This window comes from Mesoplodon mirus, assembly GCF_964341445.2.
Source record: "Mesoplodon mirus genome assembly, chromosome: 3".
Taxonomy (NCBI): Eukaryota; Metazoa; Chordata; class Mammalia; order Artiodactyla; family Ziphiidae; genus Mesoplodon; species Mesoplodon mirus.
The window spans coordinates 151,020,982-151,091,119 of record NC_138978.1 but is presented as its reverse complement, the minus strand read 5'-3'; the positions used below and the strand labels follow the sequence as shown (position 1 = coordinate 151,091,119).

Genomic DNA, 70,138 nt, shown 5'->3' with positions numbered 1-70,138 from the left:
ATGTGGAGGGGTCTGGGACCCTCTAAGACCCACCCTGGGGAGAGCTGGCTAGCGGCTGGAAGATGCAGGTTTATTGTTGAGGAGTTTTGTCATGGGAAAATCGGGGCAGCTGCCTCTGCAGAGGCCTGAGAGGTGCCTCCGCTCCTTCGGCTCCTTGGTTGCCCGTCTGTCTGCGGCCTCAACTTCCCCCAGGCAGCTTCCTCTCCAATAGGGGGGCAGATCCTGTGACCCAGGGACCTTTTTCTCTAAGGTAGGGGTCCACAAACTTTCTGTTAAGGGCCAAAGAGTAAATATTTTAAGCTTTGTGGGCCGCATGGTCTCTGTCATGACCCATTCTGCTGCTGCAGCAGGAAGCAGTCATAGACGATACATAGTGAATGAGCGCGGCTGTGTCCCAATAAAACTTCACCTGTAGGCACTGAGGTTTGAATTTCATGCAATTTTCAGGTGTAATGAAATATTGTTCTTCTGAAGTTTTTCAACTATTTAAAAATGTAGAAAAAACATTCTTAGCTTGCAGGCAGCACAAAAACAGGCAGCAGGGCCTTAACGATCCTGCCCCTGCTCTAAGATGAAAGTCTGTCTCTAGAGCATTCAGGCTTCAGCTCTTCCATCTGATTGCTCCTTCTTTGTCCATTGTTCCATTTCTCCTTCTGATCCCTCAGTGAGGCCAGAGCCCAGGAGCCCACCCCTCCTCCTGTTCTCTCTCTGTTCTCCTCTCCCACCCCTCCCCATGGACCCTCATTCTCGCCTCTTGTGTCTCCATCTCCCGAGTCCGGGGCAGGGAGTCCCGGCATCCACCCCTTTCCCCCCTCTTCTCAGCCACAAAGCCTTTGTCAAGCCGCCCCGGATTGCTCAACCCCCTTCAGCTTCACACTTCCTTACCTGTATGTTTTAGAAGGCTTATCCCTTCTCCAAACCCCCAGCAGTGACATGGAATGCTCTAGAAAGCGCCCCCCCTCGCCCCCCTGGGTATTGCTGCCGCCCTGGCGTGGGTCTAAATCCTGACTCTGGCACCAGCCAGCACATGATCTTTGTCTTGTCCTTCTCCAGGCCCTCATTTTGTCTGTGTTTTCTGCTGCCTTGTTGAAGAAACAGTGTGGTGCTGTGATGTGAGAACTGAGTCAGAAGCCAGGAGCCCTGGGTTCTAGTGCCAGCTCTGAACTTAGGGGAGTTACAGGGTGTTGGGGTACGAGAGCCATACATGTCAGAACACACAGACCTGGGTCTCAAAAGATAAAGATTTGGGTAGAGAGTTCTCACCACCAAAAAAACGTTATCTATGGGAAGTGTTAACTAAAGGTACTGTGGTAACCATTTCACTATATGTATGTGTATCAAATCATCACCTGTGTATGCCTTAAACTTACACAATAGTGATATATATATATATATATATACATATATATATGAATCACTTTGCTGTACACCTGAAACATTATAAATCAACTATACTTCAGTTAAAAATGGGGGAAAAAAGCTGGTGTTGACAAGGGTCTCTAGATTGTGTTTCAAGCTACGTTATGAATCAGTAAAAATAATCCAACCTTTAAAAAAACTTACACCGTGTTATATGTCAGTTACATCTCAATAAAACTGGAAAAAATCTGGAATAACAAAAAATATATATATTTGGGAATCAACAGCTGAAAAACACCCACAGGGGCTGTCTTAATACTCTGTGGCCAGAAGGTGGCAGCATAGGCCACTAAGGGGTGTTCTGAAGGGCAGGAAAGAGGGGCTCGAAGAGAGAAATAGCTCCCCCAACTGTAGATTTACTTCCTGGTTGGACAACAGTGCCTGGCACCCAGGTGTGGGAGGAAAGAGGAGCTGAATCAGAGGGTAAATGTATATGTAAATACAAATATACATAGTTTTTTCTAACTAAAACCCTACTGGATGGGGATCAAGCAGGTGTTACACTGCCAAGAGCACTGAACTAAGAGCCCAAAGGTAGCACTCATTTGGGGAGTGATGGAGGAGCACAGGCTACCCACTCCCAGGCTGCCTAGGTTCAAATCCCAGCTTTACTGTTTACTAGCTTTGTGACCTTGGGCAAGTTACTTAACCTCTCTGTGTTTCAGTTTCTTCAACTTTAAAATAGGGACAATAATGGGACTTCCCTGGTGGCACAGTGGTTGAGAATCCACCTGCCAATGCAGGGGACACGGGTTCGAGCCCTGGTCCAGGAAGATCCCACATGCCGCGGAGCAACTAAGCCCGTGTGCCACAACTACTGAGCCCACATGCCTAGAGCCCACGCTCCACAACAAGAGAAGCCACTGCAATGAGAAGCCTGCGCACCACAACGAAGAGTAGCCCCCGCTCGCCGCAACTAGAGAAAGCCCGCGTGCAGCAATGAAGACCCAACGCAGCCAAAAGTTAATAAATAAAATAAATAAATTTAAAAAATAAAAAGGGACAATGAGAGTATCTATCTCCATAGGGTTGTATAAGTATTAGGTGAATTGATACATGAAAATCTCTTAGAATGGTGCCGGCATATATAAAGTGCTTAATATATATTAGCACTTAATGTTATTATCTTTTTTTTTTCTTTTTTTTTTTTTTTGCGGTACACGGGCCTCTCACTGCTGTGGCCTCTCCCGTCGCGGAGCACAGGCTCCGGACGCGCAAGCTCAGCGGCCATGGCTCACGGGCCCAGCCGCTCTGCGGCATGTGGGATCTTCCCAGACCGGGACACGAACCCGTGTCCCCTGCATCGGCAGGCGGAGTCCCAACCACTGCGCCACCAGGGAAGCCCCAATGTTATTATCTTTAAAACCCACACTAAATGGGAAACTTTCCTGGTCCTTCCTTCCCATGAAGAGGCCCCAAGATCTCAGCCTGGGGACTCAGAAAGGTAGCAACCTTGTCAGATCAGCCACCAGGATAAGGGTCCTGGCAGAAGCATAGCACATCATGCCACCCCAAAGCCTCAGATTCAAGAGGCCATGCCAATGGTACGGTCAGAGGGCATGTACCTCCCTACACCGATGCCCTTTTTACCTGACCAGGGTCTAGCACCTCCCTTTACCAGTCTCCAGGAGGAATTAGTGTTTGTTTGTGAATATATCTGTGTGTGTACAGAAGATGAGGGGAGCTGTCTCTTTTTTTCTCTCACTACCCCAATTTGTTTCTGAATCTGAAGACAAATGATGTCATGGAAAGATCCCAGGCTGGGCATTAGGAGACCCAGGTTCCAGTCCTCACCGTGTGACTTTGGGTGACTTACTTTTCCTCTCTGAACTCAGTTTCTCAAAGGTCCCTTCTGACTCTGATATTTCACGGTCTTTGGGTGGGCTTACGATTCCTCTCCCTGGTTGTGCAGCTGCACCCCAGACTCCTCTTCCATGATCTTCTCCCTCATCTTCCCTCACCCTGCTCCAGCGTTCTTGTAAAAGGCTCCTAGACCTAGAAATGGGGTAAGTCTTTTGAGAGCGAATGAGAGAAGACAGAGCCTCACAGCCGATCAGTTTCTACTTCCCTTGCAGGATGCTTCTCAGAGTTCAGAAGGTGGGCCCAGGCTGCCAATTTAGCAAACGGCTGGGCCCCTGGGAACTGGAGTCTAAAAACAGCTAAGGGGTAGAGCCTGGGAGGTCAGAAGCCTCGGAGCAGTCTGCACCGAGGGAGGGTGGCCTCTGGCTCCACCTCGGGTTCCAGTTCTGGGAACTGCCGTGTCTGGAGGCCTGCCCTGCCCATCATTTCCTGACATTGCTCAGAGCTCTGCTTCTGCCAGGACCAGCGGCCCTCGCCCCAGGAGTTGGGTAGGGGATTAAAGCTCCCAATCTTGCGGAGCTTTAATCCTAACAGGGCTGCTGGCATCAGGGAGACGATGCTGATTCCCAGGAGCCCAGGCTCACGGTCCTCCTCAGAACGAGGAGGGGGTGACCTTCTCCCACCACCCTAATGGTGCTGGAAACCAAAGTGAGACACGGTTCTGTCTTCTGTCTCTGAATTTCTTGTAAGCAACAGCACGGGCAGACAGGGTAGGCAGAGAAATACTTCCCTGGGCCTAGAAAACCATGAAATGATGAAACGGAATCTTGTTCCAGAGTGTGGGATCCAGGAAACTGAACCCAGACCAATAAGCAGGATTGGGGGACCCAATAAAACATGAAAATGCTGGGCCCCTTATTCAAAAAGTATTAAAAATTTCAAGAAGGCAACAATAAAGCATTATACCAAGCCTCCTAAGCATGGGGCCATTCTGAGCACAGGGCCCCATGTGATGCATGATTACATGCCCGAGAAGTCAGCCCTGACAGAAACGCTATCATTTATTAAGCACCTACTATGTGCTAGACTCTTTATATCCAGGATCTTATTTAATTCTCAAATAGCCCTATGAGGTAGCCATGATTAGGTCCTCTTCATGGATGAGAAAATTTAGGCTGAGAAGTTAAACCACTTGCCCAAGGGCACAGAGGCTAATGAGTGGTATCTGAATCAAGATTTTTCCGAGGCCAGAACCTGTGTTCTTCTCTTGAGTGGTGCTGCCTCTGATGTACAGCCTCTGGGGGCTGCCGGGGTCACGACATCTGCGTGTGGGCACTCTGAGGTGTGGCAGAGACTCCCTCCCCTGGTTTGACCTGCCCTGTTCTGGGCTGTGTTATCTGGAGGGGGCCTGGAGCCTGGCTTGAGTATCAGGGCATTGCAGAAAGCACACATGCTCTGGACTCAGTCAGACCTGGATTTGTATTCAGCTATGCCTCTCACTAGGTAACTAGGAAAGTCACTCAAACTCTCGTAAGCTTCAGTTTCCTCATCTGTAAAATGGGATAAAAATATCTACTTAACGTTATCATGAGGATTAACTATGATCTACATAAAGTGCCTGACACACAACAGGCACCCAGTAAAGTCAGTTCCCATCAGCAAAACACACTGGCTGCCACCCCTACCCCACCTTTTCTTTCTTCAGCAAGCACCCCCCTCACCTCGCCCCCCTCCTCGCCCTCTTTGAAGCAGCCTAAATTCACTCTTATCTCTAGGGCTTCTCCTCCAGGCCTGGCCACTGAGGGAGAGGAGCTTTAAGAAGTTCTTTAAGAAAGAGGAGCCAGAGGGCTTCCCTGGTGGCGCAGTGGTTGAGAGTCCGCCTGCCGATGAAGGGGACACGGGTTTGTGCCCCGGTCCGGGAAGATCCCACATGCCGTGGACCGGCTGGACCCGTGAGCCATGGCCGCTGACCCTGCGCGTCCGGAGCCTGTGCTCCGCAACGGGAGAGGCCACAGCAGTGAGAGGCCCGCGTACTGCCAAAAAAAAAAAAAAAAAAGAACGTGGCGGTTTACATCAGGTTTCGAGGTTTATTGCTAATCATGCCAGGGAGAATTACAATGCCTAATGTGGGGAAATTACCAAGTTTCTGGATTCTTAGAGTCTCGGTGGGTCTGACCTTTCTGGGGCGGCAGCCCAGCCCTGTTGCTCAGGCACCACCTACGTTCATTCCTCAGAGAGGCCTCACCCCAGTCCCCCACTTTCCTCTTCCCCGTCGCCTTTCAGGGAAAAGCAGGCTGACCATTTCCTGCAGGGAGGCCTCCTTCCATGGAAGCCTCCCACTGGGTCCTGGGCAGGACCTGGGGGCTTTCTTATCTCAAGGGAGAGGTTTGGGTTTCTGACAGCTTCTGGCTGAGGTCCCTCATCTACTCAACTTTCACCCTCTTAGGGACATTTCCCTGGGGACAAAGTCCCCTTCCAGTCCCTCCCAGCCCATGCCAGGAAGAGGAGGGAGATGGTTGCCTGGGGGCACACCTGAGGTCTGAGAAACCCTCTGGTACCCAAGAAAAGAGAGCACATCCTCCCTTCCCCTCCCCTTCCCTCCCCCAGAACCCAGCCAACTGCAGCTTCAGCTGCCTAGGGTGACGCCTGCCCTTTTGCCCTCTCTCCAGGAATAAATATTGGATCAGGTTCAGTCACCAGCTGTTTAAGAGCGCAGCCGTGGGTTCATAAATGGCTGGGATCCTGAGGAAGAAATGCTGAGTGGTATTAAGGTCTCAGAGGGACCAGGGGCAAGCTCACTGGGGCAAACTGTATGCCTGGGGGTCCGGACTGTTCACCATCCCTTCCTTCCCCTGGCTGCACCAGACACTGCCAGATACCAACCTATGAGTCTGGGCTGTCACCTGGAGTAGCTGGTTCCCTGGAATAGGTCTTTCTTGCCAGGTCATTTGGCACTCAGGTCTGATTTGGGGCAGCCTGGTATATTCAGGTATTGTACCCAGTCACACCTGTTCACAAGGAGAGACTTACCACCACTGCCTGGCCACTCAGGTGCATTTTCACCTGGTAGTACCTGGCACAGTCAGATGTATTTTGATCAGACATTCCCGTTCATTCAGATGTAGGGGCCCTGGACCTAGCTGATCAGTCAGGTATACCTGAGCTGAGCAGGCCTAGTATCTGCTCCATCACTCAGACAGGGTGTGTTCCTGGGAGGCCCTGCTAATCCACACCATTCTGGTCATGGGCTCACCCCAGAGAAAAAGGGATTGTGGGTATAACTCCCTACTTCTTCCTCACTCCTCTAGGCGTGCCCCCCAACCCGGGGCCTGTCCAGATTACTTCTGGTTCCTGACCCATGCTGACCCTTCCTGTCTGCCTGGCTCCCCTCCCACCCCTCAGGCCACACCTGGCTGCTCTGGAGCTCCAGCCCCTCCCAGGCTGCAAGAAAAGGGGAAGCTGGCCTGGGAGGAGCCCCCAGGAAAATGAGCTGTGGCTCCAGGGAACAATGGTCACCGGGCTGGGTTCACAAGGTGTGGTGGCAAAGGGCTCCCAGCTGGTCCTGGCAGAATAGGCTGGGTTGGGAAACGCGGTTCCTCCAGGCTGAGGTGGGAATGGGGCAGCTGCTTTCCCTCTGTCCTGGGCACCTGCCCCAAGCCTGGCCCAGGGCTGCTGATGTGCTGGGATTCTGAGAGGGGGTGAGAGGAGCACAGCCTGCCTTGGCATTTCTCTGGGCTGTGCCAGCCTCAGAGGCCAGCACTGTGAGTCACCACTGCAAGGCTGTCCGCACCCTCCTGCCGTCCCCAGACTGGGGAGGGCTGGAGGGGCAGCAGCCTTGGTCTGGGGCCAGTCAGAGCCAGGAGAACCACCACGGGGGAGGGGCCGGCCCGGGGTTTCTGTGCACTCTTCTGACTCTCAGCAGAGTTAGTTCCCTGGGCTCTAGCTGGGCACTGGCCACCAATCCAGCTGCCCAGTTTAACATGAAATGCCTTGTAGATGTATGCCAAGTGGCACCTACCTCTATTCATGCCCCAGTTTCAGCAGCTCTGGCCTCTGGGTCTCCCTGTCTCTGGCCTCAGTGAGCTGGCCATCTTGCCTGTGCTGAATGTTTTCTCTATGGCTCTGTCCTTCTCCATCAGGATCCAGCTGCCAGAGCTGGAGCTTGGAACATCACACCATCCAGGCCCAAGCCGCTCAGGCAGGGGGAGAGGGGAGAGAACTCTAGGGGGCGTGGGCCTCCCCTCCCCAGGCCCCAGGCAGCTGCTTCCTCTCCATCTCCTCTCTCCTGCCCCATCCTCACTCTGGGCCCTGCACAGCAGTGTGGAAAGAAGTGCTACAGGAGCCTTGGAGCGTCTTCTCCATCCTTCAGCTGGTGGTCGTGGTTGGCTGGAGATGTGTGGGTGTCCAGGGCAGGCCGGTCACCTGGCACCCCTCCATGAGGATATCTCTTCACTTGTTCACAGTGGATTTAGAAGAGAGGCCAGGGGCTCTGTGGGGGTGGGAAGAGAAGAACTGCTGGGACCACCCTTGGCCCCTCTTGCCTTCCCAGTTGGTCTGTGCTCCCCACTCAGCAAAGCAAAAGCTCTGCTGTTTGGCCCACCCCACTCTCTTGTTACTAGAGCCTTCTTGACGGTGAAGGGTGCTCACCTGTGCCCTAAGTGGCTTGTCAAATGATTTCTCCTACACATATCTTGTTATATTTCCATCTTGTGCACCTGTCTGCTGGCCCAGCCCTTACTCCAGTTCTGGCTACAAGGGCCTCTGGGGGCCGTATTGTCCCACCCCCTGAGTCCTCCCCTGCCCAGCTACCATCCCCATCAGTCCCTGGATGACTGAGAACCAATGGTGTGTGCGTGTGTGTGTGGTGTGTGTGGTGTGTGTGTGGTGTGTGTGCGGTGTGTGTGCGGTGTGTGGTGTAGTGTGTGTGGTGTGTGTATGTGTGTGGTGTGTGTGGTGCGTGTGTGTGTGGTGCATGTGTGTGGTGCGTGTGTGGTGTGTGTCGTGTGTGTGTCATGTGTGATGTGTGTGTGTGGTGTGTGTGTGGTGTGTGCGGTGTGTGTGCGGTGTAGTGTGTGTGTGGTGTGTGTGGTGTGTGTGCGGTGTGTGTGGTGTGTGTGTGGTGTGTGCGGTGTGTGTGTGGTGTGTGTGGTGTAGTATGTGCAGTGTAGTGTGTGTGGTGTGTGTGTGGTGTGGTGTGTGTGTGGTGTGTGCGGTGTGTGTGTGGTGTGTGTGGTGTAGTATGTGCGGTGTAGTGTGTGTGGTGTGTGTGTGGTGCGTGTGTGTGGCGTGTGTGGCGTGTGTGTGGTGTGTGTGTGTGGTGTGTGTGGCGTGTGTGTGGTGTGTGTGCGGCGTGTGTGCAGTGTAGTGTGTGTGTGGTGTGTGTGGCGTGTGTGTGGGGTGTGTGTGGCGTGTGTGTGGTGTGTGTGCGGCGTGTGTGCGGTGTAGTGTGTGTGTGGTGTGTGTGGCGTGTGTGTGGTGCGTGTGTGTGGTGTGTGTGGCGTGTGTGTGGTGTGTGCGGTGTGTGTGGTGTGTGTGTGGTGTGTGCGGTGTGTGTGCGGTGTGTGGTGTAGTGTGTGTGGCGTGTGTGGTGTGTGTGTGTGGTGTGTGTGGCGTGTGTGTGGTGTGTGTGCGGCGTGTGTGCGGTGTAGTGTGTGTGTGGTGTGTGCGGTGTGTGCGGTGTGTGTGTGGTGTGCGTGTGGTGTGTGTGTGTGTTGGGTGGTGGGGTGCTTAGATGTTTTCAGACACACCTGGATGTTTTCACGGCCACCCCCCACTCCCCACCTTTCCCAGACTTCCCTTCCAGAAGTCCAACTCAGAATCTCCTGAGAAGCCAGTTTGGCCCATTTGCTCTTGGTCCTGGGTGTCCAGGTAGAAGGTGGGGTCCCTTCCCTTGTTCCATGCCCTTTCACTTCCTTTCCCTGAGGACTTCCCAGATCTCCTCCCAAGGTCATGGGAGGGACTGGGACTCCCCACTCACAACTCACGCCCCTCTAGTTTCCCTTCCCCTGAGCAGGGCCTATAGCCAGGCCTTGCCCTTGCCCTTGCCCTGCCCTGTCCACTGCCTCCCTATCTCCCAGGAGGGGCGGGCAGGTGCCCTGAAGAAACTGGGATTTTGTGTTTAATTATGGAGCAGGCACTTGGCAATGAGTCGGCTCCCGGCAGGGCGTGCAGCGTCTCTGGCACCCTGGCTAATGAGATAGTGCCGAGCCAGCTGACAGAGGAACGCTCTGTAATTTACGGGGGCCTAATTGCTGTGGAGGCTATTGCTTTTTAATGTGATCAGGAGCAAAGGCCTTCTTCTTTTTTTATTCCCCCTTTAATCCGTCCAACTGGGAGAAAGGAGTTCTGGTCTCTCCTCACATGTTGTTCCAACCTGAACATGCTACTCAATGGCCACAAGGGGGTCCATTCAAAGTCTTTACTCCTGAGCCATTGTTTAGAGCAGGGTCCTGAGCCGCTTGGTGCTTCGGAGATGCAGAGAGGAAGTTCAAGGTGCCGTGACTGCCCCTCAGACTAATGCCCCTTTAGCACCCGTTACAGCATGCCCCACACAGGTCAGCACACAGGTCAGCCTCACCCACTGGACCACTCGCTCTTGGTCTTTTCTGGATCATAGAACCCTTTGAGAGTCTCACAAATGCTTCTCTAGCTCTCTTTCAAAAAGAATAATAGCTAACACTAATTGTCCTCTTATTCTATTCCAAGCACCGTGCTAAGTTATTTACATACATTTCCCATTAATCCCCCAGTAGGACCGTATGAGAAGCGTACTCTCTGATCACCACCTCACAGATTAGGGAACTGAGGCACAGAGTGGAGAATAATTTGCCATATCCCACAGTTAAGACTTGAATCCAGCAGATTGACTCCACTTGAATACATTCGTTTGTAGAGTCTCTCTCTTTAAAACCGTGCAGTCTCTGTCTCTGACACACACACACACACACACACACACACACACACAGTCAATATCAGCCTATAACAGTATGGATTTTCAGACTCTCTGAAGCTCTCCGCTGCTCCAGGGTTTAAAATTCCCCACATTCAGGAGCCCTGAACCCAGACTGTGAGACCCCTGAGAGCAGGAGCTGTACCCATCATCATGACTGCTGGATAGGTAGCACTTAATTAGCGTTTACTGAAGGAAGGAAAGGGGGAGGCAAGGGAGGCAGGGAGGGAGGACGTGATCCCTGCCTTCGAGAAGTTCAGGATCTAATTAGTTGGACAAGATACCCAAACTCAAAGAAGACTTCTAAATAACAACTCAGAAGAAGAAGAGAGGAGCCCCGACCCATCCATGTAGGACTCATTGTGCTCACGGGACAAAACACACAGACACAGAGAATGGGAAGCTGCTGGTGCATGGATCTCAGGGTGGTGGGAGGAACAGCTGGGTGACAGAGGTGGCAGGCTCGGAGCCGCTCAGGAAGAAGTCACCCAGATGCCCACAGTGCTCCTGACACCAGCTTCGTTTGCTTTCTCTCCAGAGTGGCGGCCACCAGGAGAGCCCCCCAGGCCTCCCCCGCTCCCCACTCCTGCACAGCCTACCAGCCCAGCAGTCGCCAGTACCCCCAATCTCCCTTCCCTACCTTCCAGTCACCCCTCGGCCCTCCACGTCAGGCTTCTGCCCACCCCATCCTCCAGAACTGCCCTCGTCAAGGTCAGCAATGTTGGGTGACCAACCACCTCCATTTGCCCAGAACTTTTCATCCTAGAACTAGACGAGTCCCAGGAAAACTGGGACTGTTCGCTTCCTAGTTGCCAAATTCAATGATGCCTTTCAGTCCTTAACTACCTTGACCTCCAGGCTCCTCCTGACGCCTCTTTCCTTCTTGACACCCTCTCTGCTCCTGACTCCTGGCTTGTTCTCCACCTCCTTTGTCAGCTCTGTTTCCTCTGCCAATTCAGTCCCACCGTTTTGGTTCTCCAGGCTTATTATACACTAGGTACTGGGAATACAAAGGCTAAAGATGTGATCCTTGGCCTCAGGAAGCTCATACCCCAGTAAAGAAGACAGACACAGAGTCCCCATGTATTGGGGGGCACTCATCAAGAGAAGTGTGTAGACAGAACAGAAGTGCTTCAGGGCTTCCCTGGTGGTGCAGTGGTTGAGGGTCCGCCTGCCGACGCAGGGGACGCGGGTTCGTGCCCCGGTCTGGGAGGATCCCGCATGCCGTGGAGCGGCTGAGCCCGTGAGCCATGGAGGCTGAGTCTGCGCGTCCGGAGCCTGTGCTCCGCAACGGGAGATGCCACAGCAGTGAGAGACTCACGTACTGCAAAAAAAAAAAAAAAAAAAAAAAAGAAGCGCTTCAGACTGCTGAGTGATTAAGCCTGTCTGAACAGCATCGAGGACCCTGTCAAGGAGGTGGTGACTCCTGAGCTGGGCTTTGAAGAACGAATAGGAGATAACTAGATACCAGGAGGAAGCCCCTGTAGTTGGTGAGAACAACATATGAAAGTCATGAAGCAGTGAAACACAGTAGGTGTGCAAGGGAAGCACATGCAGTTTGATGTGGCCAGGCATAAATCAGGGGGGGGAGGTCGAGATGAGCTGACGAGGCAGGCAGAGGCCAGGTCACAGGGGCCTCATAGGCCATGCTTCCACAAGCAACTCCATGAATGAGATTGAAGAGGCCCAGAGCTCCCAAAAATGAATGAAAAATAGTGTGCATATGTGTTTTTGATTCTAGGAAGGAAGTTCCTCGGCGTTTGTCAGATTCCGAAGGAGGTCTTAGGGGCCCAAAGGCCCACTGTTGGGGCACTATCAGATGCAGCTGGGCAGAGGAGCCCATTGTCAGCTTTTCCTTTTTAACTAAGATAAAAGCTCTGGTAGCTGAAAGGAGGATTCTGGGGTATGGAAGCGAGAAGCCAGTTTAACAGTGGGGCACACAGTGTTCAAGCCTCAGCTTTCTCGTTGGCCCTGAGCAGAGTCTCCCTAAGGCGGTCTGCCATCCCTACCAGCAGCTGCCTCCAGGCCCACCCAACGGGTCTCCTGGACTTCCAGACTTCTCCACCAACATGCTCTGCAGGCCTCTCAAACTCCACCTGGCCATAGCCAAAGTCAGCATCTGTGCCTGGCAAACGGTAGATACCAAGTAAGTGTTTTCAAGTTGAACTGAGTTCCAACTCTATAATCTACTCATGAGCTGAATTTTAGGGTTTGATTTTAGGTCTTTCTGGGGACCAATCAACTTTCTTTTTCTCAGAGGATTCAAAATTCTTCAGGTTTTCTGAAAAGAAAATCTATAGTTCCCATCCTTATTTATTAGTTGAAAAGTAATCACATGCTCTGCGCACATACTATAATACAAGCAGGAGCCTCTGACCCCATCTATAGATGAGCAAACTGAGGCCCATGTCTAAAAAAAAAGCTATTTAGAAAGCCTAGGTGGACCAGCTGCCTCTCTTCTCCCACATCCTGCATGGGGACCCTACTCAGTGACCTAACCCCAGCCAGTGTTGCCTGCATTCTCACCCCAGTGACTGTCAGTCTCATTGCTGAGGGCCACTTTCCCATTTTCTCAGTTCTGTGTGGTGGTTTCGTTGTCGTGGTAATGCAGCGACCTGAAGGCTGTGTGTGTGTGTGTGTGTGTGTGTGTGCGGTATGTTTGGGAGGCAGTGCTGGATACAGGGTGGGGTTCTAATTGGTTTGATGGTTGCTAGGGTCAACAGGGCTGTGATTGGCTGACTCTGTTTATGTGTCCACCCTGTCCTAGAACCCTCTAGGGATGCAGCTGTTGCCCGATCTGAGGTCTGGAGTGGTCGTGCATGGGGGGCGGTGTGCGTGTGTACATGTGTACACACATGCACAAGTACACATGTGCCTGTACATTTGGCACAAACAGTGAGGAGAGGATGCTTGGTGCAGTGATAAAGTGGAAACTTCCAGGCTCTCTACCGGATTTACAATGGAATTAGGTAAATGATATTTTTCTCCTACTCATCCCCACTCTCCACATATCATTGGAAAACAATGGCCTGGGTTTCCTCAGTGGAGGAGTAAGAACCGGCTGAGTCCATCCACATCCTACTTTTCCAACTGACTAGGACAGCCTAAGGAGCTAGGCCATAGGGGGATTGGTCCATGGGCTCAGGTCTCTGCTGTCACTTTCCCTCCTCCCTGCCAAGGACATACATGCCCTTGGGGAGAGTTTCTCTCTGTTTTTACTTAGTTTCTCATTTCTCTTGTCTTCACTTTTCTCCTAGAACCCTAAGAAGGGCCCTTTGGTCAAACACTAATGATCTCACACACATGCAGATCTTTTTATAGTTTACAAAGCACTTTGACATTCACACTCTCATTGAATCCTCCTGAGAGGCAGGCATTCACGTTATTCCCATTTTGCAGAGGAGTAAAACTGAGGCCCAGATAAAGAAATGACTCCTGTACCTTAGGGGCAGAGTCAGGTCTCTGGGCCTTCCAAGGGTTCCTGCAGTGCTTCTGGAGACTATGCCTGCCTGGGTGGGGGAGGGGCCAGAAAGGAGGAGCGCCTGCAGCAGTGCTGCAGGAAGGAGATTCTCTGTTGGCTGAACTCTCCCTGTCTGGATGCTGCGCCTCCCAGGAGAACGTGGGGCGGGCTTGAACTTTGGTTTTTCAGAAGCTATTCAAATGCGCTGCCCACACAGTCTGTGAGGGAGAGCTGTTTCCAGCTTCCCCACTCAGCCCTCAGGCACCCAGGGATGCCTGTCCTAACTGCAGAGCAGCAGCATGTCACTGGCAGTGGGGAGCAGGGACAGGATCAGAAGGAAGAGTGGGTTGGGCTGCCCCTGGGGCCCCCATTGTCATGCTGCTCAGGCCTGCCAGCCTGTTGTGCTAGGGCCACCAGAGCCTCCCAGGAATGCAGCAGACCCTTTAGGCTAGCAGAGGGGAGGGGCCTGCAGGGGAGAGGCCCCAGGAGCTGGGGCACCAGGGGAAACCCCCAGCTGAGACAGTCTTGTCTGACCCTCTGCAAGCAGGCAGTTATTGGGCTGCAGAGAAGGGAAACAAGCATTGATAGGCGCTAGGTTTACATCTCATGAAAACCTCACAACAGCCCCAAGAGAGAGAGACTATTACCATCTCCATGTTACAGACGGGCAAACCGGAGATGTGAGTAACTGCCCAAGGTCATACCGTCTATGTGACTTTAAAGCCTGAGGTTTTGGTTGGTGGGGCAGCAGCGTGGGCGTCCCTCCTTAGTGGAGGACACAGGTACTGCTGCTTCTACTAAGCTGGGCTTGTTGAGAGATGTATGGAAAGAAAACTGGCATGGGAGAAGGGTGGGGTCACCAAAGGATTTGGAGGCAATTTTCCGAAGGGCAGAGAAAGGGAGCAGAAAAATTAGGATGAGCCAAACACACACACACACACACACGTAGGCTCTTTATCCTGCTAGCAAGCTCCACCTGCATGCCTATGGTCACTCTTATCTGGCTCCCCCTTCTACCTGTCCATTTGCTCATGCCCTTCCCTGGGGCTCCCAAGGCTCATTTGCCATACAGACTCCATATAGACACCCATCTGCAGCCCGTCCCCCTCCCCCAACCCCAAGGAGTAAGGCCTTGCCTTCAAAACTGAAGATTTCAAAGATTCTGAAATGCAATCCCATGTCAGGGGGTGGGGGGCTGATGTGATAGTCTCTGAGCAGGTAGCTGACCCTACATCATTTAAGGTGTCACCTCTCCTCTGTGAAGTTGTCCCTGATTCTCTTGGGGACAGTTAAGGGATTCCTCCTGGAGTTACCTTTGCCTTGCTAGGTAACTCTTCCTCTGCACATCTCTCTCCCTGGGATGCTGACCTGCATAAGAATGGGGACCGAGATTTAAATCCCAAGGATCCATCCGGTACAGACCCCGGCACGTAGCAGGTGCTCAGTAAACGTTTGTTGAATGGATAAACAACAGTAATTACATCTACTATTTACTGAGTTCCTGTTACAAGCCAAGCCCTCTGCCTTGGCATACATTATCTCTAATATGCACAAGCACACACATCGATTTTAGTACCTTTGTTTACAGATTGCAAAACTTGGCTCAGAAAGTTTAAGTCACTTGCCCAAGGGCACACAGCCAATACAAGGAAGTTCTGGGAATCAAGGCATCCCTAAGGAGCTCCCAGCTTGGCCTATCACACCAGTGGTTCCAATCTTGACACTCTCCACTCCCTTAACTTCTAGGTGCGAAGTTCCCCGACCCTGTCTCCTAATTATCTCTCCTCCTCTCCTCCCTGCTGCCACTGCACTAGTCTAAGCTTGCATGATGTTTCACCAGATTCAGCCTTGAAATTGGGGTTTGCATGTCCGGATTTGACCCCACCATCAATCCTCCACTTGACTGCCAGAAGGATCGTCCTAAATCACAGACCTGGTAATACCTCTTTCCTCTGAAATGCTCCAGGTTGCCTTGTATTGTCAGGGGAGGGTCCTGGCTCGTTAGCCATGGTGTACGTAGAAGGGTCTTCAAAATCCACCACCTGCCTCCCTTTACAAAGTCACCTCCAGCCCCACCAACTCTAAGCTCTGGCCTCACAGAGCTGTGTAGCTGTATTTTCTCACCCCTGCACTGTGTACATCTTATCCCTGCTGGAAAAACAGAAAAGCCCTTCCTCCCCTCCATTGTCCTCTCATCCTGTAACCCTCAGTTCAAGCAGCAGAACCACCCCTCCAGGCAGCCACAGATCTAACCTTGGCCCTGCAGCCCTGGAACTGGTCACTTACTGCCCCATGAGACAGTGAGCTTTCTGAGGGGGAGGACTGCATTTCATTCTTCTTTCGTGCCCAGTAAATTGGCCGTTATTTGGCATATAAGAGATGTTAAGAAAACTTTTGTTGAAACCTCTTGACCTCATCCATCCCCCTGGTTCCTTTGGCTTCATTTTCTCTAATCCTCTAAAATACAGTTGCTTAGCATAGCTCTTTCCCTGCCTCTGCATGGACTCCTCCCTGCACCCCTAGTATTCTTGTCACACATGTGGATTATGGAGCCAAGAAGGTTGCTTCCTTTCCTGAAAGCCTGGAGGCTCTGGATCCATCCGCTCTTTGCAATCCTTCAACACTCAGCAGTGTTATTCTTAGAGTGCATGTGCCCAGGAAACCTGCATGCCCTGGCAGGGAAAACATAGGTAGCAAAGAGTTGGGAGGCCCTTTGTCAGGTGGCCCTGCAGACTACCCACAAGTCGCTCTCCTGATGGGCCCAGTGTCTTCCTTCTCCCTCCCAAGTCCAAGCCCTGCGGAGTTGCGAGAGATCTTGTGCTACAGGTTGGATGCAGGCTGGTGTTGGAGGGCAAACCTCAGGCCCATGTCTTCCAGAAAGAAAATTTTCCTATCCTCAACAACTCATTCTCTCTCTCTAGGGAAAGGGCCCCAGGCTCAAAGCCTAGGACTTAAGAAGCAGCATTCACTTTTGATCAATCATCAGAAAGTGTTCAACAGAAACACAACCCCACTGTAGACTACCCTTCCTCAAGAGACCCCTGACAGGGCCCCCAGACTGCAGAGGCCATGTCCACTGGCAGGGCAGAGGCCACAGACCTTCCTGATTTGGTGCCCATCTCTTCTTCAGGAGGAAGCAGGGCTGGGAGGGGCCCAGATGGGGCCACTTCATTCCATCCCAGTTTTCCTTTGATCCCTGAAGTCTGATGGTGGAGGGGGAGGAGGAGAGGCCACTGGCCTGGGTCCTAATCACGGCTTGCCCCTAACCTTGTGGGACTTTGGGCCAATCCAATATCCTTTCTGGGTCTCAGTTTCTCCTTCTCTAAAATGAAAGCTGGACTAGCACTAGCTCTTCTGTAAGGCTTCTTGGATGATTCTCAGTTGGCCTGCGGGGTTTAATTCCAAAAGGACAAACTGCATTACTCATCAGGGGAGGAAGTGGGAGTGATGATTACCTTTACTTACCTAAAGATAAGTGACAAGTTCCACTGGACAGGACAGAGGGACAGCCCTGCCAGGAATACTGTTGTCAAGAACTCTAAGGGCGAAAATGACCAACAGGACCTGGCCATGCACATTAGCTCCTGCGGTGCCAGATGCTGGGATCCAGGTTCAGACTCAGAAGGTTGGAAGGGCTACACCTAGGGGTGGACACTCAGCAAATCACCCTGTGCCCTGGCCCCAGTCCTGGGTGAGTCCGGAGGGCCTCATCCCCTAGTGAAGGCTCTCAGGGCCAGTCCCAGAGGGCTGGTAGAAGCCAGGCCTAGGAACGAAACCGGAAGAGGCACTTGGACCCTGGTTCCCAGAGTGGGAGAAAGGGGTGGGCACCCGGGCAGAGGGAGCCCTGGGGATTGGCAGCGGCAGTGGGCAGGGCGGGAGGGACGGGGGAGGAGTCAACTTGTACGTGTGAAAAACTCTGGCGGGGGCCGGGCTCTTCCCTTCCTCTTCCTCCTCCCCCTCCCTCCTCTTCCCCACCTTCCTCCACCCCTTCCCTTCCCCTCCCCTTCTCCCTCCTCCCTCCTCCTCCTCCTCTTCTAGCTCAGGTTGCAGCTTCTCTGGGGAGCCGCTCACCTTTCCGGAGCTGGGGAAGCCGCCCCGAGCCCGGGCAGGGACCCCAGCAGGGCGCAGGGCACGGCGCCCAGACCCGCCGCACCCCGGCCGTCGCGGGCTGGAGCTGGCGCGCCGCGGACCCCAGGACACGCGCGGTGAGTCCCGCGGGCGGCGCGCTGTGTCCGGCCGGCTGGGCGGGCGGCACGCCGGGGGAGGAAGGGGAGGTCGGAGGAGGGGGTACCGCGGCGCCGGGTGAACGGAGCAAAGGTAAGCGGAGCGGCTCTTAAAGGCGCCGTTCTGCTTTTGCCTTGGGGCGAGAGGTTGGAGGGAGATACCGGAGCGACATGGAGAGGTCCGAGATCACGAGGCGAGTGGACAAGAGTGTTGGGGGGTGGGCGATGCCCTGCAAAGGCCGGTCCCAGGTTCCAGGTGCTTAGGAGGGAGGACTGTTTTACCTTCTCAGATCCTCCGCCCACCCCCACCCCAACCCCCCCACTCCCGGGAGTCTCCACCGGTACTCACTTTGGCCCCCGGGCTCCTAGGAAGCAAAGTTTTCCACCCCATCGGGAACAAGGCGCTTTCTCAGTTCCCTTCCTTCTGGGAAGGGCAAGTGTCAGGAGTCTCCGGTAACGGGAGAATCCGCCAGTGTGGGACCAGATCCCGCCTTGAAGGGCTTTCTGGGCTCCAGTGAACTTTCCAGAGAGGCAGGCTGTGGCTGGGTGGGAGGCCAGGGCCCTGGGGTGAAGGTGGAAGGACAGGACACGTGAAGCCCTGCAGGTTCCAGCGCTGAGGGGTGTGGGGGGGGGGTTGAGTGGGGGCCTCTGGGGGGTACTGCGCCTCTTCTCTCCCTGCCCACCCGGGAGTCCAAAGGGGCAGTGCCACCTCCCCACCCAGCAGCAGCGGGCAAAGGGTTAATGCAGCGGTGGGAAAGGGTGGGTGGCCTGTTGGGAGATGTGGCTTGAGGATTCTTCTGTCTCTGGGGGAGATGATCAGGAATCAGAAATCTGAGGTCCGCTCTGGGTGGAGGCCTCTGTTCTCTCCTTGTTAGGGGCCGGGGGTTTCTGGAGCTGTCTGCAGGCCTTGTGGTGGGAGTCCGGTTGTTGAGACAGTAACTGATCTTCTGTGCTTGGGGTCAGCGCCCTGCTAGGCACCAGTGACCTCTTTCTGATTCTCTCTGAACCCCTTCCCGCAAGCAAGGGTGGGAGAGCTGGGGCTGTGAGGAGTGGGGGTCGGCTTCCCAGAACCTCAGCCTCACCCCCAGCCCAGCCCTCAGCAGTTCCCCGACTGTGTCCTGGGCCCTGTGACTCACTGACACCACTAGCCTGCCTCTCCTGTGTCAGCGCCCTGTGAGATTCGACATGTTCGTGTGGCGTTTTCCACTGGGCATGGGCACACAACACATTCCTGGACACTGGCCTGAGGGAGAGGAATCCTCGAGGACGAGGATGCCTGGAATGTCTGGCTGACAGACATGTCCTCAGAGATCCCCTGCCTTTCCTCTGCCTTGGGCAGGGGGCTGGGACCACCTTGGCTCAACGCTGGCTCCTGGGTTTGGGTCTGCATCTTGAAGGTGCTCTGGAGAGGGGGTCACCTTGCCACAGCACAGCTACTGTCTCGGTTTACCCTGCCCCAGTCAACCTCCTGTGCAGCTGATGAGCCTGTGAGGCTGACCTCCCCCCAGCCCTGCAACTTCATTGCCCACTGGGACTCTCCCCGCTGGCTGCCCACGCCCCACTAGGAGCCTTCATTCTTCCCAAACTTGCTGGGGTTTCCAGAGCCAGAGTAGACTTCAGTAAGTTGCATCCGATTTCTGAATGCCTCAGTGGCGACCATTTTTTGATTTTATGTTTGACTGGGCATTTATTATTGATTGGGTGCCAAGTAGTGTGTCACACAGCTGTATGAAGTAGGTATTATTATCTTCATTTTATGGTGAGGAAACAAAGACTCTGAGATACCAACCTTCCCCAAATCCACAAAGGTGGGATCCAGCCCACTTCATCTGACCTCAAGCCCCCTGGCTCTTAGTTCCTGCCCCATCAAGGGAGACGCCAGCCTACTCTGGAGTTGTCTGGTTCTATAGCAGTCCTTGGAGAAGGAAGGATGGGGCTGGTGCTGTGAGTAAGGAGGCTCCCCCTTGTCCTGTGCCAGGCAGAACCAAGCTTCTCCATGGATCGCAGGAGAGAGGGTACCTGGTCTGAGGAACAAGTAGGTTTTTGGTCTAAGATCTCGTGGGACTGATCGAGCTGCCTGCCTTGGAAGCCTCCCCATCGGGCCTTGAGGAGATGAAGCTGCCTTTATGGCTGCATTTGTTTTCTCGACAGACCCAGACTGTCCTCTGCCAAGTTGGCCTTCCTGTGCCCACGCAAACAAGCCCCATACTATAGGGCAGAGCCTCGCTTGGCTTCTCCCAGCTCCTACTCCAGCTATGCCTCTACTTTCTGGGGTCACCCTGTTTTGGATTTTTGTCCAGCATCTCCATCCATCCCTCAGTGGATTTCTTCTTTCCTTCCCTGAGTTTGAGGCCTAAAGGAGAGGGCCAGCCCAGCTCCTGCAAGTATCAATACCAGCTGTGTGACTTCTCTCTCCCCAGCGAACTCTTGAGCTTCTCCCAGCCTCAGTTTCCTCATCTGTGAAATGGGGATCATAATAAGGAGGTTTGTTGCATGAATTAAATGAAGTAATGCATTGGCACACGGCAAATGCTAAATAACCGGTAGCTGTATTTGTTATTTGGAAGGGAATTCCTAGTTATCGCACTGTGCCTGGCTTTCAGTAGAGACTGGAGGCAGGCTTTCCTAATCCCATCAGGCCAGGCCCTTGGAGAGTATCTTTCCTGTTCCTCCAGGTTGGGGAGGAGGGCTCTGTGTAAGAGAATGGCAGGTGGGGTGGGATACCAATTGGATGAGAACCTGCCAGGAGGGGACCAGGAATCTGTGCTGTGGGACTGTACCTTCCCCTCTATCCCAGTTTCTAGGATGAGTGAGGTAGGCACTGGGACCTGGAAACCCAGCAGCTCCCTTCTCTGAGGGCCTCTGGCAGGGCCTCCTTTCCCTGGGGTAAGAAGACCCTCCCCCAGTACTTAATTAATTGCAGTCCCTGTTCTGCTCTGTTGTCCGGGAGGGAGTGGCTGGCCTGGATCCAGACTCACCTGATTAGCTTCACCCCGTTGGGTGTGAGTCACATTCCTCTTCCCCCGTCCACCCTGGACCCTTCGCCCTCCTGGCATTAGCTGCTGAGTAGGCATTTTCCCATCTCCAGGGGGTGGGAGCAAACCAAGATCTTGTCCTGGTCCCCACAGCGCATGTGTGCGCACACACGGAACCCAGCTCTGAGGCTGGACTCCTGGCAGCTCAGGCAGAGGGTCTGGGACCCAGGATCATGACAGAGCCAGTGGCTGGGTCTGGCAGGAGCTGGCCAGTGGCGCAGCAGCAGATCAGGAAGAGGGAAGGCTGTAGGCGCATCTCAGCCAGACCTCCTGTCTGAAGGAGAGCACATCTGCTCCTGAAATCTCCCCGGTTCTGTCTGCAGAGGAGGAGCAATGAGGAGGCGGGTGTGAGAATTGCCTTTGAACTGAAAAGGGTCTTGAGGCTTCCTGACAGCATGAATTACCCTGGTGAGGCAGGACACGCTGCTCTCGGAGACATTGGCCCGAACTTTTTTTGTTTTGTTTTGTTTTTGCGGTACGCGGGCCTCTCACTGTTGCGGCCTCTCCCATTGCGGAGCACAGGCTCCGGACGCGCAGGCTCAGCGGCCGTGGCTCACGGGCCCAGCCGCTCCGCGGCACGTGGGATCTTCCCAGACCGGAGCACCCGTGTCCCCTGCATCGGCAGGTGGACTCTCAACCACTGCGCCACCAGGGAAGCCCTGGCCCGAACTTTTGAAGGGACAGTGGTGAGACCCTCTTTCTTGGAACTCTGGATAATGGTTTCACCCTGTGCTCCCACCCCACCCTTCCAACATTAAATAAAGTCTTCCCTGGAAATAGAGGGGTCAATGTAGACAGCATGACCCGACAATGGCCAGCTGGTGCATTCATCATTTTTGTGTGTGGAATGTGTGTCTCCTGCTCACCGTGGGTGGGGGCAGCGTATGGACTCCAGGGTCAGTGCAAATCCTGCCGCTGTCGCTCAGTAAGTGGTTGCCTTAGGTGAAGGAACTTGCTCACCCAAGTTTCAGTTTCCTCATTTAGAAAATGGAGAGAGTAATAGTATTACCTCATGTGGTTGTGAGAATTCCAATGAGATAATGTCCACAATATTCCTTGAATTTTGCCCTGCCTGGTGTCATTATCGAGGGTGGTGGCAGACGGAGTTAGTGGCCACATTTGACAGTTCTCAGGACCCTGGCCTCTCCCTGATCCCTGTAGAAACCAGGGCTCTGGCCCCCAGTTGGGCAGGAAACTCTGTTCTTAAAGCATTTCTACCCTCCCTTACCCTGAGCGCCCTCTCCATTTTATCACTATTGTGGGAAGCTCTGGCAAAGCTCCAGAATGATTTTTGTCCTCACACCTTTTTTCCCTAAAGGAGCCTCCCCTTTCCTGCCTTTGGGGATCCCCTCAGGAACTGGGGCTCCTTCTCTCCTCTGGCCCTAGCCACCCAGCGAAGGAGATTCTTGCTGGGTGACCAGGCCCAGGAGGGGACGTGGCTGTCCTTCCCCACATCCTGGCAGAATCCAGTGCCTGGAAGCAGGTAGGCGGTAGGTCCTGCACCGAAGGGCATCACACTCATGACATCAGCGGTGCTGGGTCTCTAGACCCCCTCTGCCAGCAGGGCATAGGCTGAGGCCAGGAAAGGGGGCCCTGAGCCCCTCCCTGTTCCTGGCACGGAGCCCAGCTGGCAGCACCCCTTGCCACGACTAGGCTGGGTGCCACATTCTGGGCTGACGCCAGACCTGCCTGGCTCCTTCCCTGTGCAAGGCAGCCCTCCAGTGGGCTGCTGATTTCCCTGATAATGGTGCCCGGTGCGGGGAATGCCGTCTCCGGCCAGGTCCTTGCCATCCCTTCCAACCCTGGGGGAGCAGAAAGGGCATAGAACTCAAAGTCACAAGCCCTCAGTTCTAGTCTCGCCTCTGCCCCATCAACCCAGTGGCCGTGGGCAGCTCGCTCCCCTTTCTGAGTCTTCCGTTCTTCACCCGAAAAACAAGGACACCGACTAGGAGATTTCTAGAGCTCTGTCCAGGACGGCTGGTTTGTGGTTCCAGATTTTGCCAATCCTGCTGGCAAGGTGAGCTGTGCTCGGATCCCCCAAACTCTGCAGCACAGGGCCTTCCCCCAGCTGAGGCCAGGGCAGCTGGTCCTTGCCACAGCTTCAGTGGACGAGAAAGGCCTGGAAGACCTCCTCCTTGTCAGATAAGAGGAAAATAAGTACTTCCCAAAGGAGTGGGTGCCGGATTCAAACGCCATCCAGGCACTGATGCCCAAGGGCAAGGCTTGGCGAACCATGGCTCTTGGCCAAATCCAGCCTATATTACTCTGACCCGTGAGCTAAGAATGATTTTTATAGTTTTAAGTAGTTGGGAAAAATTCAAAAGTTGAAAGTAATATTTTGTGACACTTGAAAATTACATAAAATGTGAATTTTCGTGTCCACAGTGAAGGTTTACTGGAACACAGCCACACATTCATTTACATCTTATCTGTGGGTCCTTTATGGGGATAGAGCTGTATAATGGCAGAGACCATATGGCCACAAAGCCTAAAATACTGACAGTCTGGCCTTTAACTGAAAAGTTTGCCGACCCTGATCAAGAAAACCATAGTTCTCCCAAGGTTTGCACTAAATAGTTCTGGAATCTACCTAAAAATACTTTTTTTCATTTAAAAAGAAGCATTACTTCTTCTTCTTCTTTTTTTTTTTTTTTTTTTTTTTTTTTTTTTGCGGTACGCGGGCCTCTCACTGTTGTGGCCTCTCCCGTTGTGGAGCACAGGCTCCGGACGCGCAGGCTCAGCGGCCATGGCTCACGGGCCCAGCCGCTCCGCGGCATGTGGGATCTTCCCGGACCAGGGCACGAATCTGTGTCCCCTGCATCGGCAGGCGGACTCCCAACCACTGCACCACCAGGGAAGCCCGTTACTTCTTCTTCTAACATTAGCAGTGAATGTTCATTATGGAAATATTAGAAGATGCAAATGAGCAAAAAGAAGGTATTAAAATCATCCATAATTCTGCCACCCTGTTATATAACTACTGTTAGCATTTTAACTTAGATCCTTCTGAAATATATATATATGTGTGTGGGGGGATATATATATACACACACAGAGATATATTTATAACCTTCTGGATTATATACAGTGTATTTACATATATTTATATAGTGTACATGTATGACACATGTATATCTGGCACACATACAGCTTTTACAAGTTGTACACAAATGCCCTTTTCATTTAAATACACATCTCAAACTATTTGCTGTCTCGGGGACTGTCCTAGGCCTAGTGGGGTAATTCTAGGATCTCAGACCCTAGGGGAAGATCTAAACCGAAATGCCCTGCAGGCAGTTGGGCCTGTGTGTGTGAGGCTCAGGGGCTTGGTGGGGCCACAGCTGTGGATCTGGGAGTCATCAGCACATGGGTGGTGGTTTCCACCGCAGGAGAGCATGAGGTCACCAGGATGAGTGTAGATGGGGGGGAACAAAGGGCCAAAGAGGGAACTCTCAGGATCGCCGACATTCAGGGACAGGTAGAGAAAGTAAGTCCACCAGACAAGGGAGGGAGAAAGAAGCAGGAGAACCAGAAGGCTGGGGGAGGGGAAGACAAGCCAAGAGCCTGGGACAGTGCCTGGTGTGAGTGGGTACTTGTGAAGTGAGAGAGGGTCTAGGAGAAACCAGCGCCACCCCTGAGCCCTGGGTGGTGGGTGCCGCTGATGGGACGTTTAAAGGACAGTTGAACAATGGCAGGATGTTCAGAGGCATCCCAGAGGGGCCCTTGGAGACAGAGAGGAGCAGGGAGGTGGTCCAGGCCGAGGCGGCCACCTGGGCCCAGCCTGGTGAGAGGGAGGCCATGCTGAGTGTGAGGAAGCCAGCTTACCCTAAAGGATGGAGAATGTTGGCCAGGGTCCTTCAGAATGTGGGCCTGGCATTGTTGGGCCAAACTGGTGACGGTGGAGGCCTGGGAGTGGAGTATAAATAGAAATGTGGTCTGGAGGTGCTGGGAAACCCTCCCCTCCTGCCCTCCCTGCTCATGAGACTGAGCAGTCCCCCGGGATGCCAGAGCTGGAAGGCCCCTGCTGTTCCGTTGCTAAAGTTGGGCATGGGGAGAAAACCAAAGAGACGTTAACAAAGATCCCATGATAGGTTCTTCAGTCTGGACAAGGGAAGGCTGAAGGAGAGGTGACCTGGATGCTCTTTATTTCTCCTCCTACTGATTGTATAGAGGATGGTGGGCATCAGCATCTGTCCTTAAGCAAACAGAGAGGAAACGGTTGTGAGCTATTTCCATTGGGATTTAGGAAGGAAGACCTAAGAAGAGGTTCCAGACTCTGGAATTTTAAAAACACTGGGTAGTAGGTGAGGGACCTTCCTTGAGGGTCTTTAATGGATGCTGCTAAGAGGAGTGGAAAAGGGTCTTCTCTGTCTGGGAGATGAGGCAGGCCTAGTCTGGAAGCAGACATGGGAGACAGAGATCTTGCCTACGCTGGCTCCTTGCTCCAGCCTCTGGTCTGGGATGTTTTGCGTGGCCAGGACCAGAGCGGACAGAAGGGCACCTTGTCCCATCTTATCACTTAGAAATCCAGAGCCTCCGCAAAGATTACAGGCCAGCCTTAGCTGGGTCTCCAGAAAAGGCTAAAAAGAAAATACCAGAAGATGATATACGTGGCTTCATTCCTTGAGCCTCAGGCAGCCAAAAAGAGCAGAGTATCAGCAGGGCTGATGTGGGGCTCACACCAATGAGGGGGGGTGGTCAGGAGGGGTCATCTGTAGGGGTTGAGGCCAAGGTCTGAGCCTGGGTAGTGCACCTGACCTGTGAGGCCCTGGAAATCTGCCCCTAGGGGATGGGAGCCCATGAGGAGGGCCCCAAGGCCTGCCAAGCCCCTCTCCACAAGCTCTGGAGGCCCCAACTCGGTGCATGTTCAGTTGGTACCTCTCTTGAGGATCATTTCCATCTCCTGTCCATCCCTCACTGTGCTGTGGTACCTGCCAACCCTGAGGCCTCCACAGACCTCACTGGGGGAGTCGCTGGTGGGCAGGAAGCTGCCCCCTCTGCCCCAGCCCACGCTCCCCCCACCACCATGGGGAAGAGTTGGCTAGAGAAGGAGGGCTAGGTTACAGATGAGGCTTGGAGTCCAGTGGGCAACTGACAGTCTCCTGGCAGCCCTCTTACCTCCAAACAGCTCCCAGAACCAGGAATTTTCAGCTTTCATAGATTTGCTCACTGATCATTTGAGGGTTTGCTTGGTGCCAGGCCCCATGTCAGGCACAAGGGGGTGTAATGATGAGTCAGACCCAGTTTTTGCCCTTAACAAGCCCGCAGGCAAACTAGGGAAACAGACAAGCAAGCAGTTACGGTACAGGGAGTCAAGGGTGCTTACTTGGGGACATCTAGAATGCCGTGGGAGCACAGATGAGGGACCCCCACCTGGCTGGGCCAGCAGGGTTTCAGGCTAGAGAGGACATGAGGGGCATCGTAGAAGGCGTCCAGGAAGAGGTCATGCCTGACTTGAGCCTTGAAGATGGGAACACTTTGCTGGCTTTCCCCTTGTCCCTGGCCCACAGGTCCCTGGGGTCCAGTTCCCACTGAGAGCCAGGAGAACCGAGGAGGAAAGATGTCCCAGAGAGTCCAGGGCTGGTTGACAGACCCCCGGGCTTGCTCTAGTGTGCCCAGAAAGAGGGCAGGGCCAGGCCATCCCCGTGGGCTCAAGTCCCACCTGCTAAGAGTAGGGCTGGCCTGACAAGGAGAAGGTAAACGTAGAAACAGGTCCCTGGCCTGCCTGAGAGTGGAAGGGTCTGCACACAGACAGACAGAGTGTTCTGGGGGTTCAAGGTGCCAAAAGGTCTTTGTCTTCAATGGCCCTAATGTTTCAATGTCTATAGAGGAAAGAGGCTTGAACGAGTCGTTATGGTGCACTGGCTATGGTCTAGTTCAGCCGTGAGTTCATTCATTCCACAAACACGGGCTGAGCACCTGGTAGGTTCCTTCCACCGTGAGGCGCTGGGGAAGCAGAGCTGCCTGAGACCACGCTCTTGCCATGAAGACATCACCATCTAGTTACGAATGTGCACAGGCTGCTCTGGAAGCATCTCATTTTACCTTGAGGGAGGAGGGGTGGCCACGTGCGGCTTCCCAGGGGAAGCAACACTTGAGTTGAGTTTGGCAGCGGTTTTACCTAGGGAAAAATGAGAAAGGGCATCCCAGGCCAAGTGAAGTTTCATGTGGGCCGTGAGTGTGGTTTACCCTGAGAACGCCAAGTACATTTCATAAAGCTGGTCCCCCCCAGGGAGGGGTGAGAGCTGAGACAAGGAGGAGACAGGGGTCAAAACACAGGAGGCCTAGTCTTCTGGCCACTGGAGTTTGGACTTTTTCCTGAGGGTGGTGTTAATATGGAAGGATTTAAAATAGGGAAGTGACATCATCAGAAAGCAACGGAGAAAGTTAGGTCTCGCAGCCAGTGGCAATTGGATAGGAGGTTAGGCATTATCCCCATTTGGCAGAAAAGGAACCTGAGGCATGGGTGTCTTCCCAGGTCATAGTGGGAGAGCTGGGACTTCTTCCATGACTCCAAACTACAGAGGATTTCGGAGAGCAGGGCTGGGCAGCACGTGGCCCTCACTGCGGGACTTTTGCATCAGGTAGGACGCCGTGGAGGCTAGTGGTGCCTGTGTCCAGGGCAGGGGCCACCCTGAGCCCCAGACGCTTCGCCTCCTGACCAGCTTCTTGCAGGTTAGTCCTGCTTGCTCCTGGAAGGCCTTCCCCGCCTGCTTCCTGCATTCCAACAGGGGCTGTGAGAATCTTCTCTGAGCTCTGTCCCTGTGTCCAGAGCATCTGTTCGCTGGTAGAGTGACCACAGGCCTATCTGTCCCTTTGATTCTGACCACTCAGAAGGCCCCAGGCTGACAGCCTCTCTCATCCAGGCGAGAGCTCGCGGAATGAGCTGAGTGATGAAGGCTCCAGGGCTTCTGCTTCTGCTTCTGCCACTGCCTCTCAGCTCCAGCCAGTCTCCTGAGGTTTGTCGCAAACTAGGGAAACTAAAGCCTCAAGCTGTGCAAGGCAGCGTCCGCTAGAGGATGAAGGAAGAGATGGTATCTGCTGGCTCCCTGCAGGCACAGTTCTACTGGAAGGAGGGAGTGTCTCTGAAGTCTCAATTCATGACGTCTGCAGACTTGGTCAGCTGTGGCTTCTAGTTGTTTTGAAACCTGCCCAAAGGCCCAGAGTGACTGAGTGGCCAAGGTGGGGGTAGGAAATGGGCAGCAGAGAACGTCGTAAGGATCCTAGCTGGTGGTCAGCCTTTGGGACCAAGGGTCAGGCCCCCTGGGCTTCCGAAAGTGGGCAGTTGGAAGTTACATCCTTCCTCCCCCGTCCCTGAACTTAGAGACTGAGCGCTAAAAGAAAAGAAAACAAAGCAAAAAGAGGGACTTGGAAAAGTATCTAACGTGTGACTGGAATGCAGTAGGTGCTCCATGTGCCGGTGAAACAGCCAGCCAGGCCTGCTGTATGTGACCAGCACTAGGCACAGGAATCAAGCACGCCTGGTGAGGGAGGCACCAGGAAAGTCCTCACTGTGATCCCGTGGATGATGTACTTGCATGGAGTGTGCCCATCAGATGGGCACCCTGCGGCCCTAGGGGGTCTGGGAAGCTTCTGAAGACCCAGGACCTGAACTGCATGCTGTGTTGGGGAGTGGGCAGAGCAGAGCCCGAGAGGAACCAGTGGGGGCAGGTCTTGAAGGACCTTGGGTTGCAGGCTTTATTGTGAATGGGACTTTATTCAGGAGGGAGGCAAAGGGGCTTCTCATAAGGGTTCTCTGAGGAATCTCAGAGCCTGGCTCCCTGGAGGTTAGGAAGTGAAGCTGACCTCCTCCCTCTGCACCAGTCTGCAGCCAAACTTCTGTGAGAGGGAGGCTGTGGCCCAGCTTCCCTGGATGCTCTGTCAATCTCCTTTTCTGCCTCCATGGTCTCCCGGTCTGTGTCTCCCAGGTGTCCCAGCCTAGAGGCAGGTGTTAGTTCTGGGGCCTGGCAGAGGTCGTCCAGGGGGTGGGGAGCGGCAGGCCACCTCTGCACTACCTGGATGATGGGCCCGTGGGCCGGCCTGGCCTGCCCCGTGGATACGAGCAGTCAGCTAGGAGGCGCAGGTCCCCTGCCCGGCGTGGCCCTCCCGAGTTGCGTCAATAATTGGGTGGGGGCTTCCCTGGTGGCGCAGTGGCTGAGAGTCCGCCTGCCGATGCAGGGGACACGGGTTCGTGCCCTGGTCCGGGAAGATCCCACATGCCGCAGAGCGGCTGGGCCCGTGAGCCGTGGCCGCTGAGCCTGCACGTCCGGAGCCTGTGCTCCGCAACGGGAGAGGCCACAACAGTGAGAGGCCCGCGTACCACACACACACAAAAAAACCACAAACAAACAAAAAAACAAATAATTGGGGGGACCCCTCCTGCCTGTCCTTTCCCTCTCCATCTGGTGGTTCAGGCCTGCCAATTGCCAACCACGTTCCCTGTTCCCTGGTCCTCTTCCATCCCAAGGCTTCAAAGTGCCTTATGGGCTATAAGAACGTCTGTGAGGGATGTGTTTGATGAGCTTTATATGGGCCTCTTTTCTGGTACATTTTACATCTGTGCAGGAAGTTGAGAGAAAAAGAAAAGGAGAAAAGAGAGCCAACATTTTCTGGGTGTCTTCCTTGTGTCAGCTCACTCAGCATCCCCACTCAGACATCCACTGGACATGAAACACATGCCTAAAACCGCACCCAGACCTCCAGTCCCAGCATCCCCCATCCCCACTATGGCCACCCATCCTTCCAGTTGCTCAGGCCAAGCCCTTCAGAGTCCTGCTTGACTCCTTTCTCACACCCCATATACAATCTGTCCGCAAATCCCTCTGGCTCCACTTTCAAAGTATACCCAGAATCCAGCCACTTCTCCCCACCTCCACTGCTCTACGCTTCCCCCAGCCATCACCTCCTGACCGACCTCCCTGCTGCAGCCAGAGGGAGCCAATTAAAACCTAAATGGGATCAAATCACTCATCCCCGAAAACCCTCCCAAATCCCGAGGGGCCCCAACATGATCAGCTCTCTTCTCCAGCCACACTGCTGTTCCCAGACCGTACCAAACTCACTTCTGCCTCAGGACCTTTGCACCTACTGTTCCCTTGCTGACCTGCTTCCCCCAGATGCTGTATGACTAGCTCCCTCCCCGGTGCCTACTCAGAATTTTTCCCAGAAGATGTCACCTTCTCAGGGAAGACTTCCTGACCACCCTATTTAAAACTGCAACATCCCACCTCTCACACCCCATCCCTCTTCCCTGTTTTATTTTTCTCTGTTGCTCTTGTCACCATCTAACATGCCGTATATTTTATTTACTTATTTTCTTTGTTGCCTCTCCCCACCCCCTTTAGAGTGTCAGGATTAATGAGGGCAGGATTAATGTCTGTTTTGTTCACAAGTGGATTCTCAGGGTCAACAACAGTGCCTGACACGTAGTAGGTGTTCAATAAATAATTGTTGAATGAAAGACTAGAGCCAAAGCTACGAGCGATGGTGTCACTGAATTGCCGTCATCAGCCTGCTAGTGGTGGCATGGGATTGGAAGCTGGGGTTGTCTGACTTTAATTCCGGGTGGCGGTGGAGGAGACCTGGAAGGTAGAAAACCACACTTACAGCCTAGGCCGCAGGGAGGGGCAGGGTGGGGGAGTTCCAGTTAGGAGAAGAAAGGAGCAATGTGGTCACTGAGTCTGTGTACTTGGCAACAGCCAGGAAATTGCTGCATGATTTTGAGCAAGTCAGTTCCCCTCTGGGAGCCGCGTTGTCCTCCACGGGCGAGCCAGGGAGGATTAGAATGGTGGCTCTGTGAGTGCCCGTTCCTGCTAACACTCCAGGAGTCCAGCCCTTTCTCGTGGGGCACACGGTGGCCTCTGGGCAAGTGTCAGTTTCCTGTCGGCCTGGCTTCTCCTTCCTCCTGAGCTACCTGCTTCTCTGGCACCAGCAGGAAGTGCCGGGCTGGCTGGTGTGTCCCCAGGAGGAGGTGATGGGAGGTAGGCCGAGAACTCTATGGATTCACCTGGGCAGGAGGGAAGGCCTGGTTGGGGGTCTGCCTGCCCACCCCTGCAGCTCCTGAGGGGGACTTCTCCTTCAGCATCCCCCCACCCCACCCGGCCAGGCCAGCGTCCTTGGACGCCCGTCTCCCTCTTCCCCTGGCACCAGTTGCACGGGGACAGCCCCAGATGGCTCCCTGGCCCTGGGGACAAAGGCCACACTGTGCCCAGCCCTGGGCTGGCTTCAGGCTGGGTCACACTGAGCCTTTCTGTCCCCAGATGGGGGTGAGGGGCAGACGGCACGAAGGTAACAGGCCTTTTTCCTGTCGCCCTTCCCCCGCTGACCCTCAAATCTGAGGAACTGACTCTCCCAAGAAAGAAGTCACAGAGGCATCTTGTGTCCTGAGGTAGGGAACAACAGACTATTCACTGCCCAGCCTGCCCTGTCACATCCAGACCCTGCTGGGTTCAAGGCCCCAATTGTCCCCGTCCGAAGGCAGCGTCCCCTCTCTGCGTGGTCACCACCCCTGCTGCCTGCTCCCCTGCCACCATCAGGAAGTCCATCCCTACATCTGACCGCCATCGCTCCCGCCACAGTGACAGCCACTTCCTCTCAGTCTCTTCTCAGGCCGGGTGCAGAGCAGATGGTTCCCATCGTCCGCATTGCTTGGTCCCCCATTCCTGCTCAAGTGAGCCGTCCCCAGTTTCACCGTCCACATGCTTCCTGGTCCCACTTGTGTCTCCTTGCTGCTAACAGGGAGGGCAGGTGCAGTTCAGGCTGCTTCTCCTTTGTCTTGTAGAGACTGGGGGCCTCCCTCCCAGAAGGCTTTTGACGAGCTCCCCTCTCCCTCCCCTACAGACAAACGCAAGGGCGTGAGATATATGGCAGCTACCGGTGGATTCCTGAGCCACAAACCCTATGTGCCAGCCCATAAATCCCAGACTGTAGGATGGCTTTATGGGGAGGCCTGTTTTTAAAAGAGGGCGTGACTGGCCCCTCTTGGCAGAGCCCAGACCTCAGGGAGCCAAGTGCCCAGTCGCCGCCCCCCCTAGGATGAGCATGACTGAGCTTGGGGCATCGATTTGTGCAGGGCAGACATCTTCTCCCTTCCGGTGCGTCTTCTCCTCCACTCAGCATTCCTCCACCTTCCTGTGCCTCCGCAGCTTCGAGGATTCCTCATCTCAGCACATGAGTGCAATATGGAAACCTGGGCAGATTACCATCCCTTACCTAGACCTCAGATGCTTCCCAACCATGGCTCTAGTGTTCAGATCATTGGGCGTGGGTTTTTTTCATTTGTTTGTTTGGTTTTGGCCACCCCATGCAACTTGTGGGATGGGGGATGACTTTTAAAAATGCATTGTCCCAGGCACCATCCTCAGAGCCTCAGTTCCAGAATCTGAGGGCGAAGCCCGGGAATCTGAATGTTTCCCAATACTCCCTGCTGAGGCTGATGTTCGGCCAACTTGTAAACAGTTGATCTGTACAATGGGGACATCTCCACTCTCCTGTCGTGTGGGAAATATGAGTCAGCAGGCAGGGCATGTCGAGGTCCTCTTGTCACTGGAGCCTACACGCTGCCACCATCATGAAGCCCCCCTTATGCCCCCCCATCCCCGGCTGGCTGCACACAAGAGTGAGGTGGGTGGCAGCCTCTGGGAGCTTCCTGTCCATGAGAATCCCGCAGACGACAGGCCCGGACATTGCACAGAGCCAGGAGGGGTGGCTGAGGTTGGCTGGCAGGAATGAGCTTGGAGATGGAGAAGTAAGAAAGTTCCAGGCTGGTGGGCTTTGCAAGGAAGCTGGAAGAAGAAGAGCTTTCAGCTGCCTTCTCATCAAAGGAGGCCTCACAGCCCCCAAGTTCCTTGAGAAGAGGGACCAGGCTTTACTCACCACTAACCCCAGCGCCTAGTGTAAGGCTTGGCACTTCATTTGTTGAGCCGAACTGAGTGAGACTTCATGGCCCACTGACAGAGATAGGCTCGGCTGGCAGTGCAGACCCAACGCCTGTGCTCTGAGAGGTGCCAGCCTGAGGAAGGAGTGCCTGGCCATACCCAGTCTCTGGGCTCAGAGGAGCTGGAGGGCCACAACTTAGCTGCATTTGGGGGCAGCCAGGGAAAGGACCCTTTCCAGGCTGGCTGAGTACAGAAGGATGTGATCCATAAGCAAAGTAAACATGCTACTGACCCATAATCCCCTAAACCAGGATTCAGGAGGGGCCTGGTTGCCTTGGCAACTGGTTACTGGCCAGTGACAGTGCTGAGAGCATCCTCTGGAAATGGGCTATGCTTGGTGCATGGGTAAAAGCTGGGAGAGGGTGCAGGGTGGCCCCCTCCCATCACAGGGCTAGCCCTGATGGCTTCATGGCAGGTGTGGGTGGAGGCCCTTGTGAGGCCTCTTGATCCCAGCCCCACTGTAGCTGAGGGAGAAGAAGGCAGAGTAGAAATGAGGGGGTGGCCACACTGGGAGCTTATGAAACCATGGAGGGGAGGGGAGGGGAGGGGAAGGGGGGAAAGGGAAGGGAAGGCGTGACAGCCCCACTCTGAGTTTTCAGGGCAGAACAGAGAAGGAAAGGTCTATGGGAAGAAGCGGTTGCACAAGTCTCACTGGGAGGCCAGCGGGTGTCCCCTCACTCAGGGGGCAAGAGGGCTGAGGAGCCGCAGGGAGGGAACCTCTTCTCGCTGGGGAAGGGGCCCTGGGGTGAGCAGAGCAGCCCACCCCTCTCCTTCCTCATGTTCTCTGCAGTAGACACCCTGCCTGCTGGGGTTCTGGTGCAGAAGGGGCCAGCAGTGCTCAGCCTCCCCTCCCTGGGGGCCGTTTCCGGTAAATTTCTATCTTTCCCTTGAGACATTCAACTGCTCCTGACCTCCCATATTTCAGCAGGAGGCATGGGGCTGGGCCAGCTCAGATGTACACATCCTCTCCCTTGTCCCTTTCCTCTCTTTCCCTGTCTCCTGGGGACCCAGGACAAGCCAGAGAGGGACTCCCAGGTGTCAATATTAGGATGAAATGGGGTTTGGACCAGACTGCGTTACAAGGGTGTAGGCTAAGCTATGTTCAGCTTATGGGCATCAATCAGTAAGGCTTACTGGCTGTTGACATATTCAGCCTCTTCCATGCACGTTGGTAAAGAGCTGCTGGCCCTAGGGCCACTCGGTTCTGGTGTCTTCCCTGCCACCCCTGGCCTCTTTCCAGAACTCTCTAGACCTCCAGCAGCTAAAAGGTTACCGTCTGGCCCTGGGGAGGCCTTCAGGGTCCTATTGGCACATCAAGCTGCTATTATGAGCAGTACTTTGCTGTGCTTCTTAATATTCCCTGTGAATATCTCCCCAGGGACAGGGAATCCTGGGGGGATGAGATTCCCAAGGAGGAAGAGGGTCAGGAAGATGCAACCCTGGCCCCTGAGTGCGGGGCAACAGAGCTTGATGGGAAGCTGGTGTCGACCGGACCCATTGCCGTGTTCTCACCCACTCTTCTCACTTCTATCCCAGGACCCTGCGGCCTGCCGCCTGCTGATCATGAACAAAATGAAGAACTTTAAGCGCCGCTTCTCCCTGTCAGTGCCCCGCACCGAGACCATCGAGGAGTCCTTGGTTGAGTTCACAGAGCAGTTCAACCAGCTCCACAGCCGGCACAATGAGGGTGAGGGGTCTGGGGCCCTTCCCCCGGCATCCCCCCGCCCCTCCCCACCCTCCCTGACACAGCGCGGCTGGCCTTGGGGTTGGCCTTGGTCGGGGAAGGGCAGAGTGAAGTCTCCTCCCCACCCCCATGCCGGGGCAGAGGCAGGGAGGGTGGCTGATGCCTCTCCCTCTCAGGCCTGCAGCTCCATCCTCTGGGCAGAGACCCCCAGCCAGAGTCCAGCACCTTCTCCCCCTCAGACAGAGGGGAGGACCCCGGGCAGCTGTCCCCTGGCATGCAGTACCGGCGGCAGAACCAGCGCCGCTTCTCCATGGAGGTGAGGGGCTCCAGGCTCTACGACACATCCACAGATGTATGCCCAGGAAGGTGGTTGCCTTGGAGCCAGACTTCATGGGTTCAAATCCCGGCTCTGCCATTGATTAGCTCTGTGACCTTGAGCAGGCTACGCAACCTCTGTGTACCACAGTCTCCTTGTGTTAAAATGGTCATCGAGAAGATTAAATGAGAATATATGCCACGTGCTCAGAACATTCCTGGTACCTAGCAAGGGCGAGACAATTTGACTATTGGTCTTATGACCCATATACATGTGCCCAAGTGTATGAAAAATATGCTTACAGAATCACAGTGTCTGCAGGAATCTCATTCTACAGATGGTGACTCTGAGGTCCAGAGAGGGGAAGGGACCTCCTAAGGTCACACAGCAATCCCTGGATGTTCATGTATGTCTCAGCACATCTTTGAAGCCTCACAGCCCATGGTTCAGTCCTGCTGGGGTTGTTCACAGGGAAAGCCAGGCCCAGGGCCAGAGGCGAGGGTCCCACAGCCCTAGCTACCCTGGAGCAAACACTGGCGCCCCTGTCTCATCCTGGCCACTGCAGGACATCAGTAAGAGGCTCTCTCTGCCCATGGACATCCGTCTGCCCCAGGAATTCCTCCAGAAGCTGCAGCTGGAGAGCCCAGACCTGCCCAAACCGCTCACCCGAATGTCCCGCCGTGCCTCCCTGGTGAGTCCCAAGAGGGTCAGAGGTCGCCTGGGTGGAACACCCTCTCCCCTGCAAGACATCAGTCCTGGTTTTGCCTGTCCCAGCTGAGGCCTACAGCAGTTTCCAGGGAGGTTTCTGGGCCTCTGGCGCCACCTGCCGGCTGAGAGGATTCCCATAGCTGGTCCTCTTGGTCCACCTCCCTTCCCTAGTTGAGTCCCACCAGCGCTGGAGCTGAGCTCCAAGCCCCCTCTGGGTTCCAGAGTCTTCACCGGGGTGAGGTCAATAAACCAGCTGGCCCGTGTTTCCAAGTCTTGGCTGCCTATCAGATTTCCCTGGGAGCATCTTACAAAACACAGATTCTGGTCCCCAGTCCAGATACGTACAGAAATCAAACTCTGGGTGGTGGGGCCCAGGAATCCGTATGGTTAAGGGTTGGGTTGTTAAGGGTTGAGCTGGAGCAAGTGTGCTGATGAGAGAGGCTATAGCGAGGTGGGTTCTGAACTGGACCCCCAAGGTACAGTGGAGAAAAAGGCACAGTTCCTGCCCTTGAGGGGCTTCTGAGCAGGATGGAGACAGACAGGTGATAAAGGCCTGTGGCAATCCCAGGACTACAATCCTGGGCTCTGCACCCACCACTGCCACGGGAGAAAGAAACTCACACTTCCAAGGCCTCCCTCCTTTGTCACAGGGACAGGGAGAAGTGGAGAGGGAGGATTTGGGGCTGCCTTCACCCTGCTAGCCTCAGACCCCCTGGGGGTCTCATTCCCTTTCCACCTGGAGGCTGGGGGTGAGGAGGTGTACCCTTTGTGGGACTGCTGGGGCCTTCAAGCTCACAGGACCCTATGTCTCTCCCTCTCAGTCAGATATCGGCTTTGGGAAACTGGAAACATACGTGAAACTGGACAAACTGGGGGAGGTAAGAGGCTGGGTTGGGTTTTCTCCAGGCCGCCAGGCAGGATGGCTAGGAGGAGAAACAGGGTCTTCCCCAGCCTTCCCCAGTCTGCGGTCACACTACCCCTGTCCCACAGATCTCGCCATGCAGTCTGGCCCAGCCTTTGGCAGGTGTTAAGGTGGGCCCAGGTCCTGGAGGAGGGCATGAGGATGGAGTGGCTGATGGGCTCTGGGGCAGAATCCAGTCTTTTTTTTTCCTGCAAATATTTCTTGTCGGGGATCAAATCCCAACTCCTCTGTTTACCAGCTCTGTGGCCTGGTGTGAGCTCTGTGACCTCCCTCTGCGCCTTGGTTTCTTCCTCTGTCAAATGGAGATCCTAAGTGCTCTACCTCATAGGGTGTTGTGAGGACTGAGTAGGTCACTGTAAGCTTTTGTGCTGTGTAATTATTAGCTATTTCCGTAAACACTGTGCTGGGCTTTGTGTTCCAGGCGGGGGGTGGGCAGTGGTTTACAGAGAGGAGGAGGATGTGGCCCTTTCCTTCCAGGAACCCGGAGGAGACCTACACATAAACATCAACAGAACATAAGGAAGAACAAAACTGGTGTTATAATAGAGGGACACCTTGCCTGCTGGGGGCTTACAGGAAAGACAGTTCCTTCTGACCGGGAAGGAGTTAGGGACAGCTTCACAGAGAAGTGGGCTTTGGAAGAAACAGAATTTCAGTGAAGGGGGGCTAGGGAAGGGTGGTCCTGCCAAAGTCACGGCCCAAGCAGAGGCACAAAGAGGAGGACGTTGGACAGAGGAGAGCGGGGCCTGAATGTGGCTGGGCTGCTGGGGTTCTTGTTCCCAGGGAACCTATGCCACAGTCTTCAAAGGGCGCAGCAAACTGACAGAGAACCTCGTGGCCCTGAAGGAGATCCGGCTGGAACATGAAGAAGGCGCGCCCTGCACTGCCATCCGAGAGGGTACAGCATCCTAGGGTCCTGTAGTCTTGGGGCTCCTGGGAGGAGGGGTTCCTGGCCTGAACCCTGATGGCAGCCTGGGGGCCGAGTCATTGCTGGAATGGGGACTCCTGAGGCTGGTCCCAGGAGAAGAGGGTATGAGGGGCATATGGGGCCTAAGGGACCCAGGCAGGCCTGTCTCCCCATAGTGTCTTTACTGAGGAACCTGAAACATGCCAATATTGTGACCCTGCATGACCTCATCCACACGGAGCGCTCCCTCACTCTGGTGTTTGAGTACCTGGTGAGTTGGGGTAGGGGTGGGAGGGGTGGAGAGGGTGGGGGTGGCCCAGGCCTTGTTCTGGAATCAGGTTCTCAGCTGCTCCCATGCAGGAATGGCCCAAGGGCCCAGGCTTAGGGGCAGCTCAGAGCCAGGGACCTGTCCCATTCCTCGGCTTGGGCCCTGCCCAGGGAAGGGCACCTGGCCAGGCGTCAGGTCAGGGCGAGGGCTGAGCCACGCACTGTGTTCCAGGACAGTGACCTGAAGCAGTATCTGGACCACTGTGGAAACCTCATGAGCATGCACAACGTCAAGGTAAGAGCCTCCGTGTCATGGACCCCACCCCCCACCCCCGCTCTAACGCAGAGCGTCAGGTTCCCTCTCTGTCAAATGGGAGCATGAGTTACCTGCCAGGATGAAGAGAGGCTTCGGGGAAATTCAGAGGGATGAATGACCTCTTCTGTGTGCATACGTCCCCACACAGGCAGGCTTCCTGGCCCAGTGTGGCGCCTCTCAGCTCCCCGACTGGGGTACTCTCTCCTCCCCCACCCTCCTGCCTCCTCTGCACACCTGGTGCCCCGCCCTCTGGGTGGGATTCCCTGGGGTGGATGGGGCCCAGGATGTGGCTTCCATGTGGGCAGGAGAACCAGGTAGCTCTCCAAGTACCTCACCTCCACCCAGTCTTGTCCCCATCCCCGTCCCAGCCACGGGGAAGAGGCGCAGGGTTCCTCCCTTCCTCTCTCCCCTCCATGGGACATGCTCCCACCTTGCACTGCTTCCTTTCTTTTCCCTCCCCCAGATTTTCATGTTCCAGCTGCTCCGGGGCCTCGCCTACTGCCACCGCCGCAAGATCCTGCACCGGGACCTGAAACCCCAGAATCTGCTCATCAACGAGAGAGGGGAGCTGAAGCTGGCCGACTTCGGTGAGGGCCAGAGCCCACAGGGCTGGGGCAGGGTAGTGGAGGAATCTGACACAGTCTCCTCAGGATGTGGGCACTGTCGTGGGGCGGGGGGCGGTTCAGTGACGGGTCTGTCCCTAGGACTGGCCCGGGCCAAGTCAGTGCCCACGAAGACCTACTCTAATGAGGTGGTGACCCTGTGGTACAGGCCCCCCGACGTGCTGCTGGGGTCCACGGAGTACTCCACCCCCATCGATATGTGGTAAGCAAGCGCTGTGGGACTGGGCGGGGGGTTGGGGGCATGGGGAAGGGGCTTCCGCACCTGCGACTGCTTTTGCTGCCCCAAGGGCCTCTTCGAAGGACTGTCTAATCTCCTTTGAATAAAAGCCATGTGGCATCCTGCTGAACTGGATGTTAAAGAATTGAGGGCTTCCCTGGTGGTTCAGTGGTTAAGACTTTGTGCTTCCAATGCAGGGGATGCGGGTTCAGTCCCTGGTCGGCAAACTAAGACCCCACATGCTACATTGCGTGGCCAAAAAATAAAATAAAGAGAAGCAAGTTTAGGGGAAAAAAAAAATAAAAGATGCATTAAAAAAAATAGAATTAAGTCAGAGCTACATTGGTGTTTCCCTGGCTCTAAATAGACTCTCCTAGGCTGTGCTTCTGAAATATTCACCCAGGGGTACATAGGGGGTTACCAGAGGGCACAGGAGGGCCCCCACAGTAAATGTGATGAATCTTACCCAAGCATCAGTTCTACTGAAAAATTTAGAAGGGATACTTTTTTTCTTAAAATTAACGCACATATGATTCAGTGTAGAAGGAAAAGATTGCCGAACTTTAAAGGTAAAACACAGTTTTCTGATGAATTGCTGCTGTGCCCTACACCAGGGGTTTCCTTGGAGAGTGGATTTGTGGACTTCTCTCTTCCAGAGGGGCACATGATGGAAAGTTTGAGACAACACTGCTTGAAGAGCTGCTTCATGGGTGCTGGCTATGTAGACCCAAATCCTCCAGAGTGAAAGGGGAGAGATCAAAGCGTCCTAGAGCCCTGAGAAGTCCCCAGAGGGAGGCTGCAGTGGGTGGCTGTGCTGTGCTAGGAGCCTCTGCAGCTCTGGGCCACCCACCCTGGTGCCATGACCCATTTGAGTCACCGTGGCAGGGCATCGTGGTGGAGCAGCGCTAGGAAGCGCGGGTGCAAGGAGGTCCAGCCTAACGCCGCCCCTGCCCATTGCTCCCTGCAGGGGCGTGGGCTGCATCCATTACGAGATGGCCACAGGGAGGCCCCTCTTCCCCGGCTCCACGGTCAAGGAGGAGCTGCACCTCATCTTCCGACTCCTCGGTCAGTGTCCTGCCGCTCCCTCCCTCTCACCACTAGGGGGCGCCGGAATTCTGTCCAGCCCGGGCGCATATCCGGACTGGGAAGAGCAGCTCCCACCGGATCTCTACGGGCCCCCGGTGGACTCAGTCATTCTATGACCCCACCTCCTACCTTGCACCCCTCCAAGTCGCCCTCGGCCCTGGCCTCTCACCCCTCGCCACCCCTTCTCATCTCCCCAGGGACCCCCACGGAAGAGACGTGGCCTGGTGTGATGGCCCTGTCCGAGTTCCGAGCGTACAACTTCCCCCGATACCTGCCTCAGCCTCTCATCAGTCATGCTCCCAGGTAGCCCCTCCTCCCCACTCCTCCTCTCTGCCTGTGGGCCTGGCTGTCCCTCCCCGAGGTGGCTGTGAGCCCCACCCGTCCCACCCCACCCCCATAGACCAGAACTGTGCCAGCTCCTTCCTCCCGCAGGTTGGACACTGATGGCATCAACCTCCTGACCGGCCTCCTCCTGGTGAGTGTGCTCCCAAGCCGACCAGGGCCAGGCAGTCAGAGAGCTGAAGCCCCAAGATCCCAGCCCAGCCCTCCGTCCCACCTGCGTGCTGGCGTACCCCACGTACCCTCCACCCACCAGGCCCGAGGGGAGTGCTGGCTTCCACAGACTTCAGAGTGGGTGCACTCCCAACTCAAACCCCAATTCAGACCCTAGCTGTGTAGCTGTGAGCAAGTTACAGAGCTTTTCTGTGACTCAGTTTCCTCAATTGCAAAGTAGAATGAATCATTCACATTTTGTAAGATGGTCTTGAGGATAAATTGAGGTTAGAATGGTGCCTGTCTTGAATAAGCACACGATAAAGGGTAGTTGTTAGCATTACATGTTAATATTACTATTAAAGTTGTGATCTTAGATGCTTCAGCATCTGTATTTCCATCCCAAGAGGAGGTCATTCTCTGAAAGCCCCATTTCTAGTTTTCTCCTGGTGGCTGGAGACCTGAGACCCTGAGTTCTGAGACTGCCTTGGCTTGAGCGGGCAGCTGACCCCAGGGGCTTCTCAGGTTAGACTCTGGCCCTTCCCTTCTTGGCCATATAACTTAGCATGGGAATAGCATTGCCCAGAGGGGTCCCTGCAGTCCCCCACCCTCTGCTTTTCAGTACGAATCCAAGAATCGCGTGTCAGCAGAGGCGGCCCTGAGGCACCCCTACTTCCGGTCTCTGGGGGAGCGTGTGCACCAGCTCGAAGACAGTGAGTGTGTAGGGGAGGTTGGGGGAAGGGGGCAGGGCCAGCCCAGAACCAGAGAAAGGGAGCAGCTGGTGTGAGTGGAGGAGCCGGAATAAAGAGACCAGAGGCCCTGGGTCTAGCTGAGCAGCCTGGCTGCCGCTCCTTGGGTTTTCATTTGCAACGAGGGGAGGAAACCCTGTGGATCCAAGGTGCTTCCTGAAAGGCCAGTTAGGTGCTCCTGGCCAGTCCTAACTAAGGGGGCGCTCAATGGGTGTGGGGGCCTCAGGCTCCAGGAACAGGGCCAGCTCCACTCAGCTCTCTCCTGGCCTTTTCCCTCTCTCACCCCAGCTGCTTCCATCTTCTCCCTGAAGGAGATCCAGCTCCAGAAGGACCCAGGCTACCGGGGCCTGGCCTTTCAGCAGCCAGGTAGGGGCTCGTGCCTCCCCCACCTCCTCCTCTTATTAGAGGAGGCCAGGGCAGGCGGCTCCACCCTCTTGAGGAACAGAGATAGGGCCCAGCAGCCCCTCCTGCTGTGGGAATCAGCGTGGCCTCCCTGACATTGGCCTGTCTTCCGGGGGCCCGTGGGGAGCAGGGAAGGGACTGGTTTCCCTATCTCCTTGCCAGGCTTCCTCCTCCTGCGTTTCCCTCCTCAACCCCCACCCTAGACAGAACACTGCATCTGACAGTAGCCCTGATGAAGGTGCACACTTTTCCTGGTTCATTCTCTCTGCAAATTCTGAGCTCTCTGGCCTCCATCCTGGGAGAACTATACTTTGTTTCTAGACTAGCTGATGGCCTCAGACATGATAAGTGCTTTCCATGCAGTATCTCATTTAATCCTAAAATACCCCTTGAAATTGGTACTATTAGTTAATGCTCCCCATTTCACAGACAATGAGACTGAGGCTCTGGAAGGCTAAGGTACAATTTCACATAGCTAGTAAGTAGCAGAGATGGGATTTGAACCCAGGGCTGACCAGCTCCCAAGCACATGCTCTTGCTGGCTCTATCAGAGTAGCTCTGGAGGACGCCCATCCCTCCTGATGTCAGATGACCTTCGGCCCAAACTTCTCCCTGCAGTCCCACATCTTTCCTTCCATTCTCCAGGGCGAGGGAAGAGCCGGCGGCAGAGCATCTTCTGAGCTATGCCCACCCTGCTGCGGCCCAAGGGATGAGAGGTCACACTGAGCACAATTGCGGCAGGATGGGGCCCGTGTGGCCTCAGAGGACTGAGGAGTGAGGGCTAACGGCTGGTCCAGAAGACCTCTCGGCAGCCCTGCTGGCCATGGCTGTTTCCTCTCCCTTCTTCCCACATGCCTCCCCAGTGGCCTTGGCCTGGACACCAACCCCTCCATCACCTTCCCTGGGGCTGGGCATGAGCTGCTTCCCTGGGAGGAGGTGAGGGGACAGGGAGAGATCTCAGACACTTTCCCACCCTAAAGTGCTCAGACACCAGCATGGAACCCACATGGACAGAAGAATCTAGAGGCCGGGCAGAGCGCTATGCCTTGAACATGGGCACCACCATGCCTCCCCACCCAGGGTACCTGCCTGCCTCACCAGTTTGGTTGAGTCCCTTTCAGGCCCCTTGGAGCCCACACGTCTTCCCCCTTTTTCCCCCCGAGAGCAGGAAGCAACATGGCACCTTGTCTGGGACCCTGGAATCCTGGGTGCCAACGTGTGTGCCAAAGCCCACCCCCACCTGAGGGGCGGGTGTCCCCAGAGCAACAGAGGGAGTTGTAGCCCCACCCCCTCTTCTCATCATCCCCCACTTGTTCCCATTCCCCACTCCTTGCCAGAGGCCCCGTATGCTGCTGGACGCCCAGTTGAGTCCAGTGGTGGCCTGGTCCCACCAGCTGCACTCCTGCCAGCTCAGCCGGGCCCGCCCGTCTCCCCAGTCTGAATGGGATTGCCTTAAATTGGCAGATGGTAGAGCACGCACTGCCCTTGGAGCTCTGACCCAAGCTGCTACCTGTCCACCCTTTCCCGAGAGTGGTTCCTGCTTATCATTCCTGAGTGCTGGTAAGCCGGCCCTGGGCCAGGGTCCCGAGGACGGTACCCAGATATGCAGGGTCACCCTGACACTGGTGCCAGCTCCCTGGGGCTGGCACAGCCTCCCTCGTCCCCTCCGTCCCAGCCCCCGTGGCTCTGTCCTTGCTCCACCCTATCTGGGCACCAGCCTCCCCATGCCCCTGGCCTCCCCAGAGGAGGATCAGCACCACAGTCTGAGGTACAGGAAGGTGGGACGGGACGGGATAGACTTTGATCCCGAGCCCCAGGCCCCAGGGGACTGGGAGTGTTAGGGCCCGTGGCCCCAGCAAGAAGGCCCGCCCCCCACCCCTATGGAGCACAGCTATTCTATTCCCAAAGTCTCCTCAACACTTGGCTGAATCTTGGATGGCGAGGCCAAGGGAAGGCCAGGTCCCCTGTGCACGCCTCTCAGCCTGAGGAGCAGCCCTGGAGGGTCGTGGCTTCCTCACAGGTCCCTCCACTCCTCCCCCACTGTACTGTGAATGTCCTGTGACTCAGCGCAAAGACAGATAATATATTTAATTCATGTTGTACAGAAAGGAGTGAGCAGTCTCATGCTGAAAAGCTGATTTTGACAGATTGATGCCAAAGATGGAGGACAGAAGGCCCTCTCCGGGCCTTCTGAGTGCAGGTGGGGCTTGCTTGTATGTGTACGTAAGGTGGAGAGAGACTTTGGTGTGTGTGTGCCCCTGACCCCACCCTGGGCTATGGGCATGGTGCCCTGCACCCGCCCTGCTGTATTCCGGATGCTGCTGCATTCAGAGCTGGAAGTCAGCTCTGGGTGACCTGGGGTGGGAACAGAAGAGGCCTGGGACTCTGTGCCCGGGGTCCCACCGTGGCCCAAGTTGGTGCCTGAGGGGTGAGGCCAGCCAGGAGCCCTGGGGAAGGTTCTGGGGTTCTGGCTGCTGTCGCTGACCCTTGTGCTCCCCCAACCAAGTGGCTCTCTGACTTCTTAGGTGGGCAAGGAGGAAAGTTCAAGAGAGGCCTGACATGGGGGATGGTCAAGGCCAGGGCAGCAGAACTAGGATACAAACCTCCCTATGATTCTGGCCCAGCAGTAACTGCACAGACCTGACTCCCCTTCCCGCTGCCCAGATGGCCTCTTACCTTGGGTCTGTCCATACCTCCTTTCACACACATCTCCCAGAGTTCTCAGTATCCTGCTCCGTTTTCCATTTCAGTGTCCAGGTTTGTTCTCCCCAAGACCACCCTGAGAATGTCGGGCCCCAAACCTCCTGGCCTTACCTGACCAGTGGCCTTATGTCTGGCCATAAGAACTTTCCAGTTTGCTGGCACACTTGAGGAGGCTCATGCTGAAAGGTTGGGTGATGTCCCCCAAGATCATGGAAGTAAAGAGTGGATCAGGGCCTGATTCTCGGCATGGATTCTGCCAGCCTAGACCTCCTCACCTCTTAAAGGCAGCCAGTCACTAAACTGGAAGACAGTGAGGGCAGGGGCCAGGAGACACACTGGTGGGCATCTGAGTCCGGCCTTTTAGTTGAATTTGGGAGGAGGCTAGCCAAGACCTAAGGTTTGCTAAGCTTCCTACTATGTGCCAGGCACTATGCCTCTCATTTAATCCTCACAACAACCCCCTTTCTCCCCACTTTGCAGGTGAGGACAGTAAGATTCTCAGGGGTTAGAGGACTTGCCTGGGGTCGTGTAGCAAATTAGAATCCCAGGTCTGTCTGCCACTCGAGTCCGTGGTCTTCAAAGAGGAGAAGGAGTGAGGAAGGGAGGTGTAGACCAGGCAGAGCCCCAGGAACCAGAGAAACACACAGCAGGGAAGGCCCCAGAGCAGACACTGCTTTGCTGGAGTGCCTCTTGACACCAGAGACCACCGTTGTATCACAGACAGCAGCACCCACCAGTTTACAGAGGCTTCTGCCCCTTTAAGAGTCTTGGGGGGCAGGGCAGCTAATCTTGCTCAGCTTCTGTCAGGGAGGCTCACTTGGGTGGGGGGACTTTGGAGGTCTCTGTGGAGACATTAAGCTTCTTCTCTGAGCTTCTGCCCTAGAAAGCTTGGGGGTGTTCAGCTGGACAGGCTCCTACCAACCCTTGTATGTTGTTAGTGTTCAAGGAAAAATGATGTTTCTGGAGAAGGAAGCTGGAGGGGCGGAGTAACTGGTTATGAGCTGCTGGGGCAGGAGGGCTTCGAGGGTTGCCGTCAGGCTCTCCGGTGGCCAGACTGCCGCCACACAGGGCACGTGTCCTGGAGCCCTCAGTTTCCTGGGCACCCCAGCTTCATTCCCACATGCCTTATGGCTGGCTCTCACAAACAGCAGCCTGCCTCATATGCTGGAGTCCCTGGCCAAACCCCCCAGCCAGTCATTTCCCCCTCTGGCCTCACTTTTGCCATGGGCTCCTGGGATGGGTCAGGAGTGCCTGGGGCCCCCGACTGGGCCCACTCGGCGGGGTTGTTTGTGCTTTGCAGCAGTCCGGCAGCTACCGGACAGAAGGTCCTATTAGAGGGTGAGAGCAGCTCTCATGCTGGGCTCTGCCCCAGTCCTCTCCCACCCTGGTGGGACCTGGGGCTGGCTCTCCCCTGCCCCACCCTTCCTGTGGGCTCTCAGTCACCCTGTCCCTCTGGTCTGGGCCCAGTGGTCAGGGCTGTTTGCCCCACAGGCCACCGCTCTCTTTGTCCTGCTAGGCTACGTGGGCCAGCCAGGTGTGGGACACTTGCCAGACCCTTTCCTTCCTCCTCAAAGCAGCTCAGCTCCTTTTGGGCTACCTTTCCACCTTCATCTTTGCTTAGACCCCTGCTTCCAGTCTTGACACTCCACAGCACCCCTTGAGCCCCTGTCTCCAGAGCAAATCATCAGCCCCATGAATTGGTCACAGCCTGGCCCTGTGCTGGGTGCCAGGACACCGAGGTGCAAGACTCTCCACCCTTGCTTTCCAGCAGTGGGAGCTCAGACCTCCTGACGTTGATGGCCTTTCTCTCAGCAGATTTTTATCAAGCACCCACTGTGTGCCAGGCACTGTGCTGGGCACTGAGGATGAGGCAAGATCGCCATGTCCTTGCCCTCACAGAGCTTGCATTCTAGTGAAGGAGAAAGCACCACCCAAATGAATGTGGCACATCAGGGGTCAAATGTGATGAAGCAGAATCAAGCAGAGTCAGGGGAGATGTGAGGGCACAGGGTGGGGGGCTGGCACACGGTATGGTCAGGGGCCTCACTGATAAGACTGGGGAGCAGTGACTTGTAAGGGGGGAGCCATGTGGACCTCCAAGGACAGAGTATTCCAGCAGAGGTCCTGAAAGGAGGGTGTTTGAGGATGAACAAGGAGGCAGCCAGGTTGGAGCACAGCATCTGGGCGGTGTGACAGGAAGGCTGGCTCACGTGGAGCAGTGGTCCTGCGCGTTAGGTCCACCAGGGAGCATTTAAGAAGTACGGATGCCGGGCTTCCCTGGTGGCGCAGTGGTTGAGAGTCTGCCTGCCGATGCAGGGGACACGGGTTCGTGCCCCGGTCCGGGAAGATCCCACGCGCCGCGGAGCGGCTGGGCCCGTGAGCCATGGCCGCTGAGCCTGCGCGTCCAGAGCCTGTGCTCCGCAACGGGAGAGGCCACAGCAGAGAGAGGCCCGCGTACAGCAAAAAAAAAAAAAAGAAGTACGGATGCCCGGCTCCAGCTCCAGTGATTCACACGGATTTTCCAGTGGTGGGGCTAGGCATCAGTAGTTTTTTAAAAGCTCCGCAGGTGACCCCAACGAGTAGCCAGGGTTGAGAAGCACTCACGTGGGGTGCTGTGGGGCACGGAAGGGACTCCGGATCTCGTTCTGAATTGCGAAGCCACTGACCTCTGTTTTTAAAGGCTCAGAGAGACGAATAGGAGAAGTCAGCCCCCGAGAGGAGGGTGCTATGGGCGGAAGAGGGAAGGACCCCCCCCACCACCACATACAGGCAGTAGGAGGAGGCTGCAGCTGAGGGGCGCAGGAGGCGAGGAGGAGCCTCTTCTCGGGGGCGGTGCCCTGAGATGGGGGCTGTCGTGGCCCTTACCGTGAGGCGCCTGAAGCTCTGGGCAAGGTAGCTTGCTGGGCCACACAAAGCAAGGCAGAGTGTCAGAATTCAAACCCAAGTCTGCCTACCTGAGCAGTGCAGTGCTCGCACGATACCGTCTGCCTCCCAGGTGGGTGTGGGCGGGCACAGGAGGCGCCACCTTACTGACTGCTGGGTTCCCGGGAACTGGGAACAGCACCCTCACCCTCCGGGGTCACCTACAGGCCTGGCTGAGGCGACCAGTAGGTCCCAGTGAGTTAGCTGAAAGTCACTGTGCCCCACCCCGCCACATGTGCCCTGCCATCGCCCAGCCCCTCCTCGGGACCCTCCGGACCTCCCCACCACTTCAAAAGGCAGCGTTGAGCACCGGGGGCCCCAGTTCCTGCGCCAGAGCTGTGACCGGCATCCTTTCTGATGGTCGGTGCCCAGCTCCGGAGAGCCGGCGCCAGCTCTCCTCAACAGGATGGACGGGGTCGGTGGGCGGGCGGATCCAGAGGGATCGCAGATGCCTCTTAGCCACTTCCTTCTCTCTCCTGTCCCCTCTTTCCTTCTGCTACTCCCTCTTTCTGCCCCTCACCTGCCCCTTCCTCTTGCTGGGGTTGCCCTGAGTAACTCAAATGCAGAGATCGATCATCTGACCGGGCCTCTTCCCGAGGGAAGCCTCTCCTAGCTGTCCACCCCAGCCCCAAATCCCTGAGAAGCTCTCTTGATGCCAAGTGGCATCTCTGTCTCCTGCACCCTTGTCCATCTCATCCTGGTGATGTCAACACGAGGCAAGGCGGTGCTGTGGCAGCATCTGTGTAAGCAAGCGGATCCAGCCAGAGTGGTGGAGACAGGGCTCGGCCCTCCGGGACGCAGTCAGCGCTCCTCCCTGCTCAAAGCTTCTAGCCCAGGCCCTCATCTTCCCAGTCTCCTTCTGAGCTCCTCCCTCCCACATTCACTCATTATTCATCTGAGACCTCCTGGCTACATGCCAGGCTCTCTTTCCAGCACCTGGGATACAAACTTGACCCTTAGACCCCACTTGCAGGAGCTCAGAGACTCAGCGTCAGATAGGATGCGATCTTTGCTTCCCTCTCATGAGGTCTCAGTTTCTTGGGGGAAGGGGAGTTGTCCATTAGTGATTTTTTTTCAAATTTACCAAGGATTTTTGTCTTTTACTTTTTTTTTTTTTTTCAGACACAACAAAGACTTTTTATACCATCCATGTTTTCCCTGGAGGAGAGATCAGCTGGGTCCCAGGTCCCTGGGGAGGCATCTTGCACATCCAAGGCTCCAAAATCCATGAATCTGGATTCAAATCCTAGCTCTGCTGTTTGCAAGCTGTGTCACCTTGGGCATGTTTCTTAACCTCTCTGTGCCTCAGTTTCCTTCTCTGTAAAATGGAGTTGGTGGCAACACCTTTTCCATGGGATTGTAAGGATTCATGAGAGAATTCCCGTGAGGGGCCTGACACGAGTGCTCAGTGAGCGGTAGCATGAATATCACTCTGCACATGCCCAGCCCCTTCTCCACCAGCAGAAATTCCATCTCCCTCCTTCCCCCAGGGATCCTAGTCTTGGCATTTAAATTAGATCATACTTTTTCTTGTCTTGCATCCTTCACCCTTGATAAGATCTCAATTAGCAAGAATGTATTAAGCACATTCTACCTAAAAGATTTTGCAAGACTTTAAGTTTACCTCATCCCAGAGCTTTGTTTCCACAGAGTTTAAAATGTAGCTGGGGAAGTAAACATGGAAAGAGAGTTTAGGATAAAAAGCACTGGGTCACAGGTATCACTCAGTGGATCAGCTGCCTTCTGAAGCAGTGAGCTCTCTGTCCTTAGAAGCATCCAAGCAGAGGCTGGGAGACCACTTGTTGGGAATTCCAGGGGCATGCACTGTTTCTGGTAAGTCCTACCAGGTTGCAGAGGAAAGAGCCATCTTGGGATAGGCCAGATCTGCCCCTGGTCTGACCATGTTCCTTGGGTCTCTACTTTGCTAAGCAGGGCAGCAAGATACAGCCCACAGGTAAGAAGCATTCCTCAGAGATGCCAAGAGGAACGTGGCCAACCGTGGTTGCAGGCTTGCAAACACCCTTCCACCTGGGTTGCAGGATGCCTGGAGCATCCGATTGGGCCATTTGCTTTGAGGCCAGACTGCCTTGGCCTTTCAAGACCTGGGGCTGACTCTGGGGTGTGGGAATTCCTAAAGCTGGAGCTGATGAGGACAGGAGGGAGGGCTGCCTTGGAGCAGGGGGATGGGCCCAGTACCGTTTCATGCATTGAGGTGATGACTTGAAGTTTACCCTCAACCACCTGTGATTCTACACCTCTGGCTAAACGTTTCTACTCAGTAATGGAATTGACTGCCCAGCTTTAGGGTACCAGAGGAGGGGGAAAGGTTAGAATTTCCAAGCGATAGAGGCAGTGCCGTGTGGAGGTCAAGAGCAGAGCTCTAGTGCCTTGGCTCGAATCCTGGCTCCATCACTTCCTAATTGTGGGATCACATAAAATGGCTTCTCTGTGCCTCAGTTTCCCCATATGTAGAATGGGGTGATCATAGGATTAGTATGAAGATTAGATGAGTTAATACATGGAAAGCGCTCAGAATGTATTGGCCACGTAGAAAAGCACCGCCTAAGTGTTGGCTGTTGTTTTGTTGCCTGTCCTCTAGGGTGGAAGCAGGCATCACTCTCTCGATGGGGGAAGGGTTGTAGGGGACACAAGAGTGAATAAAACCCAGAGGTCCAGGGGAACCCACCCATCCTCCCAAACTGCCACCAGAGTTTCAGAATTCTGATGTCCCTTATCCTAACAGATGTATGTTAGGCAAGGTACTGTGAACATAACAAACATTATTTGAATTAAAAAAATTTTTTTTTAATTTAACAGACTTTTTTTTTTTAATGAACACACCATTTTACTCCAAATTAATTTAAAGAAATAGTAAGAGGTTTACAACAGTTGGGGACAGAGATTGTCACAGTGGCACTGTTATACACAGGAAAAAGATGGAAGCAACATAAATATCTCACAAGAGAAGTATAAATACATGTTTTTCCATCCATTACATAGCTAGTATGGAAACATTTGTATCTCACTTTCTTCTCAAAGCCTATTTCAACTCATGGGAAACTGCTTTTGACATTCTTATGAAAATTATTTACAACATAATTATGTTATGACATAGGTGAAATACACTGGTTGTAAAAATACACAGTCTGTAAAAGTATGTAAAATATATAGTCCTAATTTTGTATTTATACAAGTATTCATGACAAAACAACTAGAAGTATGTATACAGATGAGTGATTATCACTTTCTCCATCATGAATTTCTCCATTTTTTCAATTTTTCACAATGAACATGGGTTATCTTTATGGTCAATGAAAAGGACAACAAAAGCCATTATTATGATTATATTATTGCTATCAGTTGGGTTTCCATGGCTCTAGAGTTTTTACTCCCATTTCCCTGATATACATGTCTGGAGAGATGCTCACAGAGAGGATGACTCTGTGTTCCCACGACCAGGGCTGGTCCCTCCTGGTCACTGCCCACTGCGAGGAGGATCCATGCGGACCACATTGACTCTGGGCTTGGAGGGGCCCCTAACAGACATTTATTAAAAATCTCCTTGGTCCAAATCACTCTGTGAAGCACTAAAGATTCAGAATTAAGTCAACAGTTCTCTTTCCTCAAGGAACTCACCGGCTGGTCAGGGAGAGAGAAGCCGATTGCAGAAATGTTGACAGTAATGGGCTGTTATCTGCATCTGCATCTGCGAGATGCAGATAATCCCAGAGGGTGTGAGCAGCCTGCCCAGGGGGCTTGTCACTTGCCTGCCTCCCCGCCCCTTCCTCAACCTCTGCCTATCAGTCTTGCAAGCCTCAGAAAGTGAGTTGGACCTCTAGGCTTCATAGTTCATATTAGTGAATGAAAATGAATGAACATAGAAATGAAACCTCTGATACGTTAGGAACCTGCTGGAACCCACCTCTGCAAGTCCTTCCCTTCCTTGCCTGCATCAGTGAGCACCCCCAGGTGACGCTCTACTTTGAGCTTAGACCTCTCTAGACACAGTGCCATTTAGTCACGTGGTAAAGCCAGTCTTGTTTCTAGGTGTTTCTATACTCTGCCAACCCCCATTCCCACCCCCCGAATACTCAAAAGAATGTGACCCTGGGCTGCAGAGGAGCTCCTAGAGGCCTCAAGACATCCTGTTGACTGTCCCACTGTCATCTCTAAGGGGCTGTGCCCATCCCCAGCAAGTGCCCCAGCCCTCTGTGTCCCAGCCCTGACCCTCCTCTCTCTCCAGTCCCGTACCTGACCACCCATTGCACACTCCTCGCTCCTGCTAGCAGACCAAGGACCACCTTTCCCCGAAGGTGCCTCTTCCTTCAAGCCTTCGTACCTCTGCCCAGACATCCCCTCCTACCTCCTGTAGCAGCTCAGTCAGACTCTGGGCCTCGGGCAGGTGGTGGGACTCAGTGCTCCTGTCCCTACAGTGATGGGGTTGGGGGGGTGCAGATGCCCTCAGAGTGTCCTCCCTGCTCCCGATTTTACATCAACTTGTCTGTTGTCACTTTAGGGTTTTGTGGGAGCCATTTTCCTCTCTCCTCCTTTCAAGCGTGCCTCAAACCCTCCTCCAGGAAGCCTTCCCTGATCAACTCCTTGAACACTATGTGCTCAGTTCTGTTGGCACCAAATAGGCGTACGCCAATGCTGATGCAAGGGCTTCATGGGGGCCTTAGCCCCTCATAACCTCCATTTCCCAAAAGGCTACCCAAATATACACAACCTAAGGAAAAACAGAGAGTCTAGTATGGAAGTGTGACCTCCAGGTAAGTTTTCCAATAACTGCCACCCCCCACCCCTGCCACACACCACCCCATCCTAGCCACCACCACCACTCCCAGCCCAACTGCCTAGAAATTCTCACAGCCTGTGGTCTGCGCTCATGTATCCAGGTTTCCAACGTGTTAGGTCTCTTCCCTGGGTTCAGGTTGCAAGCTGCCTGGGTTGAAGAGGGCCATGTCCTCTCGAGTGTGCCTCCCCCAGGCATGCCATCCCACTCCCCAATTGCTTTGTTTGGATAATGACACCAGTTGGTGACCAATAATGTATTTATAGTTATTGAGGTGCTTTCATACATGGTAGCCCATCTTGCTCTGAAAACACCCTGTGTGGTAGACAGGGCATGTGGGATGACCCCATTCAATGGATGTGGAAACTGAGGCCCTGGGAGGTTTAACACCTTGCACATAGTTAATTAAGACAAAGCAAGGCCTCCCACCAGGTATGCCTACCTGCCTCACTGCCCTGTGAACTGCTTTGTTTTCCAGCTCAGGTTTTAATCCGTTCCAGTGTCAGGGCTGTTGAGCAGGGACCCCCAGGGCTGACGGGGGAGCCAGAATAAGCAGATTTGACTTCTAATCTGACTCACCCAGCTGGTTCAGAATGCAGCCAAAATGGGGGAATTTGGTCCTGCTTCCACTCCCCTTCCCCTCTTCCACAGCTGCTTTGGCATCCTCTTGCCTCCCTTTGCACCCCTCCCTCCCCACCCCCACCTTTGGGAGCCGTGGGGTGGGGTCCCAGGAGGATGTGAGCCTATGGACAGGCGGGATGTTTTTCCTACTCTGCATTGTTCTGCCCACGCCCATTGTGTGGGCTGGGAGCAGGACGTCACCAAGCTGCCTGGCAAACTTTCAGTAGAGCTGGGGAACATTTCCGGAGGGAACTGACCCATTATGAATGGCTGAAGCTTTTTACAAGCTTTGGCATTTCTTTGGATTGGCTGGACTGGGGGAGCCAGGGAAAGGAAAGACTTGAAGACTTCCGGTTCCTGGCAGCCAACTGCAAGGCTGAAGGTCCCAGGGACCTTGGCAGACCTGAGGTTTGCCAACACCTAACCCCAACTTGGGATGGCTCACACCTGAGGGTAGGAATGGACCTAGTCACCTTGAAAAGCTTCACTGTGCTCACCCAAGGGGAAATGCAAGGTCAGAATTGTTTTAAAGCTGTTCCGTGTTTGCTGTGGGGTGAGTAATGCTCAGTGTTCTTAACTCACAGCTCTTCCTTCCCAGGGGAGGCATTTATTTACACATCTCTCTTTACCACTAGACTGGGTGTGCCTTCAGAGCGGTTCCTGGATGCCAGGTGCTTTGCATCCATTTTCTCATGGTTTGATTGAATCCTGGCAACAAGAGGATTATAGGCAGGTATAGTACGCCGTTTCTTACAGATGCGGAAACTGAGTCTCACAAAGGTTAGGAATTAGTTCCAGCCCACACAGCTACTTGATGGCAGAGCTGGGATTTGAACTCATGTCTGGGACACTCCACAGTCCACGATCTGCAGCAGGATTTCTCAAACATTCACTTGCATAAGAGTTGACTGGAGTGCTAGCTAAGAATGCAGATTTTGGGGCCCTGCATTCTCCCCAATTCTAATTCAGTAAATCAGGGTGAGGCAGGAGATTTGCATTTTTGCCAAATAACAGGGGATTCTGAAGCACTTGAGCCACAGGTTGAGAAACACTGCTTTGGGGGTTGGTCTCTGTTTTATGATTTTAGCCAAGAGAGCAGCATCCTGGACTAAAAACAGAGGCGCAGCCCCAGGCCCCTGCTGAGACCTCAAGAGGTGGCCCTGTCCCCTCACTTGTCCCTTGACTATGTGTGAAACCCAGGAGAAGCAGCCTGGAGCCTCAGAAGACAAAGGGAACCCGTCTGCAGCATGGAAAGTTCTCCCATCACCCTTTATAATATTTGAAACACACAAGATAGGAAACTGAGCAACAAAGTCAGAATAAAGGGGCCCTTGTTCACCCCTCAGACTTTTATGGACCCCTGCTATGGGAAAGGGCTTGGGACAGACTCCTCTGAAATTCTGAGGTGGCAAGTATAGCTGGATGCATCAGGAACCTCCTGCTTCAAAGTTACCTGGGGGTTTGCTAAGATGCAGAGTCCTAGGGCCCATCCCAGACTTCCATAGCCAGAATCCCTGGGAGGTAAACTCTAGGTGAACTCATTTTGTTTTAAATGTGTTCCCCAGACAATTCTGAAGCAAATAGAGGTTTGAGAACTGGTGGCCAGAGGGCCTGGGAAGGAAAGGAATTCCCGAAGCTGAGGGCCCCAAAGCTACAGCCTGGGTGGGAATACCTGGGGTGCAGCTGTGGACTAGTGAAAGAGGTGCCACACTTAGTGTGTGGAATTCTGGGTTTGAACCCGGGCTTGGCCACTCTGCACTCCTGGGCAAGTGACACCCTCCCTGAGCTCAACTCCTCAAAGGTCAAATGAGGATAGTCCGGTCCACCTCTGCGCCTGGCTATGAAGATCCAGTGAGCACACAGTGGGCACTGAATGGACAGCAGCAGGTGGGCGGTGGAAGAAGCTGATTCTAAGTTTTTAGGCAATGCTGACAGGGCTCCCAACAGCATCCAGCTGCCACAGACCCACTTCACTCTGTTGGAGAACCAAGGGCTGGGTTGGGCGATGGAGGTTAGAATTCAGAATCATGACTTGTGGACTCTGATGGAGTGGCCTGGTACACCCTCAGAGGGTCAGAAGCCCTGAAGCCCTGAAGCCCTGTGGTCTGAAGGACCCTGAAGCCCAGGTCGTGTCCGGAGGGCTGTTTCCACCACTCCACTCCCCTGTCCGTCCACTCCCCAAACCCTCAATTTCACACCAAGAATCACACCATAAGCATGGGCTCTGAGAGGTCAGCCCAGGGGCCCTTCCCCATATGACCCTCACTGCTACTCAGTCTTGTTTCCCTGGAGTTGTCTCTGTTGAGCTGGGGGACCTAACTGTTCCTCTCCTCTTCCCCATCACCCTTGGGTGCCTCCAAGGACCCCTATCCCCTCTTCCTTGACCATTATGCCCTCTTTAGAGGCTCCTTTCCCCCCTCTCCCTCTCAGGAAGCCCAGGGGTCATCCTCAGGCCAACTGCTAACTCCCTCCGGGGAAAAGATCTGAGAAACCAATTCATACCCAGTGGGTGGACTAAGCAGGCCTGAAGCCCTCCCCTGGAATAGGTGCACTTTACAAGCAGCTGTAAGAAAGCAGTCCAGGGGGACTTGAAGAGGGTCTCTCCCCTGGCAGTACAGCCTTGAGGTTAAGACTACAAGCTCTGGAGGCAGAGGGTTCATCCTGGCTAGACCATTCATTAGCTGAGTGACCTTGCACCACCTGCTTCAGTTTCCTTAGGTATCAAACAGAGAAATAGCAAACGTATGCACTTCTTTAATGCAGGCACATATTAAGTCTCAACATGTCTGGCACATATTAAGTACTCAGTAAATGTTAGTCATTATTGCGCATTCATGGAAAGATTTGGGACTTTTACTAGTCTGGATTTCATAGGTAAGTGCCTGTGTCCATCCAGGGCTGTGTGCCCGCCAAGTCCGAGCTTAGCCCTAGCTGTCATCTAAAGGCAATGCTGCAAATGGGGCCAAGTGTCTGAGTTCTTGAGCTGGGATTCATCCTCTTGGTAAATCTCCTTGGGAATAAGGATAAGGATGAGGGCAACAGCGGCTGGATTAGGGGAGAGTCTCTATTAGTATCTCTTAAGCCAGGGCTTAAGGGAAAGCATAGGTAGATATGAAGGGAATTTGACATCTGCTTCTCTCTTAAGGTTCATTTGCCTGTGAACTGGGGGTAGGGCTTGGTAAATCACGGGGTTTCTGCACTCTGAGATCCTGGGAAGGAGTGGGATTCTCTGACAGCTTTGTTCTTCTGTACCAGTCTGTGAGTCTGCGAAAAGGCAAATAACAGGCTCAAATCCTCCAAGAAAGGGGATGGATGATGGGACCTGTTCTTCCTGCTCCTATCATCTCCTTCCCTTCTGGCTAATTTCCCTCTGGATAGGAGCAAGCAAGAAGACGCAGAAGGCTTCTGGAAGAGATTGGAAGTCTTCAGGGCAAATGTCACCTCATCTCCCAGCCCCACTTTTTGCAACAGACATGAGAAAATACCTCCTCTCCCTTGGGCAGACCAGCAACCCTGGAGAGAGCCTTTTCTCCTCAAACTGGACCACTGGGGACTGATCCTTGCCCACCATTGGTTTGGAAGATGCAGCTCTCTTTGAAGAATGCCGCTAGGTAGAGGGCCCCACCAGGATGGGAGCAAAGGCTGCGGCCAGGTCAGGCAGGACAGCAAGATCACGCCCCAGAAACCCACGAATAGAAAGGAGACACCAAAGTGAAGTGAGCACTGCAGCCAACAGTAACTCTCTTAGCACCTCCATCTCACAGAAGGTGGAGGAAACCACAGGAGAGCCGTTGGGCCCACACTCTCCCAACGTTCATCCTGAGTCAGCGCCTGGGCTGCTTCCAGAGGCTCAGTGACTCATAGGACAGGGGCCACGTACATGAGGAATCCAGTCCAGAGGGAGACAGCGGGTCACCTGGGCACAGAGGAGGGCGCCACTGATTCTCTCTAGGCGGGAGAACATTGAAGCTGGACACTGAAGGCTAGATTGCATTTCTACAGGACAGTGGGGAACAGCAAAGGGGACTTGTTCAGGGGTCACAAAGCCTCCTGTGGGGGCAGGGGGAGGGGTGATGGGAGAGGATGGAAATGTAGGCAGGGGCTCGAAAGGCATACTGAAGGTGCCGACCTTTACCCTGTGGACTGAGGGGAGTGGGAACACACATGATTTTTTTCCTGATTATTAGGAGCAATATACCTTTGGCATAAAAACCAGAGAAAAAGAAAAATTATAAAGAAGAAAATTAAAATCACTCATATGTCAACTATCCAGAAATAACCACTGAGGTTTTGCTTTCAGACTCTTTCTTATAAATAAGAGAAGTTTAAAAAGGGTATACGTAGGATAGATACAACATGTAATATATAGTCATATTAATATAGCAAAATGCATATTTCATATTAAAAGATTATGTTATGTTAGAACATAATCTGAATTCAGAGAATATGTCAATTAACATACAAGTTATATAATAACGTAGTATAATATAGTTCATTTTAAAGAAAACTAAATGGAGATGATATAAAGAGGGAGTTTTAATTTTTATTTGTTTATTTTTAATAGACAACACATTCGTGTGCTCCATAATTCAGAAGGCACAAGAGGTTATATAGTGAAAATGTCTCTACTGCTCCATCCCCTACCATCTAGCTCTCCTCCTTGGACTCAATAAATGTTGTTGTAACCTTCCAGGAGTTTTATGCATAGACAAGAAGATAAACATATTATTTTCTCCCCCTTTACACAATGTTACACAAGTGTTAGCCACTTATTCTGCATCCTTCAGTTTTTACTTAGTATATCTTGGATACCATTTCCTATGAATATATAAAAACTCTTCTCATTTTTTATGCTACATACTTTTCCATCATATGAATGTATTCTAATTTATTCAGCAAGTCTCTACTAATAGTCATTTGGGTTTTCTCTAATCTTTTGCATTTATAAACAGTGCTGCCATAAATAACTCTACATATGTCGTCTTGCACAAGGAAAACTCCATATGCACATAACTTCCTAGAAGTGCAGTTACAGGTCAAGGGTCAGATGCAGTTATAATTTTGATGCATATTTCTTAACAGCCCTCTGTAGAGGTGATACTAATTGTTTTAAAATGTCCCTCTTTTGATGTAAATGAGGGATAAAATCAGGTCAGAACTTAGAGTGTAAGGAGGCTGGATTAGAGGTGAGCAGGCAGGAACCAGTTTGGAGGCCACTGCAATAGTGCAGGAGAAACCTGCCTAGAACTGAACTATGGGTCAGGACCATTGGACAGAGGAGCTGGAGCAGTGAATTCAAGAAACATTCTGGACTTAGAACTGACAGGATAGAGACACAAACACGCATTTGGATGTGAGGGTGCAAAGGTCTCTAACAGAGTGACTGGGTGGGTCTGGAAGTGGCGTCTGAAGTAAAAAGGTGAAACAAAAGCAGCCAAACAGAGAAGGAAGGAGCCCCCTGGAGCCTCATTTCTTGAAGTGTAGAGACATTTATTATAATGATAATGCTCTTACTTTGTTTCATTCTCCTATATCAAGGAAAATGACCTTCACTCTGGAAAAGGTAAAACAGACACATGAAGAGGGAATTGAAGATTCCCCTTTAAAAAGGCAGATTATTGGTCACATGTGTTCGACACTTCTCCTTCCTGACCCCACGAAAATGATTATAAAACAATGAGCAAATGTTACCCTCCCAGTGATGAAGAGAACAGGAGGGAGGTCACTGCGGAGAAACATTCTCAGCAAATATATAGGAGGTGAGAAATGGAGAAGAGAGTGGTCATTGATGAAGTGGGTGGAGGACAGTGAGCCCAGAGGAGCAGGCAGCGAGAGAGAGACACAGCTGCACGTTACCCCAGCAGAACCACAGTGGGGCTCAGGCCTCCGAGATGCTATGAGGGTGGACGGTGTAGAGGAAGCAGGAGACATAGCCACCGCTGAAGTGAGGAGGACTGGCCAATGGTACATGGAACAGTCAATTCCCAAACAACACACAGGGCAGCCAGGGATCCATCCCCAGTCGAGGGTTCAGTTCAATGGTCCCAAAGCAGGGGCTTCCACCTCTAATACTGGAGTCCTGGTGTGATGCAGGCTCACTGCCAAAATGAAATGAAATCTGCCACCTGACCAGCCCAGTCTCACTCTTAAATATGAAAAGACAAAGATCATCAGACATTTGAGAAAAAGCCTCTGGCATGAAAAAAAAATAAAGATAAATGGGGGAGGGGTAACATAACGTCCATAATGGACATATTCCATTATTTCTCTTTAGAGAAATAATTTAGGAAACAGAAGACTAAAGAAATTTTCAGTAACTAATAGGTAATCAGGGAGATTTGAGGAGGTGTTGCATCCCTAAACAAGTATAGGATGCTATGAAAGGAAGACCAGAAAATAAATGAGAGCTCCTGGAAATAAAAGATAGGATTATGGAAATTGAAATTTCAATAGAAAGTGTTGGGAGGTAAGAGAATTAAAGAAGTAGTTTCATGTCTGGATAAGAGAAACATCCAGAAAAAAAGTAAAGAAAAAAACAGAAGAGAAGAAATTCTCAAATAAGAAAACAAAATAATTCCCCAAAGCTGAAGGACAACTTGTAAAGGGGACACCAAGAATACAGCACAATGAGTGAATAAGGGACCCACATATGAGCACCATCATGGTGAAATTTTTTTTTTTTTTTTTTTGCGGTATGCGGGCCTCTCACTCTTGTGGCCTCTCCCGTTGCGGAGCACAGGCTCTGGACACACAGGCTCAGCGGCCATGGCTCACGGGCCCAGCTGCTCTGTGGCATGTGGGATCTTCCTGGACCGGGGCACGAACCCGTGTCCCCTGCATCGGCAGGCGGACTCTCAACCACTGCGCCACCAGGGAAGCCCCATCATGGTAAAATTTTAGAATAGCAATGATAAAGACAGGATCCTAAAATTTCCCTAGAGGAGAAGAAAATTTACCTCTAAAAATATAAGAATCAGACTGGTCTCAGGGCTCTCATTAGCAAAGCCTAGACTGATGCCTTCAACATTCTGTGAAAAAAGCAATTTTCAACAAAGAAGTCTATATCCATCCAAATTATCATTCAAGTGTGAGGGTGGAGCTATAACACTTTGAGAAGCTAGGGACTCAGAAAATCTATGACACACCGCCCACTCCTTTTTTTCTTTCTTTCTTTTTTAATAACAATTTTTTAAATTGAAGTATAGTAAATTTACAATACTGTGTTAGCTTCAGGTGTACTGCAAATTGATTCAGTTACATATATATATATATATATATATATATATATATATTCTTTTTCAGATTCTTTTCCATTATAGGTTATTACAAGACACTGAGTATCCCTGTGCTATATGGTAGGTCTTTGTTGTTTATTTTATACACAGTAGTATATATACATTAATTCCAAACTCCTAATTTATCTCTCCCCACACACATACACTCCTTTTTAAGAAATTACCTGAGATGTGGTGCAGCAAAATGATAGCCTAAACAAAAACAAAAACAAAGGGAGGGAGGGAGGAAGAGAAGAAGGAAGGAAGGAAAGAAGGAAGGAAGGGAAGAAGGAAGGAAGGGAAGGAGGGAGGGAGGGAGGGAGGGGAGAGAAAACAGTGAGACCAGTCAAGGGCATCAGTGAAAAGAGGTCCCCGACCAACAACTATGTAAGAGAAAAGCAACACGCCCAAATTAGAGCATATAATGGAGAGGGCCCCGTGTGAGGTCCCTGTGAAAAAGAGGAACCTCAGAAATAGAATACTCGATAAGCTGAAAAGTAGGAAACAAACATGAAGAAATAATCATGGCAAGTAAAGAGAAGAAGAGAAGGGGGAAGGGGAAGGAGAAGAAAGGCAATCTGAAACTATGAAAAACTAAAACAAATAAACGAAAGAAACATAATTATAGGATATTGCTGGCTCTGTAATAAACAACATTTACATTGTTACAAATGTAAACATTATTTATTGGTTTTAAACTTTTAGAGCCAACTAATAGGCAAAGCACAGAAGACTTAATTATGGTTAGAAAATTATATATACAGGTAATCAACTTTGAGCATTTAAAGTAAATGTTCAGAAGACAGAAGCTGGGAAGGGGAGCTAAAAGGGAAAGGTAGGAGTGATATCCTTATCCTTCAACATAGTGAGTCAAAACTACTATCAGTAGCTGATGGTATGAGAAATAAAGATATAAATGTGTTACTTAAAGAAACATAGGTAATCAACAGATTTATTTTTATTTTATTTAGAGGAATTAAATAAAAATAGCTATACAACCGTGTTGTGAGTAGGGTGGGGGAGAGTTATTTGGATGATATATATAAACGAAATCCTTATTTTTCATAGTTATAAATCAAGAAAGGATGTTTTAAACTGAGAAATCCAGAAACGGCCACATAAGCACATTATTTAGAGATATAGAAGTCATTCCCAGAATAAAGAGCTAAAAGACTTAGAAGCAGTTGCCTCGGGGAGCAGGACTAGAGGGGGAAGGAATGAGGTGGGACTGTTCCTTGCAGGCTCTTCTGTTCTACTTTATTTTTAACCATGTACATGAATTACTTGGATATAAAAATTTAAGTACATCACAAGATAGATGAGAGCTTACGTGGCTGCAGATGAATTCTGGGGGCCAGATTCAGATGAATTAGACACAGGGTCATGAAATACCTTGCAGGTAGGACTGAAAAACAACCTGGGTAAACGATGAGGACATTAGAGATAAGAAAATGTTCTGATTTTCACAAAGAGACAGAAGGTATTTCTGGAAACTATACACCAAATGGCTCAATATAGAATCCTGGCAAAATTCTAGCACAGATTATTAAACAGATGGCTTGGGAGTGCTTTGTGATTTATTTATTTATTTATACTCTGCCTCCTTCCAAAAAGGATTTGTAGTGGCTTATAGAGAGATGTACAATACAATAAGATTTAAAAAAATTTTTAATGAGAAAAGAGTCTCAAAAAGTTAAACATAAAAGTACTATATGATCCAAGAAATCCACTTGCAGGTATATACCCACAAGAACTGAAACATGTTCACATAAAAACTTGTAAATGAATGTTTGTAGCAACATTATTCATGATAGCCAAAAAGTGGAAACCCAAATGTCCATGGAAAAACAAAATGTGGTACATCCATTGTGAACAATAGAATATTATTAGGCTGTGAAAAGGAATAAAGTATTGATACATGCTACAATGTGAGTGAAGCCAGACATAAAGGGCCACATAAGTATATGACTCCGTTTATACAAAATGTCCAGGATACACAAATCCATAGACAGAAAGTAGATCATTGATTGCCAAAGATTGAGGGGAAGAGGGATTGAGGATGGGTAATGGGGTGATGAAAATGTTTTGGAATTAGGTAGTGGGGATGTGAATATACTAAAAACCACGAACTGTACACTTTAAAAGAGTGAATTTTAGAGTATGTGAATTCTATCTCAGTTAAAAAGCATTATTATGGGGAAGATTGAGGAAAGGAGGATGAAGAGAAAAGGAGAGAAAATAAAGAGGAATCAAGTCAGTATACAGCACATATACTGTATAATTCCATATAGGTGATAAAGGTGGATCATGACTTTGACCATGAGCTTTCCAGAAGCTACTACAAGCTTGGAAATAGTGTTAATTAAATGATTCCCAGCATCCATAAGATAAACATGAAATGGTTGCTCAGGAGAATCACAGTTTTTCCTGGTGCAGATGCCCAATAGAAATTTCTGTGTGTCTTTGTATAGTGGTCCATTGGCAACAACATCCCTACCATAACTCCAGTCACATATCTTCAAGTTGCTCAAACTAGGCATAAAGTCCAAGGATAATTCAGTAAAGGCACTTTAATGAGGGGCCTAAAGGGTGCGGGATATGCAAGCAGCTCCTGTTGATAAAATGTGGATTCTCTGGAGCAGTGGTTTCCAACCTTGGCTGTGCATTAGAAAGCACTGGGGAGCTTTTGCAAACTACCAACGCAAGACTCCATCAACCAGAAAGTCTGACTTTTTTGAGATTCCAAGTGATTCTAACATACATACTGTCCCCAACTTATGATGGTTCGACTCCTGATACTTTGACTTTACAATGATGTGAAAGTGATATGCACTCAGTAGGAGCCATACCTGGAATTTCGAATTTTGATTTCTGGGCTAACAATATGCAGTACAATATTCTCTCATGATCCTGGGCAGTGGCAGTGAGCCAAAGCTCCCAGTCAGCCAGGGGATCATAGAAGTAAACAACCAATACAGTTACAACCATTCCTTACCTGTAAGACCTTTTTGTTTTTCACCTTCAGTGCAACTTGCAGTCAATTACATGAGATATTCAACACTTAATTATAAAATAGGCTCTCAGATGATTTTGCCTAATGGCTAATGTAAGTGTTCTGAACACGTTTATGGTAGGCTAACCTAAGCTATGATGTTTGGTAGGTTAAGTGTATTAAATATGTTATTGGGCGAGGGGGGCAGGGGGGCTTGCAGGATATCAGTTCCCTGAGCAGGGACTGAACCTTGACCATGGCAGTGAAAACCCGGAATCCTAACCACTAGGCCTCCAGGGATCTCCCTATTAAATGCATTTTTTTTCTTTTTTTTGCGGTACGTGGGCCCCTCACTGTTGTGGCCTCTCCTGTTGCGGAACACAGGCTCCGGACCCTCAGGCTCAGCAGCCATGGCTCACTGGCCCAGCCGCTCTGCGGCATGTGGGATCTTCCCTGACTGGGGCACGAACCTGTGTCCCCTGAATCGGCAGGCGGACTCTCAACCACTGCGCCACCAGGGAAGCCCTAAGTGCATTTTTGACTTAATGATTTTTTCAACTTACAATGGGCTTATGGGGACGTAACTCCATGGTAAGACAAGAAGCCAAGTCTGAGAACTACAGACTAAATACAATAGAAGAGTTGTACATCCCTCATGGAATCCTCTATGAATATTATTTCTTCCTCAGTTTTTCATAAGTTCAAGGTTATGACAGTTAAACATATATTTGCATGGCTAATATTTTCTGAATGCCTGCTATGTTCCAGGCAGGTGCTGTATAGTGCCCCTGAGAATTAATGTGTGACTCAACCTCCATCCTCAAGGAGCTGACATTTGATCCACATTATGAACACCCCAGCTGGTGACCACAAGAAAGGGAGGTAAGTGAGGAGATGGGGGGAACACAAGGCAGGCAAAAGAGGCAGCCCTGAGTTGGTGGGGAGCTCCCAGTAGAACGTATAGCTCATCTGAGCCCTGAAGGAAAGGTTCATCAGGAAAGAGGAGGGTGGAGAATGGTGCAGTGCGTTGAATATTTTTCTCAGTGATTTGGGTGAGTACAGTCATCCCATGGTATCGCAGAGGACTGGTTCCAGGACCCACCACAGATACCCAAATCTGTGGATGCGCAAGTCCCATAGTCAGCCCTCCATATCCCAGGTTCTGCATCTGAGGATTCAACCAACCTCAATACTGTATTTACTGAAAAAAATCTGCCTATAAGTGTACCCACACAATTCAAACCCATGTTGTTCAAGGGTCAATTGTATTAGTAAATATACATTATGAATGTGAGGTGCCATCCTTCTCTGGAACAGCTGGAGGAGTAGCCCTTCTGCTGCATGGCTGAATTGGAACCCAAAGCATGCTGGCAGGGGAGAGGAACCCAAAGAAAAGCTAAATGAGACACAGGAGCAGGGGAAGGCGACGGAGAAGTGTGAGCAGCCCCAAAAAGTGTCTACCAGAGGCTTTGCATATGCTCTAATTTCATCCCACCATAACACTGTAAGAATTTGACATTTTACAATTGAAGAAAATTAGGTTTATTGTGTCAAGCCCTGAGTTATCATGGCCAAGTGTGGGCCCAGAACATAGTCCAGGCCTGACCCACTCCCAGGTCCAGATTCTTTCCATTATTCAACGTATACCAAGGCTTATACTTGGATTCAACACATCGACTGCTCATAAATGAGATGGAAGACTTGGTTCAACAGCAGTTCCTATGGGGGAAAATGTTAATAGCTATAAGCTCAAGCACAAGTCTTAGGTGTGTAAGTAGGAGTGTGAGAGGCAGATGGTGTCATGGGAAGGATCCATGTTATTTGGAATCGGGATACCTGGGCTCAAAATTCAGCTTCAATACTTACTAGGTGTGTGATTTTGGGCAAGATACTGTGCATTCCTGAGTCTCAGCTTCCTAATCTATAAAAAGGGGATAATAAGGCCTATATCACAGGATCGTTGTGAACATTACAGATAATGTAGGTACAGACAAGAAGCAGATATTTCCATTACTCAGTTATTACACATAACTGAGAAAAGACATATCTGGAATATATCAAAAACTCCTAAATAAGTTCTTAAAAGACAGACAATCCAATTTTTAAAGTAGTCAGAAGACTTGAAGGGGCTTTTCACAAAAGATGATATGCAAGTGGCCAATAAGCACACGATAAGATACTGAACAGTATTTATTGTGAGGGAAATGCAAATTAAAACCACTGAGATAGCTTCTTTTCGGCCGGAACAGCCATCTTCCAGTAATTTGCCAAAATGACCAACACAAAGAGAAAGAGGAGGGGCACCTGCTACATGTTCTTTAGGCCTTTTAGGAAACACAGAGTTGCTCCTTTGGCCACATACATGCGAATCTACAAGAAAGGTGATATTGTAGATATCAAAGGAATGGGCACTGTTCATAAAGGAATGCCCCACAAATGTTACCATGGCAAAACTGGGAGAGTCTACAATGTTACCCAGCATGCTGTTGGTATCATTGTAAACAAACAAGTTAAGGGCAAGATTCTTGCCAAGAGAATTAATGTGCATATCGAGCATATTAAGCACTCTAAGAGTCAAGATAGCTTCCTGAAACGGGTGAAGGAAAATGATCAGAAAAAGAACGAAGCCAAAGAGAGGGGTACTTGGGTTCAACTGAAGCTCCAGCCTGCTCCACCCAGAGAAGCACACTTCGTGAGAACCAGTGGAAAGGAGCCTAAGCTGTTGGAGCCCATTCTCTATGAATTCATGGCATGATGGGTGTAAAGAAAATAAAAGACCTGGATTGTAAAAACAAACAAACAAAAAACCACTGAGATACTGGTATACTACCAACACAATGATTAAATGAACATGGCTGGCAATGCCAAGTGTTGGCAAGGAAGTGGAGCAACTGGAACTCTAGTAAGTTTGTACTCTGATACAATAACTTTGGGTAACTGGCAGCATCTATTAAAGTTAAACCAACCCCACAACCTAGCAATTTCACTTCTGGGCACTATCTCAATAGAATGAGAGCTTATGTCCACCAAAAGGCAAGTACATGAATGTCCACAGCAGCTTTATTTATAATAGCTCCAAACTGGACACAACCTAAATGTCCATCAATAGTAGACAGGATAAATAAATTGTGGTGTATGCATATAATGTTCTCCTATATAGCAATGAAAAATAATGAACTACTACTCTCATAGACATAACATTGAGCAAGTACAGTACTGTTTCTGGGGTGGGTGCTGGAAGTGTTCTGTATTTTGATCTGGGTGGCAGTCACCTGGCTATGTAAATACATATGTAAAAATTCAGTGTGTTCACTTAAGGCTCATGCACTTTAATGTATGTAAGTTTAACCTCAATAAAGAAAACAAAAAGTTATTGTATGTCATGTGCTTGGCACAGAGTGGGCACTCAATAAATAGCTGTCAAAACTCTCCTTTTCTAGAGAAGAGGAGGCAGCAAACTCATTGCACTGTGTGCTGATTAGGCCACTTGGGAGCCCTGAGTGTGGTGCTGGGAGCCTCCCTTTTTAAGAGGGTCACTGACAATCAGAGCATGATATGATGGGGAGATAAGGATGGCAAGGGGTCTGGAACACATAGTAAATGAGGAATGGCTGAAGGAAGTGGAGAGAATGTTGGGGACAATAAAACTTAGGAAGAACATGAAGAATGTCTTCAAGTAGTCAATGGCACTCTGTAGAATAGGAATTAGACATTTCCTTTCTGGTTCTAGGGCAGTGATTCTCAAACTGCAGCTGCAACTGAATCCCCTGGAGGGCTTATTAAAACAGATTACTGAGCTGCACCCCCAGAATTTCTGATTCAGCAGGACCAAGAATCTGCTTTTCTAGCAAGTTCCCAGGCCAAGCTGCTGCTGGTCCAGGGACACACTTTGCTAGTGTAACTGAGCAGGGCAGAACTCTCACAGCAAGTGTTTGCAGCAAAGTAAGTGTTCGTTGCAGGGCACCAAGCAAGGAAGTGGAAGACAAGCCTAAGATCCACTCCCACTTGGTAATTGAGTTAGGGGTTTTTAAAAGGGAAAGACAAAGAAGCTGGGGTTAATCACCATCTTGTGACAGTTCTTACTCATAGTTTTGGGAGTCAGGATGCCTAAGGCTTATGAATCTCTTGTCTGGTGGTCCATGACCCAGGGGTCTTTTAGCTCATCTTGCCCAGGAGAAACAATCTGAGTCTGAACATTAATGATGTTATAGACAACAGCAATTTTAGTCATCTGACTCTGGGTGATCAGTGTTCAGTTAGGACACAACTGAGGTCAGAGGAGACAAGACAGGGAATAATGTTTTGGATAGAGAGGTTAATCATAAACTCAGCAGGGGAACTTGGTTTGAGGGGACTCAGTTTCAATCCCTACTCCTGTTTTGACTTTCTCCAAATCTTTGAGGGAATGGGGCAATGACTGCTCTGGCTACTTCCTGCTGAAAAGGGGCATAGTCCTGCCTCAATTTGAGGAATGGAAATATTGTACACCAAGTTGGAAATATTCCCACGTTCCAGGTTTTGGTTCTAAATCTTGCATAATTAAATTCTTAGTGCCTTGGTCTACCCATTTTGGTGTAATAGTTTTTAGCATATTTTATACTCAGGTACCCAATTAGAAGTAGGAGGAAGAGTGACAACCTGAACTTTTTTCCCTTTTTGTAACTTGAACTTTAAGAAACCTTGGAAAATAGATCTTCTTCCCTGAGAAATTCAAGAAAATAAGCCTGAAAACCAGTCTGGACCTGGCACTTCTGGAGAGACTTATAGTAAAGAGTTGCCTAATTTTATCTAAGTAGGTTTTAACTTCAGTTGTAGTATTAATATACAAATAACAGGAGCTATTGGCCACTACACATATGACTCCCTTTTCTACTAAAATCTAATCTAAAGCAATTTTATTGTCTAGTACTATTCTGGCTAAAGAATCTAGTGCCTTCTGCTGGGAGGCTATGACTTGAGCTGTTTCATTTGTTACTATTTCCAAAGTTATAAGAGGAGACTTTGAGACCATAAGATTGTAGTTGCAGTTGCTAGAAGATATTGTTTTTGAGAATAGCTGATGTCCTTGAGTCTGATACAGTTCAGAAAATTCAAGTTCTCAGTAATACAGGAATGTGTCTGAAACCATATCCACAATGGCCATCCAGCTCTATTTTGGATGCCTGAACCAACGTTAGTCTATTTTTGATTTCAAAATGCATTCTTTTCCTTAATGGTTAAAGCAGACGTACAATGCATGTTTGATAGGCCACAAAACAGGTGCTTCTAATTGGCATAAAGTTTAAGTTAAATCATGTATAAGCTGGAATGACTTCCGTATTCTTCAATATGTGAAAATTTCTTCTATCATTTCCCCTTGTGTTTGCAAATCTTTCAATAGAAAGCATTGATCATCAAAAATACTTGTCCCCCAATGCCAGGGTGGTTGTTGCCTACCCTAGGTTCACCATGTCCCTTGGTGCCTCCTTTTGTTTATATATATTTGCCTAGTTATCACGTTGAGAGAAAACTAATCAGACACAGTGAACAAGCTCAGAGGTATGCTAATGGGGAAACATTTTATAGACTATACATTTTTATCAATTATACCAAATTGTTGCACAAATATCGTACATGTGCTTCTAGCAGTAGACTTAAAGCAAGCAGTGATATATGTCATGGTTAGTTATACTCTGTGACAACTTCACTAGAGAATTTTCTTTCTATCCTGAACAGGGGTCTCCAACCCACAGGCCGTGGGCTGGTACCGGTCGGTGGCCTGTTAGGAACTGGGCCGCATAGCAGGAGGTGAGCAGTGGGCGAGTGAGTGAGCAAAGCTTCATCGGCCACTCCCCATCTTTCCCCATCATTCACATTACTGCCTGAACCATCCCCCACCCATCCATGGAAAAATTGTCTTCCACGAAACCGGTCCCTGGTGCCAAAATGTTTGGGGACCACTGATCCTGAACACTGGAGGCAATAGTATGGTTACAAGTAAAATAATAACTTCCAATTTTGATAAGGAGACATACATTTGGTAAAAAGTTCAGTTGAACTAGTAGGATGCATCTTACGGGTCTGGTTTGTATTCTTGGGTCAGCTGTCTACTACTGCTGTCATCATCATTTTATGCTGATGTCATTTGGGGTTATCAGCCCTTTCTATAGGCTTGATCAGGGCAGAGGCCCTTCTTAAAGGAAATATGAAGTCAAGAGTCAATTCCCTTCAGTTTTACTGATATTGAGCTACTTAGGACTACCTATTACGGGGCCTTTCTTCTAAGTTGGAGCAGTCCTTTCCCATATGCATAATCTCTTCGCTGCAAATTCTGGGGTATCTGATCTTCATCCAAAGATAGATTGCTGTGATAAGCTTCAGAAACGGAGTATCCTTTTAATAATTCAATTAAACTTTACAATAATGTAACATACCAAGAAGGAGCTGTCTGGGAAGTGAGTCTTAAGCAGTAAACACAGACCTCAATGAACAAAACTAGAATTTAATATCCACTGAAACATAATCTTTTTTTCTAAAATTACCCTCATTTCTACCAAATATAGCCAAATTAAGACCAATTCTTTTGCAACATAAGTCTGGTTTCAAGCTTGGCCTGATTATTTACATACATGTAATGGATCACAAAAGCTATTTTATTTTATTTTATTTTTTTGGCCACACCACACAGCTTGCGGGATCTTAGTTCCCCGACCAGGGATCAAACCCGGGTCCCTGCAGTGAAAGCACCGAGTCCTAACCACTGGACTGCCAGGGAATTCACAAAGTCTATTTTAAATTAGCTGTGTTGGAATTTTTCATAAGATACCTCAGATTGAACTTTTAAGAAGCCTCTCAAGACTGGGAAAGCCATGCCAAGGACTTGCCATCAGATTCTGCCTGTGATATCTACAGATTTGGGTGAATTCCTCTCTTCTCAGTTTCCCTAACATATCTTGAGATTCCTGCACCAGTAAGGAGGTGGCCTTTCTTGTTCACCTGTTAAGGCTGTTGGGAACTTAAGAGTTTCCAATTTCTAGAGGGATTAGGTAGAGAGAAAAGGTAAATGTTTCAATTCTGCTTACAAATGTATAATTTACCAAATTGCTGTAAGTCATAATTAGCTTAAGGGGAATGGTTTCCTTATATTTGGAAAAAATAGATTAAAAGCCAGCAGTATTTCAGACCAAAAAAACATTAAAAATTATAACCATATTAATCAGATCACTCAGTACTATGTAACTAATCCTTTTTGTTAACAGTTTTATGAAGTCATCAGGTTTTCCATTAGAATTCTTTAATTTCTTACTCAGTTCAGCAGTATGATCTGAAAGTTATCAGAAATCT

General features: G+C 51.6%; 2 protein-coding genes across 4 annotated transcripts; both read left to right on the top strand.

Annotated features, from left to right (window-relative positions):
• Positions 1–17,630: 17,630 nt before the first annotated feature.
• Positions 17,631–43,613, top strand: CDK18 (cyclin dependent kinase 18). 3 transcript variants are annotated; one of them, XM_082616015.1, is made up of 16 exons: positions 17,631–17,833; positions 34,359–34,509; positions 34,683–34,822; positions 35,388–35,513; positions 36,352–36,408; positions 37,236–37,350; positions 37,536–37,630; positions 37,859–37,921; positions 38,406–38,529; positions 38,647–38,767; positions 39,750–39,847; positions 40,066–40,171; positions 40,301–40,343; positions 40,983–41,073; positions 41,421–41,475; positions 42,157–43,613. In XM_082616015.1, the coding sequence occupies exons 2-16, from the start codon at positions 34,386–34,388 to the stop codon at positions 42,287–42,289; spliced, it is 1,491 nt and encodes a 496-aa protein (XP_082472141.1). In that variant the 5' UTR covers positions 17,631–17,833; positions 34,359–34,385; the 3' UTR covers positions 42,290–43,613. The 3 variants fall into 3 exon arrangements, with proteins under 3 accessions (XP_082472141.1, XP_082472142.1, XP_082472143.1); XM_082616016.1 differs by having other exon boundaries at positions 41,398–41,475; XM_082616017.1 differs by lacking the exons at positions 17,631–17,833; positions 34,683–34,822 and having other exon boundaries at positions 34,428–34,509.
• Positions 43,614–65,087: 21,474 nt separating this feature from the next.
• On the top strand, positions 65,088–65,570 carry LOC309800034 (large ribosomal subunit protein eL21-like; the record flags this gene model as incomplete). Its single annotated transcript, XM_082613844.1, has 1 exon — positions 65,088–65,570. The coding sequence occupies one exon, from the start codon at positions 65,088–65,090 to the stop codon at positions 65,568–65,570; it is 483 nt and encodes a 160-aa protein (XP_082469970.1).
• Between the last annotated feature and the right edge of the window lie 4,568 nt (positions 65,571–70,138).

Bases quoted from the DNA above. Each gene is read 5' to 3' on its own strand.
- CDK18 (XM_082616015.1), top strand. From the start codon at position 34,386: ATGAACAAAATGAAGAACTTTAAGCGCCGCTTCTCCCTGTCAGTGCCC. The intron at 41,074-41,420 runs GTGAGTGTGTAG...TTCTCCCTGAAG, and splicing joins TGTGCACCAGCTCGAAGACA to GAGATCCAGCTCCAGAAGGA. The intron at 41,476-42,156 runs GTAGGGGCTCGT...TCCATTCTCCAG, and splicing joins CCTGGCCTTTCAGCAGCCAG to GGCGAGGGAAGAGCCGGCGG.